At 42.9% G+C, this 55332-nt stretch overlaps 4 protein-coding genes across 6 annotated transcripts; 3 read left to right on the top strand and 1 right to left on the bottom strand.

Annotated features, from left to right (window-relative positions):
• Positions 1–4380: 4380 nt before the first annotated feature.
• Positions 4381–18304, top strand: smg6 (SMG6 nonsense mediated mRNA decay factor). Of its 2 annotated transcripts, XM_062405603.1 has the most exons (20): positions 4381–4482; positions 5544–7908; positions 8017–8209; positions 8549–8659; positions 8920–9026; positions 9331–9409; positions 9682–9792; positions 10123–10338; positions 12320–12381; positions 12516–12661; positions 13002–13115; positions 13341–13415; positions 13820–13994; positions 14224–14443; positions 14614–14793; positions 14940–15098; positions 15399–15543; positions 15636–15898; positions 16013–16094; positions 16196–18304. In XM_062405603.1, the coding sequence occupies exons 1-20, from the start codon at positions 4392–4394 to the stop codon at positions 16324–16326; spliced, it is 5025 nt and encodes a 1674-aa protein (XP_062261587.1). In that variant the 5' UTR covers positions 4381–4391; the 3' UTR covers positions 16327–18304. The 2 variants fall into 2 exon arrangements, with proteins under 2 accessions (XP_062261587.1, XP_062261588.1); XM_062405604.1 differs by lacking the exon at positions 13341–13415.
• Positions 18305–20319: 2015 nt separating this feature from the next.
• taok1b (TAO kinase 1b) lies at positions 20320–40955 on the top strand. Of its 2 annotated transcripts, none has more exons than XM_062407002.1 (21): positions 20320–20885; positions 28685–28943; positions 29220–29291; positions 29844–29945; positions 30053–30098; positions 30240–30336; positions 30444–30557; positions 30866–30957; positions 31195–31288; positions 31698–31779; positions 32789–32956; positions 33216–33422; positions 34034–34168; positions 34268–34504; positions 34594–34722; positions 35051–35134; positions 35394–35513; positions 35597–35836; positions 35909–36121; positions 36570–36752; positions 36991–40955. In XM_062407002.1, the coding sequence occupies exons 2-21, from the start codon at positions 28812–28814 to the stop codon at positions 37489–37491; spliced, it is 3048 nt and encodes a 1015-aa protein (XP_062262986.1). In that variant the 5' UTR covers positions 20320–20885; positions 28685–28811; the 3' UTR covers positions 37492–40955. The 2 variants fall into 2 exon arrangements, with proteins under 2 accessions (XP_062262986.1, XP_062262985.1); XM_062407001.1 differs by having other exon boundaries at positions 32789–32962.
• A 50-nt stretch (positions 40956–41005) lies between these two features.
• LOC133970153 (protein ABHD15) lies at positions 41006–47341 on the bottom strand. Its single transcript, XM_062407004.1, has 3 exons — positions 43256–47341; positions 42491–42720; positions 41006–42394 (listed from the first exon to the last, which is right to left on the bottom strand). Exons 1-3 carry the CDS (start codon positions 43877–43879, stop codon positions 41662–41664), a joined length of 1587 nt encoding a protein of 528 aa, XP_062262988.1. The 5' UTR covers positions 43880–47341; the 3' UTR covers positions 41006–41661.
• LOC133970152 (von Willebrand factor A domain-containing protein 7-like) lies at positions 47313–55013 on the top strand. The gene is made up of 13 exons (XM_062407003.1): positions 47313–47417; positions 47671–47802; positions 48733–48919; positions 49010–49179; positions 49733–49845; positions 49949–50065; positions 52341–52559; positions 52649–52781; positions 52879–53028; positions 53319–53411; positions 53514–53797; positions 53887–54180; positions 54262–55013. The coding sequence occupies exons 1-13, from the start codon at positions 47357–47359 to the stop codon at positions 54676–54678; spliced, it is 2370 nt and encodes a 789-aa protein (XP_062262987.1). The 5' UTR covers positions 47313–47356; the 3' UTR covers positions 54679–55013.
• Positions 55014–55332: the final 319 nt, after the last annotated feature.

Raw genomic sequence — 55332 nt, 5'->3', positions numbered from 1 at the left:
CACTGCCGCCTACCTTGGCTACCCACCTCCCCGCCTCCCCCTTCTCCCATTCTGACTCATACTGAAATCCCAGTGAGCCCCCTCCCCACCCCTCCTCCTCCACTCTCATTTGTGTTTTCTCTCCCTTTGATTGCCAAGCTGGCTCGAACACAGCGAGCAGGGCAAAGAGAGAATGAGCAAATAAAAACGAAAGAGAGGGAGAGAGATGGAGACAGGGGAGGGGAGAAGAAGAAGAAGAAGAAGAAGGAGAAGAGGAGAAGGAGGAGGAGGTGGAGAAGGAAGACTCTGCTGCCAAACGTGCCCGTAATGAGGATTCTGTCAAATGAGAGCTGGGGAGGAGGAGAGCGTGTGTGTGTGGTGGTGACGGTGGTGGTGGGAGTATGTGTCAGAGTGAAATGGTGGTCTGGAAAGAGTGGGTGTTTATTAGTGAAACCCCTCCCGCCCCCACATCGTTCCCTTCACTGTCTCTGTGCTCCTCTTCACAACCCCCCCCCCCCACACACACACACACACACACACACACAAAGCCCTAATCAAAGGCAGATTCAATGAACCCATACCTGCAGAAACTTTGAATATGTCTGTGAGTGTGTGTATATAATGTTGTGTGTTGCAGTGGAAGAAGCATGTGTGTGTTTAGTTCCTCCTCCACTGTTTAATGGCTCCAGTGAAAATTGACTTACCTGAGATGGCACGGCAAGATGATTCCCATGATTTCATTATGTTTACAGGGGCACCACAGGACGCCAAGGTCATCTGTCCTTGCGCAAAGTCACACAGGCCGCCCCGTCTCATCTGCTGCAACTCCAACACTGACTCACACAAAACTTCACAACATTATGCCAAAGACATATGCTGAATGTAATTAACATGCACCGCCAGCTGCACAGTGTGTGCGTGGAAGCGTGGGTAGTTGTTTGTGCATGTGTTGGTGAGGGTGTCATCAGTATTGGAATGAGTGCATCTGTTTGCATGAGTTCAGCTTAAGGATCACTGACATTTTTTAGAGCAGATGACACTGGGAATATTAGTGTCTGTATTTGAGTACATACAACACACACACACTGTGTCCTATGTGCCGCACGTGTGTAATTCTGCAGTTTTGGGTATGACTCTTGTTCTACTTTCCAGGGAGTGTGAATGTGAAATAAACACTTCAATCCAAAGTTTCAAAAGATATCAAATACATCAGGTTGAATTTTGGGAGACACACATTTCTGTTTTCACAGCTTTAATGAAGAGTTGGAGCAAGAAAAGAAAGTTCATTAAATATAGTTTTGGTCTTTAATCAATGCCAGTAATTGAATATGGTAATGAAATGAAATTCCACAATCAGTTTTTTTACTACTTTGTTTAAAATTGTGTTTGGCTCCTCTGCATTAACACATCACTCCATGTACTCTGTCTCACATTGTCTTTCTCTTGTTCATTCCTCCCCATCACTCCATCAATCTTTTGTGAATTATGCAGTTAACAGTTGGAATGGATTTACTCCAAGATCAAATGCCAGTAAGCATGCGTCACACAAGCGTCTATCCGCCTGTCTGTCCGTCTGTCCGCTGTCTGTCAGTCTGTCTGTCTGTCTGTCTGTCCGTCTGTCTGTCCGTCTGTCTGTCTATCTGTCTGTCTGTCTGTCTGTCTGTCTGTCCGTCTGTCTGTCTGTCTGTCTGTCTGTCTGTTTGTCTGTCTCTCTGTCTGTCTGTCTGTCTGTCTGTCTTCTATTTCTCTCTCACCCACTATTCAAGATGAGGATCTCACTTTCATATTCCATTCTGCCATTTTCTTGCTCCTTTTCATTTATTTTCCATTTTCAGCCCTGCAGCAATTTCACTGTGCTCGATCCTCAGCCACAATATTTCTCTCTTGTATCCACCATTCTCTGCTGACTGTATTTCCCCATCTGTCCTCCTCCTCCTTCACTCCAGTCATCTCTAAAAGTCATCTCCTCCCACCTCCAAGTGTCCCAGTGGGGGGAGACGAAGAGAGAGTGAGGGAGAGGGAGAAAATGAGAAGGGGGCAGAAGAGATCTAGATGATTGTGCTGGAGAAACACCCTGGTGTCAGAAATTCACCTGCAAAAACTCCCAGCTTCCCCCGCTTTTCTTATCTGTATTCACAGTCTATCCTCCTCCTGTTCTCCCCTCTCCTCCTGCATCATGCCTTCTCACCTCTCTCCCTTGCCCCCCCCCCCGCCCCCTGCCCCCCGTGTCTCCCTCACCACCTCTCTGCCTCCCCCTCTCTGTCCTTCTGTGTCACTTATCACCCTGCATTGCTCCACCTGCACTGTGGTGCAGCACTGACAATCAGAACTCTGCACACATACACACACGCGCACAGAGGCTCACAAGGAACTTACAGACTTGCAGGCACACACACATACGCAGAGACACACACACACACAGGGAGACACACGCCCACCACTTCCGGCAGCCCCCCTCCCTCTCTCACACCTCTCCACTGCAGACACGAAACATTCTACAACCCCTGGTGTGCCATTGCTTCATCCAGAGACACGGCCAGCACTACATCAAAACAGTATTCTGCATGCACATATGTGCCATATTGTTTGTACCACATCAAATTATTGCAATCATAAAAATGAGGAGGAGAAAAGAAAGATAACAATGATGATGCCAATAAATCACAATAATAACCATCATCCACATGTGATATTGATCTCACCTTGGTTTTGGCTGTACCTTTCTTTCAAGTGCCTTCTATAAATCATGAAATTCAATCACAAAATCTATCCTGAAATAGCACAATACAATGAAAGTAAATCCGAACATGGTTAATATAATGGTGTAATTCATCCATTTCTTTCTGCTCTTCCTTCTGTTGTTGCCTGCTTCATAATTTGTCCAATTTCAGCACAACCGCTAATAACGGTTATGTAAGAAGTAACCTGCATATGCATATGTATGTGTTGACATTCCCGATTACTCTGCCCACAAAGTGAACCAAGCACCTAAGACGAATGAGTCTGTGATAGAATGAAGGAATGTGAGGGTGTAAAGAGGAGGTCTGGCTCTGGAGGAAGACTCGTGTGGGAGATTCACAGGAAGGACGAAAGACTCTGGCCCTTTAATTTGGTGTTGCTAGGGAAATGAAGCTGTTTACTCTAGCTTCAGCCTCAGATGGTGGCTGCAGGAACTCCCCCTCCTCATGTGCACATGCCTGCACCAGCATGGCAAATAACAGCACCTGGTCTTTCTGTATATTTTTTTTGAAATTTCGTTTCTGTAGTCCCATTACTCCCCCTCTGTACCACACCGAAGTCTTGAGTGGAAAACATAGAGATAAGATGTGGTGAGCGATAACACTAATATAAATTACTTATTTGGGGAAAAAGTAGGGGTGAAGTTAATTTTGGGGCAAAAGCATTGGACAATTGGCCAGTTCAACTAAACATTATAATAAAGTGACCATTCCTGACACCTAGTGGATATTGCATGAAACAGCAAAGTGTGTGCGTATGCAGTATCTCTGTCAGTTTCTTTACATAATGTTGAGACCTTTAAGCCCCCTTCCCCCATGCCTCAAATGTAGGTCAAAGCCTATACTTAAGAATTACATAACTGTACTTTTCACGTAAAACACGTAACAATACACAGTACCAATATATGTATTTTTTAAATGGCTTGATTAACCATGAGTCTAATTGGAAAGGTAATTAGGAGAGTTTCGATTGAAACAATTTGGTCACTTGCGAAATTGGAAAACTTCCAAACTGCAATCATTTTCAGACACCATCTGGATTGAACAGTTTTGGTGGCGTGGTGTTAAAACCTGTTAAGGTTTGTGGAGGATCAGACAAAACAGAGAATGCTGAAATAATGCAGAACTCAGTTAATGTAGCATGAGGAACAAAAGGACTTACAACAGAATCCAATAAAGTTAAGACAATCTTTAGGCATAATCAATACCTACATAGCATCTATCTATCTATCTATCTATCTATCTATCTATCTATCTATCTATCTATCTATCTATCTATCTATCTATCTATCTATCTATCTATCTATCTATCTTTCTATCTACCTATCTATCTATCTATCTATCTATCTATCTATCAGTCTATCTATCTATCTATCTATCTATCTATCTATCTATCTATCTATCTATCTATCTATCTATCTATCTATCAATCAATCATATATCTGTCTATCTATCCGTCTTAATAATAATAACAATAATAAATAGTAGTATAAATGTACTAATAGGTAACTAGATAAGATTTATTTGCTCTGATCTTTAAACACTGAGATCAGATCAACAGGCTGTGCGACCTACATTACCCAGAGGTCTTCACTTCCTACGTCAGCCACTGAGCACGAGTTTGCCGCCTCAGGGCCACCGTACTTGTTGTGTTTGTTTTCAGTCGAAGGAAAGATGGCGGAAGAACTGGACCGAGTGCGAATCTCCGCCGCGGAACTCCGAGCCGAGGCGTCGAGTGCCGGGAACAGCACCGACTGTCAGAAAGGTGAGGCAAAGCGACACAGACAACAGGGAGGCGAAGTTTCAGGAGAGAGTCGGTGAATCCAAAACGAAGCCGCGTCACGAGTTCTTCGAAAGTGGCTGACGGAGTTGCTAAGTTCCAGCTAATGTTGTTAGCTAGCTAACTTAGCGCTCTGTGCATCGTTTGATCCCGCGCGGCTGGTTTCAAACGCCCCTTCCAGATAAAATCTATGTCACGCACTAACCATAACCCTATATTAATAATACTATATATATATGTTCTCTGTTTGATATTTTACTTACTGTACTTTAAGCGCTTTAGCAGAAGGAACGTGTTCTTTAATGACAAACGTCCCTGACTTCAGAGAATGTATCGAACGCCATTTAACCATCATTGTTACCTGTATTTCTTTGTATTACAATACAACGTGTATTTTAAAAAGGCAACATGAATCGCAGCCTTACACCAGGGATGTGTGTTTCCCTTTGTAGAGGATTGTTTTATTTGATCATGCGTACTTTTTCAAAATGAACACACTCTTGTCATGTATTGCAAGATAAATAAAAGCATGTGTTTCCGGTGTAAATCAGGCATTGTCGTTGTAGTTGTCAACATTCCCATTGAATTGGTTCCAAAAAGGCCAAACTGTAATTCTTACACCTAGGGTAAAGGGTCTGATTTAAATGGGCCGTAACCCTATTAAAACATTATTACAAATGTAGGACACATTAGACGCGTATCTTTCGGACTGGATGAACTGTTCTTTGAGTCAACACAAACTGTCTTTATTCATAACAGTTGACAAAAAAATCCCTATCAAGTGCACTGTTAACTTCTGTTTTAAGAATCATTATTCAAATACTACAGTTCCCAGCCGATTAAGTATGTTGAGCTGTTTGACAATTTGTTATAAATTGGAAATTAATGCTTTTGAAATGAGTTGGGAAATTTTAAAGATCTGAGTTGCAGTCAGTCTTTCTCTGGGATGTCTTCATAAGAATAGAATCAGAATGTGTAACCCCCTCATCTCATTCTCTGACATAGATGTTCATAATCTTAATTTTGTGTGGTTTTTCTCTCTCCAGATGAGCAGCATGTACCCAAGCAACATTTGAAGCGGGAAGCAAAGCGCCCTGATCAGCAGCGCTTCAAACCAGCAGCTGGACATGGACGGCATCACCATGACAGTGAGGAGGGCGAAACCTGTCAAAGCGATCCCCCGGTCACTTGTGTACATGAGCATGATAAACCATTGCAGAGTGAGAAAAAGGCGATCTCTGAAAAAGTTTCAGACTCCACAGATGGTGGGACGGGCACTGACCTCGGGGAAGAAGACAGGGTGAGAGGTGATGGAAGTAACACTCAGAACCGTAAAAAGGGCAGCCACTCGCGGCCTAAAATGGAAGCAAATCAAGAAAAGACCTTTGTCGAAAATGACAAAGAACACCAGGAACCCGCTGGAACTGCTAAACCAGCAAGGAAAGCACGCAAACCTGACCGGGAATTGTATCAACCTGGGACCCGCAGGAGTACCCAGGGAAAGGAGTATGGAGTTGGAAAAGAGCAAGATACACCTCCCCCTGGGAAGCAGGAGCATAAAACTGAGCCAGAAGCCGAGGAAATGGAGGTGAACAAAAAGAGATCCCCAGAGAAGCCAAGAGGGAAAGTTAAAGAAGTAAAAGATACACAGGAAAATGTAAAGGTTTCCAAATCCAGTGAGACAAACAGAAAGCAAGGAAGCCGAGATGTTCAAAAGCCTTTGTTACCACCTGATGCTTCAGTGGAGAAAATGACCTGCATGGTGGAAAAACTCAGCATGAAAGAAAAGGGTAAAATTGGAAGTGAAGGCCAAGATGTTGGAGAGTTAAGTTGCAGGAGAGGGAAAACCACTGAAAAGGGAGAGCAGGGCCAAAGGGGTGGGGCAAAAGAAGAGGAGGAAAAGATAGATAGGACGAGAGGAAACCGCAGGAGAAGAGGAGGGGAGAAGGAAAAAGAGGGGAATCGGGATGGCATAAGTGGTGGAGGAAGGAGTGACCAAGGGAAGGATGAGAAAGAGAGAGACCGGAGGGCAGTAGAAGCAGACAGGGATAACAAACCAGCTAAGACAGTAGAGACACACCAAAGCAAACTGAGAGAAAATCGTGGAGAAAACAGAAGAGGAGGAGATTACAATAACAACCGGTCCAGAGAAGCTGAGAAAGATGTTAATACAGAAAAAAATGTAGACAGGATTGAAGAAAGAGTAAACAGAAACCAATTCAATGCAAACATCACGCCATCATCATCAAAGAGATATTCCAAGTCAGATATTCGACGCCCTCGGAATCGAACCTACAGCAGTAGCTCAGCAAGCAGCGTGACCAGCCTCGAAGGTCCGGGAGTAGGGATGAATTTGGAAAATACCAAGTGGCCACGCTTGCACCCTAAGCTCAATAATAAAGAGAAGATGGCTACTTGTAGGGACGGACAGAGGAGGCATTTAAAAAGCTGGCCAACTAACGGGGAATCATCTACAGAATCCCTGGAAAGGAGTGAGAAAGGCGACGTAGCAGAGAATAGAAGGCGGAGGAGAAGAGGAGGGGAGGACGAACTAAGTGCAGCGAGACGGAGGGAAGAAAGGAAGGGAAACAGGGGTGTAGGTCGGGGAATACTAAGGGTTTCAATCGAGAAACATTCAGTTTCCACACCACATAGTGGGGATCCACAACATTGCAAGCAAGGCCTGGTTCCTCGTGCCAGAGGTGGGGGTATCCTGGTGCTTCCATCCCACACAGACATCTCTAGCTCCCCTGGGGTTGGGCAAAGGCTTTTTGGTGGAATTAGGGGGGGTGCGGCCTCCAGCAGTAGAGGAGGCAGAGGAGGAGTGAGACGGCTTTGGGATCCCAATAACCCAGACCAGAAACCTGCCCTTACCAGCACTCAGTCCTCACAACATAAATCTCTCCAACAGCCTATATATCTTCAGACAGGGACTGGATATGGACAACTTCACTTTCTGGACACAGACGATGAGGTAGCAGGCAGTCCTCCAGTCCCGCAGGGTGAGCACCTTCGATCCCAGCAGCCTGCTGCCATAGCCCACTACAAATTCCAAAACTCTGACAACCCCTATGGCTACCCCATGCCAACCAGCAGCCCACACAGTCCTGGCAACACCACCAGCCAACGCTATCCATATCCATATCATATAGGGCCCTACCAAACGGCGCCCCCTTCTAACGGTATGTACCCGGGCCCTGGGATGGGTCAGATCGGTGGGAGTTACAAGGGAGCAGCTTATTCTCAGCCAGGTGCGGGAGGTAGTTTGAGTTTTCAAGAGGTGGAGCAACAGGCCAGGGGGGAGCTGGGAAAGCTGTTGAGGGCTGCGGATACACAGGAGCTCCTGCTCAGTAACTTGCTGTCCAGGGACAGAGTGAGTGCGGATGGACTGGATCGCATGGCCCAGCTCAGGTGAGGATTTGCGGGAAAAGTCTTGTGATTCATGCTACATTTACATCTGTCAACTGCACCGTTGGACAAATACTGAAAAGGGCGCTGTTCTGTTTTTCTGTTTTCTAGAGGGGACCTTTTGCGGGTATATGAGCAGGTCATCCTCACAGACATAGAGTTTTCAGACTCTCAGAATTTGGATCAAGCTTTGTGGAAGAATGTGTTTTACCAGGTCATAGAGCGATTCCGGCAACTACTCAAAGACCCCGCCTCTGACAATACCCCTCATATCAGGAACATGTTGCTCACGCTGCTTGATGAGGTAAGAAATGTGTGGAAATTAAGAAGGGGCAAGGGTTGATACAATTGTGTTATACAAAGGGGCAGTTTGTGATTAAGTCTGAAGAAGCATGTACGTTTCATCCTGAGATGCATTCTTCATTTACTACAAACGTTTTTTTTCTTCATAATGCAAATAATCATCCTTAAGACTAGTACGTTTCTAACACCAATTTAATTTACATATTCACATTACTTCAGAAAAGTTGCATTATGGGCACCGTGTGTTAAAATGTCAATCTCACATGTATATTTTCTATTTCTGTTATACTTATACTTTGTATTCTGTAAATTACCTATAATCCTTGTCTGTGTTTTACAGGGATCACTCTTCTTCGATGCTCTGCTTCTGAAGCTGCAGACAGTATACCAGTTTAAGTTGGAGGATTACATGGATGGCATGGCTATAAGGGCTCGGCCATTACGCAAAATGGTACAGCAATAGTATCTGAATACATAGCGTGTTCAGATATATACATTTTGTCAAGAGTATTGTATAAGCAGTCACATTAATGATAGTATTCATGTATTCAGTGAGTCAGTTATCCGATGATGTGAATGTTACCAGCAACAGTTGCTGACAGCAACCTAGTTTCTGGTATTTCATTAGAGGTTAATTCTATCTGTTATTATGTTGTAGCTGATTTTTGTAAATAATTGATAACGGTTTTCTGCTATTTCTGTCCTTTTCAGGTCAAATATGCACTTATTAGTGCTCAGCGCTGCATGATTTGTCAGGGAGATATCGCACGTTACCGGGAACAAGCCAGCGACTCGGCCAACTACGGCAAGGCTCGCAGGTACGCTGAAAATTGAACATTGTAAAATTTCTTACACACATTCAAGAGCCCATGGTGTACTAGCATTGAATTTTTTCATTACGAAGTCAAGATGCTGCAGTTTCTAAATGCCTCTTTTCCTTTAGCATACTGGTTACTTACTGGTTTTCATATAGTCCAGCTCATACACAAGTCTAAATCTCTTTCAGAGAAAGTTTCTTCCCAACTGGGTATTAAGTAGTTGATGAGAATCTTTATATTCAAGGAAGAAGCAGAACATTTCTATCATTGTTACTCATTTCTACCTGTTTACATTTCTTCTTAGCTGGTATCTGAAAGCCCAGCAGATTGCCCCCAAAAATGGACGACCATATAACCAGCTGGCCCTGCTGGCAGTGTATACAGTAAGTAATATGTAGTAAGAAAGAACGGAATGAAAAACAATATATTCAGCAGAAAATGTTCTATGCAGACATAATACAATTATTGGCATTAAAGTAACTTGGTTTTGACTTTTTTATGACTGATGCATTTCTCTTGGCCTGTTCATGGAATAATTTAAAAGAACATGTATATTTTGTGTAATGATGTATTGGCAGCGACCCTTGTATGTATTTATGTGGCTTATTGCAGGACACCTCCTTCTTCTTAGTCTCATTGTACCTCTCACTTACAGAAGAGGAAGTTGGACGCTGTGTATTATTACATGCGAAGCTTGGCAGCTTCCAACCCCATCCTCACGGCAAAGGAGAGCCTGATGAGTCTGTTTGAAGAAGCTAAGCGAAAGGTCACAAACACACTTTGGTCATTAACTTGTGCCAGATAATTGACTTTTTATTTGGAGGAAAAACTTCGGTCATCAGTGGACAGCCTTGACATGGATTTACTAATAGAAATTCTAGTTAGAGCCTTGGAAATGAACCATCATGATTTGGTTGCAATGATGTAGAGGGCGTTCAGAAAATTATAATGACCTAAACACATTAATGACTTAACATAATAACTTGCTTAATAAATTGCTGTATTAGCATCGCTGATTCAATTTACTATCATCTGGTGACTATGGTGAGACTTGGCAGCACAAGTGCTTCTTGTTTATCGATTTTTGTTATTGCAGACAGAGCAGTTTGAGGGAAGGAGGAAGAAGGAGCATGAAGGGGGATCTCGGGGTCCACTAGTGAGAGGAAGAGGAAGAGGGGAAGAGGGAGCACGTGTGGAGATCTGGATTCGCCCCAGCGCGCAAGCAGCAACCCCTTCCTCACATAGAGGAGGTAGTGAGTCCAGCAGAGACTCTGAACTGGATGGAGAGCTGGGGAGTCTCAGCGCAAGTGACGTAAGAATCTGTTCTTCGTTTCGCTCTCTCTTATACAACAAGTCTCATGCGTCATTTACTGTTTCATGAAAGACCACGCCTGTGTGGGCATTTTGTCTTACAGGTTTTCTTTTGTTAGTTTTGCAGAGGTTGTTTTCTTTATAGACGTTTACAGAAGTCTCTGCAAATGTCTGTCTCATTTACACTCCTCTTTGAAGAACAAGTTATATTCTCTGCTGCTCATTTTTTCCTTCTCATTCAGTATGTTCTCTACTTTCATTTCTTCTGACTCTCATTAATAACTCTGCTTATTTTCTTTTCTCTTTCACAGTATATCCTTGGCCTTAATTTATGTTCAGTAGTCATTTGTTATGATTACTGTTTTTATCCTCCTTACCCTTTCTCTGTCCTTTTGTCGTTTGTTCCTTTGTTTTTTTCTCTAATTGCTTGCAGTGATTCACAAATAATTTTTGTTAATAATAATAATAATAATAATAATCTGGGCCTACTTTGTGAAATTAAGGCAGAAATAATACATGACTGCGGGATAGAGTCTTAAGAAAGTAGTCAAACACATTCACCTTTGTAAAAAGTTTCTGCTTTGAAGATTTATCACTTCTGACACTTCATAATCCATAACTACAAATCAGACAAGAGAGGCCTTGTTCCAGGAGGGGACCAAGATCCCGACAGTCACGCTTAACAGAGTGTCAGAAGTCATCTGCAGAAATGTTAGAATCTGCCAGAAGGATGACCCTCCCAGCGGCCCTCCATAAAACAGGCTTTATGACAGAGTGGCTATATACAAGCCCCTTTGAGTACACAACATTTGACCACATTTAAAGTACTGATAGCTTCAGGAAACTATTATCTGGTTTTGTGAGACCAAATTTGTACTCTTCCGATATAACAGAACATTTTTTTAAAGCATGCTAAAAGTGAAGTGGTCAGAAGACTTTCTGAAGTCACTGTGTACCTTCACCAGCTGGTCCGAGGTCTTATAGGAGATGTCTATTTAAATGTGGAAGGACCATTACCCCTCCAATGGGCTGAAAAGGCCTCCAACCGTATCATCTGTCTCAGTTAAAAGCTTGATGCAAATCACTTGTTTTTGTGAGAAGGTTTTCTGTGGTTTTAGCTGCAGTGATAGAAGGGATCAATTATTGAACATTAAACAGTAAATACTTTATTTCTGTCAGAAGTGGGTTCTTCTAGTGAAAGATCACAATCATCTCTACCTCTGTCTTTAGGGATGAGTGCTCAAACAGATTATTAAATGTGGCCGGTGGCTAAATTATTATGTGCGTTGTATCGATAAGCTACAATGTTAAATATGAACATATTTCTCATTTATTATTGCTACATAAATGATCTCGTCTTACCAACTCTGTTTGTGATTAAGACATTTTATCTTTGATGCATTTTCATCATTCACAATCCAAAAAAATCTCTCTGTCCTAGAATGTGTAAGGGGCCGGGCCAGAGCCAGCTCTTTCTCAGGCTGCAGCATCGTGCCACACACACTTAGACACTCACTGCTCATAGTGACAATTGCGGAAAGAACAAAATGTTTTGGAGTGTTGTTACTTTCCACACAAGTTGAAGCTGACAATGTTTTTGACCACAAGTTTTCTGCGTCCAAGGGTGGAAACCCAACTCCATCACATATAAGTGGAGAAGTGCAGTTGTTGACTGCTCAGCACATACTTTAATCATCCCATCTCCATAAAGTAACATCAATCTCACAAATTTTACTTTTTAATAAATCTGTTTCATCTCTCTCTAGTTATATCTGTATTTCTATGTGTATCCCTTCGTTCCATTTCCTCCCATTCTTACTGTTTAAAACCCAGTGCAGTTTAAAAGGTGACGTGAGCTACAAAACTATCCATATTTACTGGATGACAGGATGTGTCCTTGCCAGTTATTTTTGCAAAATAAAAAATATTGCTATTGCTAAGTAATACTTGTCCTCCTTCGACCTTCTCTCTTTTCTCTCCAGTTAAACAAGAGGTTCATTCTGAGGTTCTTGCATGCACATGGCAAGCTCTTCACTAAAGTCGGGTAAGTGGTGTCTTATGAATTCCAGCTTTTAGATTCATGGACAACAATTTCGTATTTTAAAAAAAGTACATTTTTGAGTGTACTTTTGTCTATTCTGTTGTATTTTTATGAATATATGTGTCTTCTGTATGCAGCATGGAGTCATTCCCCGGGGTGGCGAGCCGTGTTCTGCAGGAGTTCAAGAAGTTACTCCAGCATGGACCTTCCCTACTGGGCAGCACACACATGCTGCAGATCATCACCATCAACATGTTCAGTATACACAATGCCCACAGCAGAGGTACTGCTCCACATGCCCGCACGTATCAACAAACTTTGCTTAAGTGTTGATCCATTTTGTTTAAATGCAAAATTTATGCAAAATATAGCTAGTGAATAGCTTAGGTTTTATTTATTGCAAAATGTGGCGCCGCTAATGAAACACACACTTACTTTTTGGCAGGTTTACATAGATATTTAAAGCATTTCACATAGATGTTCTTTATAATACAGTAGCGCCTGTTCTTCTGCTAAAAAAGAAACAACTACACTTGTGCTGCGTCCTTATACAAGTCATTGTCTATATTGAGGCAAAGGGTGCTGAAGAAGAACTTATTTGAATTCTTCTCTGTGTTTATCAGATGAAGGAGGAGATGTGCGGTCCGTTTTGCAGGAGCAAAGCACTGCGCTGGGCCTCGGCATGTTTGCACTTCTGGTTCAACGCTGCACGGAGCTGCTCAAAGATACTCCTGCAGGTACAGACATGAAAGCACCCCAGAAGTATTTGATCAGCAGTAAGTTTTTTCCCTAATTTGAAATCAAGATCGTTATAAGTATCAGTATGTTATTATTTAGCAGTTTAACTCAAGTTTACAGTCTAAACTTGTGGTACTGTCCCACAGCACCCCAGTGGACATTATTTGTTGAGCCTAATACTCAACAGTGTATTTTCAAGTAGTTTTACAATTGTGTATGAAAAGATGGACGACGTGACAAGCTCCCTGAAAGTGAAGCCAAACATCTCTCTCACCCCCTGGTGGCTGGCTGCAGTCAAGGTCATAAACCACACATCCAACTCAACACGCAAAATGTTTTTGAAAGTTCTTATTACACTGGTGTTGGTTCAAGTGTTATTTTTTCTGATGAGTTTGGTTTAAATTAGTTATTTTATACTAAACGGGGAGATGCATTATGATTGACAGGGGAGAGTGAACCTCTAGAGAGTGGCCCTCCATTTGTCGAGCATGTGTATTGATTGGAGCTCAACACCAAGATCACTGTGGCTCCAATTTTGAACAAGGGCAAAAAAAACGTTCAGAATATTTTAGCTTCACTTAAATTCAGTGGTAGGAAGTGGGGGTGCATCATCTGTGTTTCACTCCTGATGGGAGTTTGATTTATTTGATTGTTAACATGTTTTGGAGGATTCGTATATTTATTGTTTTCCTCTCTCATTTAGAACCAGTTCCCATGGCAAATGGAGAGGAGGAGGGTAAAGAGCAGGAGCTTGAGGGTATGTTGAGGGTCTCTGCTTTTCCTCGTGATCTAAAAGAACTACTGCCAAGCATCAAGGTCTGGTCTGACTGGATGTTGGGACAACCAGACCAGTGGAACCCACCGCCATGCAGTATAGAGTGAGTATTTAAAACCTTCAATAACATAAACAGTGAGTGGTGAGAGTGAACCAAAACCATTAAGCTGCAGACCTGACAGCTCATTATAACTTATTGTAAAGACTTGTAGCCAAGGGAAGCTGCAGATTCAGGTGAAACTTATCTTCAGGTATATCACTATGAATCATGCTTCAGATGGTGGTTCTTTAACATTCCCACCAACACTGTTTTCCTTTTCCTCTCGATCCAGTGGTAGCCCTAATGTTTGGCAATGCCTGGCTGACCTGTGTAATGTGCTGGCACGTGTGGACCACGAGGAAGTGCCCCTTTTCAAAGCGGACACTGATGAAGGCGAGGGAGATGAAGAGTTGACTGTGCTACAGTTGAAGGAGGACAGGTTGCTTGCTGGTTTTGTACCAATACTGGCTGCACCACAGGAGGCGTGTTACACAGACAGCCACACTGACATGGTGAGTGAAAGGCAGAGGGTATTTATGTTTATATACATATATATATACCCATTTTCATACTTCTACTCCTGTTAACTTGGGGATTATACTGATTAGTCTGTTGCTTCTAACATGAACCCTTACTCATTGTACTGTACTCATGTACAAATATCCTTGTCCTCTTTCCTCAGACAATAGCAGAAGATTGTAAGAGAGTGACGGTGCTCAAGTACTTTCTGGAGGCGTTGTGTGGACAGGAGGAGCCTCTGTTGGCCTTCAAGGGTGGCAAGTACATCTCTGTGGCAACTTCTCCTCCACCCGACCACTCGGCGAATACAGGAGGCAGGCAGGGTTCTCTCACAGAGAAAGAGGTGACTATTTCCCTCCTTCTTTCCCTCAAATAATCTGTTCTCTTCACCTCTGTTGTTATCAATGATTGTGCTCCTTCCTATTCAAAATGTGACCTATTCATAATAAAGTAAATGCTGAAATCACATTTTCTGTGTCTGTTTGGTAGGCTGATGATGTCATAGTCGAGGCAGAGTCGTCTCTCTCCACGTCAGAAGGAGAGGAGGAGGCGGATGATAGTGAGAATGACATCAGACAGCTGAAGGCACGACGCCATGTCCTCACCAACAAACTGGCACAGCAACAGAAGCGCAAGGACAAAATACAGGTAAACCATAAATGCCCATCTATAATTATTTAAATTAATTTAAATTAGAAAAACCTATTTGTTGTAGCATCCAACAATGACTAAATGGCCTCTTCAGTTGCTGAAAATTGTTTACCTCAGAATGCATTGCATAATAACAGTAGATTTTTACATTAAATTGTTAAATGGAACCTGCAATAATGAGGATTATTCTTATGGGCTAATGTTGATATACTCCGATTCTACCTTGTGTGAACTGCAAAAACATTTCTCGTCATGCATGTTTGTGTGTCTGTGTGTGTGTGTTTGTGTCTGTTCCAGGCGGTTCTGCAGACTGGTGGGCAGTTGGAGCTGGAAGTGAGGCCTCTTTTTTTGGTTCCAGACACCAATGGATTCATTGATCATTTGGAAGGGCTGCAGAAACTTCTTAAGTGTAGAACCTACATCATAGTTTTGCCTCTCATTGGTAAGACTGAGAAGACAAAGAAAGGAGTAACATTGATTTAGTGTGGTGTTTATGTTTACTTATGGTGTGATGACGTGTGTTCTCTCTTTTAGTGATTACGGAGTTAGACGGCTTGGCTAAAGGCCAGGACAACTTTGGTGGTGGAGTTGGGTCAGGTGGTCGCAACTCGGGCAGTCGTGGCAACCATAATGTCAGTTCCGCCCATGTGCGGTCTGTGCAGGAGAAGGCCCGGTTGGCAGTGGCTTTCCTAGAGAAAGGATTCGAGGCCAGGGAACCGTGCCTCCGGGCCCTAACAAGCAGGGGAAGCCAGCTTGAGTCTATTGCTTTCCGGAGCGAAGATACCTCTGGACAACAGGTGAGCCCAAAGAAATGAGGCCGAAATAAGTTACTTTATTTTGATTTTTTTTTTTATCAATTGGATTCATATTGTGCAATAAAATAAGACTGTTTCTTTTCTGTTCCTCTACAGGGGAACAATGATGACGTGATTCTGTCCTGCTGTCTCCACTACTGCAAAGACAAGGCAAAAGATTTCATGCCTGAACAGAGAAGTACGTAGTTCTGTCCGTCACATGCAGATACTTCGAATGTATTTAAATACAGTCTTCTAAGTGCATCCTTCTCTCTCTACTGTTCCCTCCACCCCCCACAGATGGGACAGTGAGGCTCCACCGAGAGGTCGTACTCCTCACAGATGACCGCAACCTGCGCGTCAAAGCGTTGACCCGCAACGTCCCTGTGCGAGACATCTCTGCTTTCCTCAGCTGGGCCAAAGTGGGGTGAACCAAGCTCAGCTGGAGTCAAAGGAAGCCAACTGCTGAAGCCTGCTTGCACCTCAGCCAGAGGAGGAGACACACTTAAACAGATGAAGAAGAGGATGAAATGACGGGAGAGAGGAGATGAAGAAGAGAGCAAACAACCACTACTTATGAAACACAAGTAAATGTAGTGAGAGTGGTTTCTGTGAGCTTTTCCCTCTTGTGATGAAGTGTGTGTGTGTGTTGTGTTAAGATCAGTGAGCTTCCTCAGAGGGAGACAGGAGACTTGATGAGTCTCAGGAAGGCTGGACTACAGAGTGGGGGGAGTAAAAATGGAGTGATGTGATTTGTAAGTTGTCGGGTCCAGCCTCGACCCTCTGCACCTAGTTAGTGAGTGTGTACTCTGCAAGCGGTATTAAATCTGGGCCTGATGATAGGATGAGCCAGAGAGAGGGAGTGTTAATGGTCATTTAATTGATGAAATACATCAGTACTGAAGGCCACACCTGGCACTTCCCTACTTCTCTGAGGGCCCAGTCTTACAGACTGCTGTGGCCCCTACAGCAGAGCTGAGGGAAAGGAAGGCGGAGAGAAGCACAGCTGGAGCGTCTGTGTCAGTCCAGTTGACAGAGGCTTAATGTAGTGAGGATTAATCAAGAGCCCTCGGTCAACCTCAGCCCCAGCAAGGAATCACAAGAAGGTACAGTGTTTCCTGCTCAACCAGGAAGTGCACTGTGCCTTTGATTATCATCCAGTTTGAAGCCAACATTCAGTTCTTGATATTGCCAGCAAATGGTTTTAAAAAGTCAACAACACCAAAAGGTTTGGTTCATTCATATTTTGTTCTGTTTTTGACTTTTTGAGTTAATTTGTTAAAAGTTTTGTTCTTTCATGAAGGCAATTTTTCCCCTTTAACATCATAAAACACACTGATAATATACATCTGCAAATTTGACCACTAGGAACCATACTTCTGGGTGCAAATGCATTTGTACATAGTCCATAATTTGTGTGTATGAGCAGTGTAAACCGTGCTTTATTACATCATGGCTGTTTGGGTTGAGTTTTCAGGTTCAGAAACATTTTATCATAATGGAATTTAGTCGTTTAAGCAAAATGTGAAGCCAGAGTCTGCAGTAGTGTAGAGGAGCAGGAGGGAGGATTTCCTGCAGATACATGCACTCGACTGACTGCAAGTTGATTTCAGCTAATTTAAACCAATTTTTCTGAATCATCACTTGGACACATCAGTGTGAGAAGAACTATCTAAAATGACAGAAAACATCTGAGTTCATTTTGTTTAACATATCATGGTGCCAGCCACCAGGGGGCGATGGAGATAATTTGGCTTCATTTTTAGGGAGTTGTTCTGACCTCCATTGTTGGGTATCAGTGTTTTGTGCTTTGACGTTCATACCACCTCAATAGTTTACCTTTTGACAAAATGCTTTTATTAGCCAAAACCTGTTTTCCTGTTCAGAGCGTAGCATTGTGGTTCAGATATCCACTTTACTTTAGTTAGGATAAAATACATGTCTCAAATCGCAGCTTGTAAAATTTAGCATTTCACTGATAGGTAGAGATTGTGTTGGAGATTTAGCTTGTTCTTTGTTCGAGACATAAACTGAGATGTCAGTTTATTTCTATGTACTTGTCAGACACCTCAAAACAGATATAATCTACACCTCTGTTATTTGACCTCATCCAGAATTGAAAGTTCACTCTCCACATGTTCACCATATGTTAATGCTGTAATGTAGGCCGATGTGGCTATTCTACTTTCTGTTTGTGTTGTACCTTTTCAAAGCCTATAACTTCCATCCGCAGATGAAGTGTCCGTATTTGTGTTAACAGGTTAATTCATTCTTTTCAGCACCTCTGTTCTTTCTGTAGCCTCTGTTAAGTTGCACTGCTTCCGTGTTTTAGTGTCAGTGCAAATGTAGTCAGTAATTGACATGACAAGTGGTTTTTTCTTCATCATTAAAAAATGACTTTAAAATGCACTGTTTTTCCCCTTATTTATGTGCAAATGGCCAGTTGACAATAACTGGAAAAGTACAGGTGTTACCAAAACACTGAACAATGCTTCCATCATTCTTATTATTATTATTACTTCCACTTTCATACATTTACAAATCTCTGGTTTTCTAACTGTGGTTTGTGAGAATGTCTGTTGCGTGGAAAGCCTTTAGTTTAGTTGTAATGAAAGATACAGAGCTCAGAGTTGTGTACATGTAGATCACTTTATAGCATTGAAAGGAAGACTAAACACAATTTGACAGAATCAAATTATCACTTTAATCAGAACACATTATGGATCCTACATATAATCAAATCATCAGCACAAATCTATATAATAGACATATCTATATCTTTCTATATAGATATATCTTTATCAACTATATCACACTATCAATTCACAACCTTTACACGTGTGCCCTCATGTGGCAGTTGAAGATTACACAGGTGAAAGTGACTGAACCAAGGAGGCAGCGATGACTTTGAGGAGTGAGGGAATGTGTTGATAAATTCATGAAGGAGACAAACGTGAGGACGATATAGATAAAACTATAATGAAGAGACTGTGGAAAATTGAGAAATCTGTATAAAATAAAGTTTAATGACTGATCAAGCCTCAAAAAACAACTGGTTCAGTCCTGATATTCTGTTCTTAGGGCTGATATATTGTCAAAAACACACAATGATAACAAGAGCAAGACTCACAAAATAATACATGTTCCAGTCTGAATAAACCCCAGTGTCTCTGATTATAGTCACGAGGGATTCGTGTATTTATACCATATACGTGTGTATGTGTGTGTTTGAATGAGAGATGGAGAGAGTGAGGGACAGAAAGTTCTGCAGCTCATCCATCCATATCATTTGCTTCAGTATACTTCTGCGCTTGGATACAGACCACACCGGCAGGACCTGATTCCCATCATCATGACAACAGCGCTTCCAGACAACCAATCAAAGCCCTCTGCGCCCTGTTCTCCGAGCTGATTGGTTTCCCCCTCTCGCAGCCTGTTGTGGAATGCCCATCTTTTAACCTCTCCGCTGCCGTGCACGTTGCACACATTCTATATGTCTCTCGATGCAGATTACTGTGTAATCTTCCTCTGAGATGTCACGCTTGCACCGACGTGATGTCAAGTGGTTTTGAATGTGGAGGCTGGAACGTGTACATTAAATGTGAATGTGGAGTAAACACAGGTTTCACAAATGCTCACATGTGCTTTTTTTGATGTAAACATAACACAATTTAAAGTAAAGTGACACTGGAAGAAATGTGTTTACACCGCTGCACTTGTGGAAACTGCCAGGCATCAAGCCCATATTGAACTGATCATCTGGCATCTGCACAAACTGCACTTCATATTATATAACTGGAGCAGGAGATCATGGACCGTGAGGTGGTGTTCACAACCACGTGCATGCAGACGTTTCATATGGGAGATCACAGTGTTATTATTACATTCTTGTACAAATCATCTAGACTGGTTTGGTCTGCACTAGTGTTGTTTACTAGAATTAATTACCCTCTTCTGATTTTCTCTCCATACCAGTGTATGTGTGTGTATGTGTTTGTGTGTGTCTTGGTTCTTTTCTGACATCTTGAGAAAATCCACAACTACTCTATGGTGGTGCGCAAAACAGCTTTTAAAACTGACTATGAGTGAACGACTGGTTATTTATAGAGGAAGCCAGATCAGGACTGGAACTGTTAATCAGGTTAGAAGCTCAGTGACTGAAAGTGTGCAAGACGGCCTGACCCCCCCCCACACACACAGAGACAGACACACACAAACACACTGGGGAAAGGGATGGTTTTCCCCTGCTGCAAGAATGGACCAGGATTGATGTTGTGTTTACAGTCATTGTGTTTGCACGGCTCCCAGCATCCTCGGCACATGCTTGCAGGTGCTGGCTCGTGCAGCAGCAGCAGCAGCAGACTCACAGATTAGAGAGCGAGCGGAGGGGGGGGGGCTCAGTTTCCCTGCGAGCGGCACAGCATCAACAACACTCTCCCCCGAACCTGTCACACGTGTTCTCCCTCGCTCCTCTCGCCGCACAGCTCCGTGTCTGTTGGCTCTTCCGCTCCTCGGGTTCCCGCACGGTGGCAGGGAGGCGATTCTCCACCGTCGCCATTTTTTGGGGGGGGACTGCCTGTCGAAAGGGGAGAAACTTTGCTAGCTGACGCCTAACATTAGCAGCTAGCTGGTTGGCCAGTAGCCCTTGCTTGCTTGTCTGCTAGCCCGTTGTGACAGCGGCAGACGCCTGACAGTCGTTAGCCCGGCTAGCTAGCCTCGCGTTGAATTGTTATTGCCACCGGCTACAATAAATGACTAAATCGGCTGTTGCTAAAGTGAACACATTAGCTTAACGGACCGTGTGTTTACTGGGAAGGCGACTGTGTTGTTAGATTAGCAAATGCTAATGTGTAAACCAGCCCCATCTGATTCGCCTCGTCTGTGATTTTTTTTTTTTTTGGCGTCAGTCGCTTTGCTCCGCCGCGTCGACCGGAGCCACCAGCCGCCGACACCCCTCTCCCCGACCCGTGAGGACTCATTTCCGGACGAGGTGAGTAGCTCGCCCGCTATAGCTTCATGCTAACCCAGACGTTCGGACGTGTTATCGTGTGCTCTGTGTTCTGCGCTGCGGTTAAGCTCCTTTTCAAAGCAGGTTAGCCGGGTAGCTAGCTAGCTCGCCAGGTCGCTTTCCACTCGCCAGCTCACCTGACAGCTGCTGTCACAACTTGTGTGTTGTGTCAGATTGTCAGATTTGTGTGTGTCTGTGCCACTGCTGTCACATCCTGGTCATCACGGAGGTGTGTTGTGTTGAATGTCAGTGTCAAACACTAGCAGGGGATGTAGCAGGGGGGGCTAGCAAGCCGAGTGGTCGCTGGTTTGGTTTCTTGTAAACAATGCGAACACTGACCGCTTTACCTTGAGCAGCGTTAGCTAGCCCGGTTACCTTGCTAATCCGCTTTATGCAACTATAGTAGCAAGCGGTGCCACTCCCTCGTTTGTGTTGTTGGACACTGTGCGTAAAGTGAAACGGGGCTGTGGGGTTGTCAGGTTTGTATTTGGGGAAGTTTCCCCATTTACCAGCAGCATCACGGCTCGCACACTGTCTGCCTTAGGTGGCCGGGAGGTGACATGTTGTGTGTCTGTGGCTCGCGCACGTTGTGGCACCGTGTTGACAGGCAGCTTTTCCTCCAGCAGGCAGACACTCGGCATCGAGCGATCCTTGCAGAGGTCGCATCCATCGGCCGCTGTTGTTGTGCACTGACGTGAGTCGCATTCCTCCCGTTTTCACTGTTGACATTGCGTAACGCCGGCTATCGCTCCACCAGCTCCTCTCCTGCTGGGATTATCTGTGACCACGATTTTGTGCATGAGAGCGGGTCGTCGACACGGGGGATTGAACGCAGCACCTCCGGTTCTGGTGAAGCCACGCTCATCGTCCGTGTTGTGACGGAGCTCCTGTCGGTGGGGATCCAGCAGGACTGGGGCTCCGTGGCTTCATGGCTGATGTATACACACACACTTGGATATGGTTTTGTATTTCATGTGCCACCTGTAATAGCTGCAGTGTGAGCAACCCAGCTGTCTTTGTTGTTGTCTCTGCACCCTAATGAACAGGATGTCCGTGCACCTCAGCTGAGAAGCACGTACAACTTGTCCTCATCCTGGCTCATCACGGATCTCTGCTCGGTTGCCCATCCCGGCCTCCTCGTGGTCTGTGCTCCTCTAACATTTGTTTTTCTGTCAGAACACAAGAAGGATCATCTCCCCTTGTTTACGTTCAAGGTCTGGCCGTTGACGAGGAGAGTTGCGTAGCTTCCTTTGCGCATGAACGCCCCTATGCAGGAGAAGCCTTTGCAAAGTTGTGAGGTTCTTGGTGTGTGTGGGTGTTTTATCAGAGGGTGCTGAATATGGTCACGCTGCATAATGGTTTTAAGTGTTTCCGCAGAAAAAGACCCGGTTCCACGATATCATCCACCATCGCCACCACAACTGAATTTGTTAATGTTAGGAAATATGTAATGTACCCACGGATGACCCAGTATTCTTCTTCTTTTTTTTAGCTGACACAGCTCAGGGCTTATAAAGGGACATTGATCCTCAGGTGTTCCCTGTGTGGAGCAACCTGACAGACAGCAGTGACAATTGTAAACCAGCGGCATATTTAATGAGACAGACTACTAATAAGAACGAAAAGGCAGAGGATAGCCACCTCCAAAATGTATTTCAGTTGAAGGAGAGATGATGCACAATGTTTAAACAATTAAAATGTTTTAATATTAATGGTTTGCTAGTTTTTTAGATATGGACGGGTGAGGATTAATGTTTCAATCACTCAATCTTCATCAGATTACACATTTGCTGAGAACAGTTCAAGATTTAAGCCGTCATTAAGATTCAGTGTGAAGTCCAGTAGTGCTAACGTCAGAGAGGACTGTTTGGATTCTTTTGTTTATCATGTTGTGAAAGGAAATTGTCTTTTTACCCAAGTGAGTCTCGTTCAGAAGAAACTATGCTGTCGATGCTGGGGACATTTATCCCAACACGGATAAAAACAAAGTGTAAGTGGAGCTCGGAGAGAGGAACGGGATGGATCAAATCCTCTTAGTGCTTGGTCACTCTGCTCACATCATCTCTGTAGCAATACAAGTCGGGATGCATTGTTGTTGACATTGGGCAGCCAGAGAGCTTTCACTTCCTCCACTCAGTGAAAGCCACAATCCGTAATCAGTCTGTGAAGCACGAGCAAGAGCACCCCACCCTCCATATTCTATCTCCATCCACACACAGAGAGTAAGCTATTTGAACAACAGCGCACATGTAGGTCACAAATTAGCATTGTTTTCTGAACACCTAACCCATTTCTCACTGCCTTGAATGAATCTAATGCCTAAACTGTGTCTGATTCATCTGTACACATCCCTGAACCTGATGAGGGAACATTACGGTACATGTAAGAGGAGATTCTTCTTTTTGGCATGTGAACATGTGAACTAAATTGTTGTTATAAAGAGTCATTGTTAAAATGTTGTAGCTAAGTGAAAGAGAAGGATTTCATGTGGACCAGTTACATCTGGCTGATACAGGATCATTTAATAAGATGTGTCAGCTAAGTGCATTCCTACTTAAATTATTAAGCAATACAGCATTTGGCTCTGTCTGAAGGACATTTTGAAACTATATGCATGAAAGTATATGTGTGCCCGTATGTTTGTGTGTAAATGAATATGACACCTGAGTTCCCACAGTTTAATAAAAACAGTTTAAAGGAGATTTAGTATATCGCTGTTGATGAGGTTTCGCCTCAGAGTGACATTTAAAGTTGAAGCTCTACTGACGTGAACTCCACGTATCTAAAAGAATCACAACATTGCAAATTATCCTGCAACAACTAACGGGTGCAACAAATCCATCCGATGGGTTTTCACTCTTTGTAACCACCAAAAATAACAAAAGCTGACTACAGAGGGGTACCATGGATGTGTGGGGCTTAAATCAATCTGACAATCTGTTTATGTTGGTGGTCGCCAGATCTTTTTGCTTTTTTGGGGATAATGATAACTTTTTCAAATTGTAGGCTTCTGTTTAACCCAGTGTTGGAAGTGATCACTGCAATCCCAGCGAGCTGAAATAACACAATCGGCAGTTAAATCAAAAAGTGTTGCATTGTAGTCTGATAAAAGCTGGTAACTGTATTTGCAGTGTGTTACTCATTGTAAACAGCAGAAATGGAAAAAAAAAATGATATAAAAGATGAATGGATGTTTGGTTCTCTAGGTTTTAATTAGCAGAAATTCTCTCTTTCTCTTTTGATAAAGTGGCAGAAGGAAGAATTGCTCCAGGGTTGCTCCTCTGTAGATGACCCTGTGCTGTGAAGCTGAGAGAGTCTCACTGTGGGGATCAATAAAGTATTAGATTATTTATCATCCCCCTCCATTTCTCTTTTTCTTTCTCTCCGTTACACCCTTCGCTACTTAGCTTTGTGTATCGGCTCCCTCTTCATTAGGCTTCTTGGTGATTTTTACAGTGCGCAGGAAATCAATTCTCATAATACATCAAGAGAGAATCCATTTTCTCAAGCAGTAAAGCAAAACAACTTTGGTTGCAGTTCTTGAACACACTGTTCTTTGTGATAAAGCGTGCGCACGCATGTCTTGCGGACGAGTCTGTCTCTTCCAGATTCAGTCTTGTGACTAAGTGTGTGGTGCTCGGATTGTCTGTGTGTGTGGGAGAGAAACAGAGAAATATGGATATTAACACCAATTACATTTGTATTACACTGTATTATCTAGTCTGCTGGAACTGTACAAATAGCCCAACACAAGCCAAGTCGAATTTAGTTTATTTCTTCTTGATGTAAAATAATGAAGTGCAGGTGACACTTCACTGATATTAAGTGACAAGACGATTGTTTAACTATACAGTAATGTTTTTTGTTTTGTTTTGAACATATTCTGAGTAATGAGCGGTCAGTAAAACTCGTGAGTAAAATGTGCTGTATGTGTAAATCAAAAGATGGTCAAAGTTTTGAGAGATAACAAGAAAAATCTTTGCTTAAATCAAATCCAAAATATGACAAAGCATTTGTTGCTCTCAGGTGTAGACGGAGCCTTGAGCCTTTTGTGAGCAAGGTTAATGTGGAATTCTTTATTTATGAAACAGGAATAGCGCAACATTCTATAAGTTATTTAAAAGAAAGAAAAAATCCAAGTTTCCTGCCTTTTTGAATCTCAGATTAATCAGATTGTACTTGAATAAAAAATAAATAATGTAAAGGTAAAGTTCACTAACTCTTCAACGCCAATTTACAAAGAAGGAACATAACAATTCTTTCTTTGAAATTATACCTCTGTAGTCTTTTACATTTCAGTTTTTTGAGATGCACCAGGAAAACAATTATTTTGCAAACAATCAACTACTACTAAAAATGTAATGTATTAACAGACATTAACAGCTTGTAAATAATAGTTTGCTTGTTTGCAACCTACCTTGTGATTGTACACTCAAAATCAGTGTGTGCTGAGTGTTCATGAGGAAGTATTATCACATGGTCAATAGAAAACATCTTTACAGGTCAGAGAGCTTCAAGACGACAGAGAATATGTTAGAACATGTTTGTTTCTGTTATTCTGCTGATTTGGCTGAAAAGAATGTTGGTGTTTTACTTGAAAGCCTTTCTGCTTTTCACACAAACATCACCCAAATAAATTGAACTCAAGTCTCTCTCACTGACGCACATATACAGGCACAGAGGGGTCTGTCTAATTACTATATTAACAATTTATCCTTTAGCTTGAATACATTTGAACTTTTAGAAGCAGTCATTCTAACCTGAAGGATTGGAGGTCATTGCTTTGATTTTCTGTTGGAATATTTTATGTTTGATTTGTTTCTGTACACAGAATGTTTTCGTTGCAGAAAGACCCCTCACCTGAATATTCAGTGTTAAACTGGTTCGGTTGCTGAAAGCTTCCCATAGCCTTCTGATTTTAAATGCTATCTGTCTTATAATGCTTAGCTTGTAGTGCTGCATGTATTAGGACAAAATTAGACAAAATCTGAATGAATCTCTGTTCACTAGTATCCACCATAAAAAGACTGTGGTTACTTCAGTTTGTTCCCAGGTATGTGTTGTCCTTGGGGGCTTTGTGTTTCATCATAAGAGTTTGATGCTTGTTTTATTCGTAGTCAGCTGGACGAACCTTGTGACATCAAGCCAGCCTGTGTGGTAGCGCTGCCACAAGCTGCCGGGCCTGTGCTGATAACTATAGGTTCGGTTAACGGTGCTGCCAACACAAAGATAAGCTGAAAGGAGGAAAGTAGCAGTTTCCCCTCTGAGCATGTCTGTAATGATATCCCTGTGGTATCTGGGTATGGAAAGGGTTGTGCTTCGTATCATGTTGGCTGAAGACAAAACATGGAGATGAGGTTAAAACAGGGCGGAGTGATTCTTTAATTGGTAGTTATTTGATTGAACTTCAGATCTCCTGTCAGGCACGAGATCTGATGTTTTGGTTTTAAATGTTCTGGAAAGATTGATAATGTTGTGAAGGCCCGTTAACCCCAGCTGCTAAAGTGAAGCTGCTTAGAGGCTGCATCAGTATGTTTCCATTTTAAAAAGTAAAGCAATCTCTATCAATACAAGCGTTCCAGCTCCTTATTAGAACTAATATCCGTCCCTACTAACACGTTTATCACGTGACCATTGACGAACGTTGGGCATGGGCATATTTACTATCTACCCACAGATCTTTACTGATGTTTAGGTCAGGCGACTGTGAGAGTCAGTCTAAAAGCTTTGGCTTATGTTTTCTGAAGAATTAGTTCATGGTGGATTTTGAGTTCTGCTCTGGCTCATCATATCTTCTTTTCAGTTTACTGACTTACTGTAGAGCATATTTCATGCAGGATTTACTGATAGAGTAATCTATTCTTCCTTCTCTCTCCTGTGCAGTGTTTACTGTGCCACTTGCTGCCACACAATCATAATATTCCCACCCACATGCTAAACAGTTGGCATTTTTTTTAAGTTCATGGAATAAAGTAAAAGTGTATTAAAATTTGAAGAAATGCTCATTCTTAAATGTCTCCTTGCTGCGGAGGTTGTATTTAGTTTTGTCTTTTGTAATCAACAGAATCTGTGAAGTAACTCAGGGCTGTCTAAACCTTTGCATATAACAAAAAAAACAAACTTCCAGCTTTTTTTTTGTATCTTACTTTGAAAAGCTGATTCAGAAAATGTACACAAACAGTTCATATGCACCAGGGGAGTGTTAAACCTCATTTATGCAGCCTTTATGTAACAAAAGAGATGTGTAACCATCACTGCCATCGTACATTAATGCGCTCCTTACGTTGTCATTGTTGTTGAGCAATAAATCAGTCAAGAGTTTCTGACAAAAACAAACATGGCAATGGTCGCTGTTGTGATAATGTTCCTCATTAGAGAGGGAGCAAGATGCAAAAGGAGCCACATTGGAAATGCCTGTAGTTTCATTCCTACTTGCAAAGTCCCCTCAAAAATTTCTGTCATTGTTTTGATTTCTCCCTCGTGTCCCCTGGTCATCTCGCCTGAACTATTGTTTGCACTGCTCCCGTGGCTTCTGGAGGCACTGCTCTGTATCGTGCTTATCCGTGAGCTTTCATAAGACGAGCACAAATGCGGACGAAATGAAAGCACAGCACTGACAGAAGTCGTTGTCCGATTCCGTATGTCAAACTTTGAGCAAAGCTGAGCCTCTACCTGTACAATACAGGCTGTTGACAGATACTGCTCATTTGCATGGAACGTTATATAAGCCAGTGTCGTTTTTGGGATGAAATTCTGATACACACCTACACACTCAAATAATTTGCTGTATAGATGCAGATTAGACAATATGCTTTCACACACACTCAGCATTAAAACACAGTAATAATCTTACATGCACATTACATGTATTAACAAGGGCACAATTGATGCGTCCAGTTTAGAGTACACAGTAAAATTTGACCTCGGGTCCTTTAATTGATCTTCTGATGCAGTTCACCCCTCATTACTGTCGGCCTCCTCATAGCACCGGACATGAAATCAATCTCTGAGCCGGGATATTTGCATAGCCCAGTATTCCAGTCACTTACAGATCTGCAATAATTGCTGAAGCGATCTGAACTGAACTGATACCCTCATGATGACTCTGCAGTTAGTGGATTATATTGGGGTCAGCATTTGATGGTGCGACCAGTGGCTGTAGTTCCCTTGTTTACTTGGGGAGCCTCTAATCTTTCTGGAGAAACTTTGTATGTCACCTCAGCCAGTAATGTGTCGTACGCCGTATGATATTCTAATGAGGCCTCAAGCCCCCTTGTGTTTTCACAATTGTTAAAGATACAGGGGAAGGTACAAACCTTTTTTCCCAGGCCTGTCAAGCTCAACAACTAATTTTTCATTTCACAGTTATCACAACAACACATCTAAATCACACATGCATAACTCTATTTCAAGTTAGGGCTATAAAGTTGTATCACACCTATTATATTGTCTTCCAACTGCATTTGTCACATGATTATTGTGGCCCAGACATGATGGAGTCAGTTGTGTTAAATTAGCTCAAGGATTGGTAATCACACTGAAATTCAGTTCAACTGAACTGTGGCTCAAAAATAGAAGACTGAACTGAACTGTGGATTTGGAGAACTGTTGCACACCTAATCAAAGCATTTTGGTTTGACACCTTGTGTGTTGTGTCTCTGTGTTGTAATTTGAATGGATGGAGAGCAGTCGATTTGCATGAGAGTTTTATCTGGTCCATGCTAACGCCTCTGTCTTTCTCTCTTTGCCTCTGCTCCCCCTCACCCCTTCTGTCCATCTAGGCGCCCATGTGCTGATTCCTCAGGCCCATCCATTACTGCAGATGAATCTTCAGCTGCTTTGGCGTAGCTCAGCACCCAGATAGTCCCATCCCCTTCGATTGGGCGATAAGGGACTACATTGACCAGGATGCCCGCCTCTGTAAGGGCAGGGAGCCTGAAGGATCCCGAGGTGTCTGATCTTTTCTTCAAAGAAGACCCAGAGAAGCTTTTCTCAGACCTCAGAGAGATTGGCCATGGCAGCTTTGGTGCCGTCTACTTTGTACGTAAACTTCCTCTGTGCACTAACTCACTCAGTTAAATATGAAAAAAAGTATCTGCTCTAAGTCAATTTTGTTCAGTAAATACACATTATGCTACTGTAAACCTTTCTGTGATTAAAACAGTAGCTCAAGGCCTTTTGAGAAAGCAACTGAATCACATATAACTTGTATGCTTGAGCCTGTGGTTCATGGTTACAGAAACAATTTACAGAGCATTAGAAGTCCTGTATGTTCTGGTCAAAATGTGTCCTGACAGTGTCCTTTGTGTTTGATAGGCACGGGATATTCGAACTAATGAGGTGGTGGCCATCAAAAAGATGTCCTACAATGGCAAACAGTCTATCGAGGTGAGACAAGAATGATAATAATATTTATATAAATGTGATAGTATAATTATAATCTACAGTAGTTCAGACTTTGATAATAAACCTTTCTACATGTTTCAGGAAATATTCTCCAGTGAATAGTTGTAAATGTATCGAACCTTGATTTTTGTGCACCTTTAATACAACTCAGATCAATACAGCTGCTCTTTGACTTCTACTTTATCTAACACAAACTAATAATACAAGTTTTTGATATATACATTTTAAAAACTTAATATAAGCAATAAATAATAATAATCATCAATGACATGACAACAATTAACAAAAACTGCCTGTTTCCTTGCTTCATCAAGGTTTTTTCCAGACCTGCTGGACCACACTGTTAAAGTGGGGTTTCATTGTAATTCTGATTTGAAAATCCTATAAACATACAACAAGGTCGCTCCTGTGCGCTCACTTTCACTTTCACCTAGATACAGCTCCTGATTTCAGATTAGCTATAATCAGATTACACAGAATCTGTAACGAGAATCAAGGCCTTGCATAGTTTGAAGTCGCTGCTTTTCCCGACAGAAATGGCAGGACATAATAAAGGAGGTGAAGTTTCTCCAGAGGATCCGGCACCCCAATAGTATAGAGTACAAAGGATGCTACCTCCGTGAGCACACAGCATGGGTAAGTCACCTGACTACATGCACAGGATTGAAACATCATCTCATTCAAATATACAGGTTTGTATTTGTCTGTTCGCTGGTACTCACAACCTCATCTGTCGTCTCCAGCTGGTGATGGAGTATTGTCTCGGCTCAGCCTCTGATCTGTTAGAAGGTGAGTTGGTGTTCTGTGGCTCAGTTTTTCCCAAGAGATGAGGTTTTGATCTGTGTTGTCTATTTGAGCTCAAAGAAAAGAAAGTAGTCTCTGATGAGTCTTCATCAGCTGGCGTTCCAAATCTTTTTTTTCCTCCTACAGTTCATAAAAAACCTCTACAAGAAGTAGAGATCGCTGCCATTACACATGGTGCTCTGCAGGGGCTGGCCTACCTTCATTCCCACAATATGATCCACAGGTGAGGCAGTTTTTAAAATCTCTGCAGAACCTTCTGTAAACAAGATATATCCCCCCCCACACACCCCATCATCTGAACACGTTTCTTCTTGTTCCTCTGTCTCTCAGGGACGTGAAGGCAGGTAACATCCTGCTGACTGAGCCGGGGCTGGTCAAACTGGCCGACTTTGGCTCTGCCTCCATCGCCTCGCCTGCCAACTCCTTTGTGGGAACGCCGTATTGGTAAGTGAATGTGTAAAATGTTGACTCCCGAAGCAGTCTGTGATTGACAGTCTGCTTAAAGAAGTATTGATTATTGGAATGGATTTCACTTTAAATGGTATTTACCTCTATTTGCATACTCGCACCCACGTAAAGAGCTGCCTGCTGTAGTGTTTGAAGGCTTTGCTCAGGATAGAGATATCCTCTTCAGGAGGGAGGACCTGCTTTAAAATGTAATTTATGCTGCTGATGAATCTTGGAGGATTATAGTAAATTAAGCTTTCCCTATTTTACACAACCTTATCTTTCTGCCCCATATCTTCGTCCAGGATGGCCCCCGAGGTGATTCTCGCCATGGATGAGGGCCAGTATGATGGGAAGGTGGATGTCTGGTCCTTGGGAATCACCTGTATAGAATTAGGTAGGTAACAGTGTATGTTTGTGTTTATTTTATATATAAGGAGCAAACTGCAGTATATTATAGAATATTTGATCTAAAATATAATAAAATATAGCCCTTCCATTCTTTATAAACACACAGTCTGCTATCACCGGTAAAATGATTTGTATACAAAGAGCCTATATAATGCTTCTGTGGTTGTCATACTGTTGATTTGATAAGAGGAGATAAGTCCTGACTTTGTGTTTTCTGTTCCAGCGGAGAGGAAGCCTCCCTTGTTTAACATGAATGCAATGAGTGCCTTATACCACATAGCGCAGAATGAGAGTCCCACACTAATGTCTAGTGAATGGTAAGTTGCCACAAACACACAATGTAAATAAATAGCATAGATTGGCCAAGTTGTCAGTCTTTGTGGATTTATTTGGACTGCATACTTAAGGACTTGCATTACCAATTTTTTATCCATGCAAGTTTTAAGAAAACATAATTTACTACTGATGGTATAAAAACTCCGGATTGATCCTTTGTTGGCATGAAAAATGACGAGCAAAGATAAAAATTGAAATGTGATATAACTAAATTAAACAATCCAACATTACAAACATGCTATAAAATGCTTTGCTTTAGTTTTAAATTGGGCTGTGTTGTATTTACGTTGTACATTTTGCACCTGAACCTATTGTGTTGACTTTTGTTAGGACGATCGGTGTCAGCGTCTTGTTGTGTTTTGACCCTCTCTCCTGTCGTCTTTGTTTCAGGACGGATTACTTCAGAAACTTTATCGATTCTTGCCTTCAGAAAATCCCCCAGGACCGGCCGCACTCTGACGACATGCTGGGTGTAAGTTCATGCCCGTACTGTGCACTGCCACACATAGACCTGATGACAGGCCCTCCTGTGATAAGTCTGACGTTTGCACTCAGTTCTCTCCTCCATCAGCTTCTGTTTTGATTCACTAATCCCCTGTTTCCAGATTCACACACATCCACGTGGACAACATGGACAAACACACACCTGGTTTTGTAGAAAGAACATTTAATTACTGAAGAGATGCGACTTCTCCACCCACTGTTAAGTAATTGAGCAGCTGTCACAGCTCACTAATGGATTCGCTGTTGCTAATGGAAGTCGTCTTTGAGATACTGTAAGCACTGCAGAGGGTCTTTCTTTGTTAAATGTTAAGTTAAATTCAGACTTTGCTTGAAATAGTCAAACTCTTACAATCTTATTTTTTGAACTTATTTTATAATTGATCTTCTTCAGATAAACTACTGGTCCAACTTTACATTACTCAACTACAAAGTACAGGAAAACAGTATTAATGTTTCTTAATGGGCTGCAGGTCATTAAAATAGCTATGGGATTTCCTGTCATATTTTAGGCCCTAATGACTAACTTTGACAGTAGACATACATGGTCTGTTTCTATTTCTTTGGGTATCTCATTTACACCTAAATTAGCAAGTATATACAGGGCACCCGCTGGTAAACTTGCTGTTAAACCTGCTGGTAAACCCACTAATTGACTCTTTTCTCATTGCCAGTAGAAGAGTTAGCCTTTTTCTGTTTTTATTTCCCTGTCGCGTCACGTTTGAGGTCACAAACGCGCCAGAAACTGAAAAGCTCTTTCACCCCTGGCTTTCTGCCGGAGTTACATCTTACCAGTCCTGAAGAAAAAATATCTATTACACGTTACAATAAGTGCACAAACTTTCGTGCCTATTTATGCTGTTGAACACAACATTCCAATGTCAAAACTTGGATTTCATACCTGTTATCCTTCTTTTTCTGCTGTGACTTCTCTGTTCAATGATGTTCCGTCTTTTCCTTCCTGCTACCTTCCTCTGCAGCATGCATTTCTGCAGCGTGAACGTCCAGACTCTGTGCTAATGGATCTTATTCAAAGGACCAAGGATGCCGTGCGAGAGCTGGACAACCTGCAGTACCGCAAGATGAAGAAGATCCTCCTCCAGGAGGCTCACAACGGACCTGCTGCAGAGGCTCAGGATGGAGATGAGGTGCGTGTGAGTTGCATGTTCAAATCAAAGTTAAAATAATGATCCTTGAATACAAAGAAGATTTGTGTGGGACAGAAAAACAACCATGAAGAGAAAGTAATTTGGCATGCATTGGTTTGTATGCATGTCTTTCTTTCTCTCTGTGTCTCTTTCTCCTCTTTCCTCTCTGGCACTTTCACATTCTCTCTTGCGCTCTCTCTCTCTCTCTCTCTCTCTCGCTCTCCCTCTCGCTCTCTATGCTCTTTCCTCTCTGTCCCAGGAGCTGGAGCCTGGTGGAGGTCGAACAGGAACAGTGAACAGCGTCGGCAGTAATCAGTCCATCCCCAGTATGTCCATCAGCGCCAGCTCCCAGAGCAGCTCCGTCAACAGCCTGAATGAGGCGGCTCAGGACAGCCGCAGCGAGCTGGACCTGATGGAGGGGGACCACACAGTCATGTCCAACAGCTCTGTCATCCACCTGAAACCGGTGGGTAAAGTCACTCAGACACTCAACTATTTAGAGGAATTATGACACTTTGTCTAGTCTGAGAGAATGACTCCCTCTTGTTCACATTCTGTCTGTGCGAGTGAGGGGACTACTGCAATATTTGCTTCCTTTGGCAAAGCAAATACTCATCTGTTACCTTGCCCTTATAGCTGAAACCCTGAATTACAAATTGGTTAGTTTGAAAGATTTGGGCATGTACCATTCAGAGCAGGTCCAGGGAAATTTGTCTCTACCCATCCTTTTATTTTAACGAAGTGCAATACAACATTGCTAGAGCATCCCTTTGATTAGATGTGTGTGTATATTATTCTTTATCATAGTAAATAAATATTGGATGGATGAATGCAAAATATGGGTCGATATGTCATCAATTGGGTGAGTTGGGAGTTTCATACAGGTGAATGGATTCAGAGTGAAACATCGCACTGTACTGCCGTGATGTTTCTGTAGCACCTTGGTCGTTTCTGTTTGTCTTACTCTCGCTCTGTCCTAGATTCTCCTAATGCTCCCAATGCTTCTTTTTTCTTGTATGTGTACTGTTAATTACTGTGACACAGTAATTTGTTAATAGTGCTGCCTCATGTCTCTAGGAAGAAGAGGAGAGCTTCTCTGGGGAGCAGGAACCCAGCAGTCAACCCACTGAGCCCCAGGAAACACCGGTTCAGGTCCCAAGGAAGCACTACCGCAACAGAGAGCATTTTGCCACCATACGCACAGCGTCACTTGTGAGAACACAATTACTACTCTTTCACCATCGCTGTTATACCAACACACCTTTGAAACAATCCACACCTTACTGATTCTCTCTGGCGTGTATCTTATAGGTGACTCGAGAGATGCAGGAACACGAGCAGGACTCTGAGCTGCGGGAGCAGATGTCAGGATACAAACGAATGAGACGGCAACATCAGAAGCACCTGATGGGTCTGGAGAACAAGCTGAAGGGAGAGATGGATGAGCACCGTCTGAGGCTGGACAAAGAGCTGGAGAGTCAGAGGAGCAACTTCTCCCAAGAGATGGAGAAGCTGCTCAAAAAGCACCAGGCGGCCCTCGAGAAAGATGTCAGCAAATTACCCACACACACAAAATATGAATCTAAAAATGAAAAGAGTGTATTTTCGTTCTTACTCATTGTCCATGTTTGGTTTAGCTGAAGACATTTACCAATGATGAGAAGAAGTTCCAGCAGCACATCCAGGTGCAGCAGAAGAAAGAACTCAGCAGCTTTCTGGAGTCTCAGAAACGAGAATATAAACTACGCAAGGAGCAGCTCAAAGAGGTAACATACACACACACGCATACAGAAATATATATGCAAAAGTACTCACAGGAGTTAGTTTTTTTTGGGGCCAGGGTGATTTCACCAGATATCTTGTTTTTTCTGACAACCTGTCCAAACCCCAAAGACACCTCATTTCCTTTTTGACTCACGACCGATCTTTCCTGAAAGTTTCTTTGTCTCATAAAGCCAGTTTCCATGAAATACAAGTTTTGAGTTTCATCCAGGCAGTTAACACCATTCTTGAATTGCTAAATGTTGATATTAAACCCAATAGTGTTGACGCCCTGACACACTGAAAGAAAACAAAGTATCACTTGTGTGGCAGGAACTGAGTGAGAACCAGTCGACTCCAAAGAAAGAGAAGCAGGAGTGGCTCTCTAAGCAGAAAGAGAACATCCAGCACTTCCAGGTGAGGAGCTCTCAGACTTTAGGTACATTTCCAAGACTAGATAATAATTTTTCTCAAACCTGGCTATGGACCTTTGCACAATCAGTTGAATCTGTAACATTAACTAAATGTACCTCTCATCTAAGCACTACCCAGGTTTGACCCTGCTTGGCTCATTTGTCCCCCAAAACTTCACTTAACAAGTTTTCTTGTCTCCATTTCAGTCCAATTGTGAGATATACTGTACATTATAGTCATGTGACCATGTGTCCACTACCAGGCGGAGGAGGAGGCCAACTTGCTGAGGAGACAGAGGCAGTACCTGGAGCTGGAGTGTCGACGGTTCAAACGCAGGGTCCTCATCGCCAGACACAATGTGGAGCAGGATCTGGCCAGAGAGGTACTTCAACATGCAGAGACAACTACAGACCATCACCGGCTCTTGTCTCACCTCCACCCTGAATGTTCTCCTGTTTTTTCCAGGAGCTGAACAAACGGCAGACACAGAAGGACCTGGAGCACGCCATGCTGCTCCGGCATCACGAGTCCATGCAGGAGCTGGAGTTCAGGCATCTGGGGACGATCCAGAAGGCGCGGGCAGATCTGATCCGCACCCAGCACCAGACCGAGCTCACAAACCAGCTGGAATACAACAAGAGGAGGGAGAGGGAGCTGAGGCGGAAACATGTCATGGAGGTCCGACAGCAGCCCAAGAGCCTCAAGGTACAAAACACCCTTTGAAACTGACCCTATGACAAACCACACACATCACTTAACGGTCACTTTTTTTCTCAGTCTAAGGAGCTTCAGATTAAGAAGCAATTCCAAGACACTTGTAAAACCCAGACCAGGCAGTACAAGGCCCTCAGGAATCATCTGCTGGAGACCACGCCCAAGTCTGAACACAAGGCGGTGCTGAAGAGGCTGAAGGAGGAGCAGACCAGGAAGCTGGCCATCCTGGCAGAGCAGTATGACCACTCCATCAATGAGATGCTCTCCACGCAGGCTGTGAGTATCTGAAGAGAAACTCTAACAGGCTCATGAAATAAAGATGGAAATGTTTCATCACTGTCTCCAAACAAATCAATGTCCGATTTGTCCTCACAAGCTTCCATTGGGAGTTTGCATTGTTAAAATAGTCCCGAATAATAATTTATCTCAGGAAAGAAGAATCTAAATATGAATCGAATTGGACATGCAACATGTTTTTGGTGTTATGTTTTTCTGTTCAGTAGTTATTATGTATAATTTAACACATGGATGCCAATGAATATGAGTATATGATTCTAATTTTGATGCAGGATTACATTTCATTGTCAATTAAACTCTAATTTCGGCTATTAAAGGGATCTCTGTTCCTTAAAAAAGTGTATTTCATTGACATTGGCCAAAAACACGTGCTCACAGAGAAAGATTCAGTTTCTTTCCTTCTGTGTCTTTGTCTCCCTGCCCTCAGCTGCGGTTAGATGAAGCTCAAGAGGGGGAGTGTCAGGTTCTGAGGATGCAGCTGCAGCAGGAGCTGGAGCTGCTCAACGCGTACCAGAGCAAGATCAAGATGCAGACGGACGCTCAGCACGACAAGGAGAAGAGGGAGCTGGAGCAGAGGGTGTCTCTGCGGAGGGCGCTGCTGGAGCAGAAAGTAAGAAGAGCCTGGACGGACACTGTGTCGACTCGTGTTGGTTATCGCACAAATCTAATGTTGTCATTCACATACGGTCCTTACTTAAACCTTACACCAAAATTTGCAGGTATATGCAGTTTTTAAAACGTGGGTAAACCTGCTAGAAGGCGATTGGCTTGACTCCCTTTCTCATTCACTTTCAATGTGAGTTGTTAAGTTATGAAATCAAGCTGATATTATTTGTTCCTCTCCACAGATTGAGGAGGAGATGCTCGCCCTGCAGAACGAACGCCTGGAGCGGATCCGCTCGCTGCTGGAGCGACAGGCCCGAGAGATCGAGGCTTTTGACTCTGAGTCCATGCGGCTGGGCTTCAGCAACATGGTGCTCACCAACCTGGCTTCTGATCCCCAGGGAGGCTGGGGGGGCGGAGGGGGAGGAGGCCAGGGGGCTCAGGGGGGAGGCCATTGGCCTGCAGGAGGTGGAGGAGGGGGCCACCATAGTCATCACCACCAGGGGAGCTCCAGCTCACAGCAGCCCTGGGGTCACCCCATGCTAGCTGGGGGTCCACCGCCCTGGAGCCTCCATCACCCCGGAGGAGGGAGTCAGAGGGGGAGTGGAGGCGGTGCGGGAGGGGTGAGGAACAGCCCGCAGGCTATGAGGAGGACGTCATCAGGGGGAAGGAATGAACAGGGCATGAGCAGGAGCGCCAGCATCACCTCTCAGATCTCCAACGGATCCCATCTGTCATACACCTAGGCAACACACACACACACACACACACACACAAAAGAGAAACGGTCATTGTCTTAAAGGTGACACACACCGAAGTAACACTGTACACAGAAAAACTCCACACATGCTTCACACATAGTTATTTCCCACAGTACGTCCAACTCCTACTGCACAGTACTGACACTGGGTTTACTTCCACCCAGTTGCTCCCATCACCACTTCTCTTTCACCAGTGCACTGCTACTAGCAGTGGTCTGTGGAAACCCAACAGTCTTTATATTAATCCAAGATGGCTGAAGGCCATAGACAGTATCCCACAGTGCAATAGTATTTTACTGTAGCCTACCGTGCTATTTTATGTGTTTTTATATTTGCAATGTTAGTCTCTGTTGCCATAGACTCAAAGTAGAGTTCAGATTATCTAGCAGGAGTTTATCAGGAGGAGTTTGTTTGCAGTATGCTGCTTTATATGCTGTTATGTGGTAGCAAATCAGGGGGAAATTAGCATTCAATGTGTGTGCAATTGTTTTTAATAACATTTAAATATTTTTTACTTCAAACTGCTCAAGATTAAAGCACAGAAACCGTTAAAAGAGAAAGTTTTTATGAGATTATTGCTCACGTACGTAGGGGTCGGACTCGAGACTGACGATTAAAGAACAGAGTCTCAGAACATGTTGCAAAGGCGTAGAATGGAGATGGATAGAGCAGAACAGAGATTGATGTAAGTGGGTATCAGTGCAGTGATGTAACTGAGGATGGAATCTTCCACCCTAGTGGAAATGTAACCTGATTCATCAAGATGAAAAATCACACACACCCAGTCCTGAATGTCTCCTGGGTTGAACACCCTTGGGTGGGGAGTTGTTTACTAGCAGGGCTGCGAAGAGGCCAAAGGTGCAGAGTCAGATATCGTTGTGGTAACTACTCACGCCAACGTACTGTGACGTTTAAATGAGATTTCAGTTGAGGTTCAGTTCAGACTATATGAGGCCAAACAGATGCATCTTCAGCTGGACTGCAGGAGAGAAGCACTCACTCCCTGTGCTGGTGCTCTGCCGTATGGGCTTGACTCTTGGGTTTCCACAGGCCTCTGCCCTCCACTCACACCTGCCCAGTCTGAGGGATACTAGAGCCTTACACAGCCGTCATGACAGGATGGCTTTTCAGCAGCACCCAACCTCTACCTGGATAGATTCAAACCCGTGCATTCACTCTTCACTTCAATGCATTAGTTTCCTGCTCCAATTTGGCTCCGTCTTATCGATGCTCTATGAAGTTCTTTGATTAAGTGAACGATGCCTGTTTGCCTACCTCAAGTAGAGCTTCACCACAAGGTGTCGTGACTTTACAATGACTTGCACTTCGGCACAGGCCGTTACCCACAGACATTATTAATCTGACACATTTACACACGCAAATTCACTTGAAACATACTTTTTTTATGTTTTATTCCCCAGGCCACCAGTTATGTCCCTTTGCACACTTTACTGATGAATGCATGTACAGGGTCACATTTAGTGAAAGTGGTATGGGGACATTTAAGTGAAAATAAATAGTGCACATAGCTGTGTTGGTCGTAAATAAACCAACGCGCTCAAACAATTACTTGTTTCCGCGCAACTTCGTCACATTTGTCTGAAATCTGCCCCAGTGTGCAGGTTCTGACTTTTTAAAAAGGGGTCAAATTGAAACGAATGAACACTGAATGCACGGGGGAGCTTCACTTGCGCTCTGCTGGTTGGTGACTGCTGAATGTGTCCGTGGGTGCAGGGGTGGTGACGCTGGGATCTCCGCTGCCATGACCCTGCAACTTCCCCCGGTGTGACGCCCCGCTTGGTCTCACCCCTGGTGTCCGCGATGTCAGCCTCTGACCACCGGTCTCCCTGCCTCCCTCCTCCTCCTCTGTTTCCTCCCCCCTGAGCCTATTGTGGTCTTCAACCCCCCCCTCCTGTCTTTGAGAAGAGCTCTTCAAGTGAAAGAAAAGATTAAATAAATATATGTATGATATAAATAAAAAAGAAAAAGGATTTTAGAGAAATGGAGATAAAGGTCTTATGTGAAATGCAGAGATTATGCATTATATTATCTTCAGAGGTGAAATGTGCAGGAAACCTGTTAATATTGTATATTTTGAATTTGAAAATATGGAATTCCTGATTGACAAATCAAAGACAATTTAACTTGTGATGCGGACACAGTGACGTGGTTTTAGACCAGCGGTTTTTAAGTGTTTTACAGCCGCTGTCTTACTTGCAGCCACGAGTTCTGAGACTTGTTACACATGTTCTGCTGTGAATGACAACAACAGGACTCTTGGTCAGATTGACTCGAGTGTAACAGCAACCCTTTTCTTTTTTTTTTTTAATGCTGAATGAGGATAATTTTGCACATCATTTGAAAATCTAGTTAGTTGTAGCCTTTGATTTAGCATGGGCTACATTAGATTGTCTACTTAGATTCTTCAAGGTTTCTAGGTTGAGGTCACAGTGACATAGAAAAATAAAGAATTGTCCTAAAAGCTGCTCAGTTCTGTAACAATTGGTTTCATCCACAACCCGACAAGTTCTTGCACAAGACAGTGAAAATATATCTGTTGTTTGATAGCTACAGACTTACTCTTAGGTGTTGTGGGATCCACTGATATGATTTGAACTTGAGCTTCTGACTTATGAAACGTGTTCCTGCTTCTGTTCTGGTTTTTACACAAAGCATTTTCACACTGCACTTAAAAGAAATTGCCTTTTTTTAAATCTTACCTCCCTGAACTCACTATTTACAATCCTGTTTTTTAATGGCACAGAAAACTTTTAATGCCAGGATGCCATTGTACCTGACATATTTTACCAACTTTTATTTTTCCAGTTCCCTAGAGATTTTATTTCCTTTAACACCAGAATGGGCCATTTTATTTTCCAGTCAATGTCTGCAGCCAAACCAGTGGCAGATTTTTAGATTTCTCTGGTGTTTACTAGAACTCCCAGTTGTGTGTTTTCGAGGCAGTTGGGGCAGAGTCTATCTTTAGACCTTGGTCACTCTGAACTGGATCAGTTGCACTGATTGCACAAGTGATTGACCAGATTAAAGAGTCTACTGTGATCCCCCACCCCCCCCCCCTCTGTGTGCTGAGGGATGGCTGCCATTGGCTGAGAGTATGCGGGAGGCAGGGTCATTTCTGTACAGTCTGTTGATCAGTATTTCTTTTAACTCTCCTGTCGTTTGGTGGATCTTGCTGTTTTATTCTCGCTGGTCCAGAGACTTGTATTAAACTGTATTAAACTGTATAGATTGTGCAAAAAGCTGAATGTTGCATAGCAGAAGAGGAAAGCTATTCCACACAGATGACAAAGTGATTTAAAAAATGTATAAAAGAAATTCAGAAACAAAGTTTAGGGGATAAATGTTATATTTTGTTTGTAATTACAATTTTTTGTTGGAAGAGGGCTACAGGATAAAGAATCATCTGTAATAAAGTAATTTTAATATTTCGTTGTCCTAGGGTGTTTTGCAATTTGAGGAGAATGACAAAGTAAAAGGGTTTAAAGCTTTAAAAAACTTTCTCTTTATTGACTTTATTTTTCTGAAAGTGGCTCTGAACGTAGATTCATCATGTTTTAATACATATAAAGTGGAGGAGTGGGACAAAGTAGTTTCTGCAACATATTATCGTCCTTACTCATATTATCAATATTTATTTATATCTCTAGTTTGTGGTCATTTTACATTTGAATAATGACACATGTGACAAGTTACATTGTGTTTGTTAAAGACCAAAGACACATTAGAAGATTCAACTTTATGACATTTTTTTATCCATTGTGTGATCTCAGTTTGTGTCAAACTCTGGAACTGACAGCAGATCACAGAATGAATCCTGCACTTCAACTATTTAGGGGCATTTTGTTTAGTTTGTGGTAAAACATACGATTGTCTTGCATGATTAGTATTGAATCGCTGCATTGTGATATCTTTTTCCTGGACCATGTATTCTATCATGAGCGATCTTAGTTTGTCTTAACCCATTATCCACATGATCAACAAGAATAATTGTTGAAAAAACACGAGTTTTTTGTTCCCTGAACTAAAATATCGTTTCCAACAGCTGTCCATTACTTGGCTGCTTTTATCTTCCAGACGTTTGATTGACAAAGTCCAAAAATCATAGAATCTTCTGGTCCTCTGCCATCTTCATCCTCAGCGTGTATAGGACCTCTTCCAGGTGAAGGTCTCTCCTTCTTCATCCACGCTGCTTTGTTCTGGTGCCTGAGGTCTCGGCCTCCTCATCACGGTGGCTCTCCTCCTGCGGAGAGGGCCCATGGTGCTGCCCCTGTTCCTCTGCCCAGCCTGGATGTTTCCCCCCAGTGGACCCCCCCAGCTTGTCCCATCCCTCCTCTCCCCTCTCAGGAAATCAGCCACCACTCTGAAGTAATCCAGAACTGCGATGTGACTCCAGCTAGCTTCCTCCACCTCCTTATTTTCATCCTTCCCTTCCTCCATCTCCTGTGGGTCTCGGGTGAATCCACAGTGCCCTCCTTTGTCCGTCAACACCAGAAAGAAGTGGGGATTGTTCTGGAAGAGGGTGATGGGTAGAGTGGAGGCAGGAGGGAGGAGAGGGTCGTCACGGCTGCAGATGCAAAGCACGGGGACGGCCACTTCATCTGCATCTCTCAGGGGTTCGTTCCTCTCCCAGTAGCTGTCCCAGTCCTCAGCTGGCTGAGCCCTTTCCCCCAGTGCCCAGGCCACCGAGGGAGCCACCTCCCTCTCAGTGTGAGGTCTTGGCTTCACTCCAGAGTTGTTAAGAGAGTTTAGTGGAGGTTTCTCTGGACGTCGGGCCGAAGAGCAGAAAAGAGCTTCTTCAAAGTCTCTCAGGGAGGAAGAGCTGAGGGCCCGGTCCACATCCACAACTCCTCTGAAGGAGTTTGCATATCTTACAACGGAGCCATGGGAGAAGTAAACGTTATGATCACGTCTATATTCATATCAGTGTTGTACACTTCACACTTTTCAGGTGAACTTCTCTCACCTCCTCAGCTGCAGTTTCCGGTGAAACAGTGCACCCCAGCGATAAATGGCAGGCATGGCCGTTTGGAACCACAGCTGGCCCAGGAGCACAGGTGAGAGGGCAGCAGCTGCAGTCAGGTATGTGCTGGATCCACATTCCCCCAGGTAGGAGAGAAGGATCCCTGAACCTGAACCCTCACTCACCGCCACCAGCTCGGAGGACGGGTGGCGGCTGTGAATGTAGGTCACTGCCTGCAAAAGAGAAGGAATCCACTTTCTTTCTATAGAGCCTCACAGAATAAAATAGAAGATCCTACTGAGAAATGCAATAACCACAAAACAGATAAAAAAGAGCAATATTAAAAAAAATATATATAAGAACAACAAAATCAAAATATAAAAAACTATTGTTTTTTATATTATGATCCATCTTTGCTTTCCATCTTTGCTGTAACCTGAATAGACTTCTAACACAGAATTCCAGCAGATTAAAGAGATTTAATAATAAATAAATTAAATCAAGTAGGTCAAATCCCCTCCGACCTCACAAGAGTCCTCACTAACATGAGGCTGCACAAACATAGTGTAAACTGTAACTTGATGAGTTGGTGAAGGAATCCAAATGAGAAATAAAATTACTAAAAATTATTAAACTGAAAGCGTTTATATTTATATTCTGTCTTCAATGAATCTACTAATAGTTTCAGCACATATCAACTCAAAATATTAACTTTATAAAAAAAAAGAAGTACGCACCTGCTCTGATTCTAAGGTTTTCTCTATTTACCTGCTCAAGATCAGCCGGGTCTCCGAACTCGGTGAGTCGTGCTGTGGTCAGCGGGCACCCTGCTGTGGCCCGGGGATGGAACACCACCACGTAGAAGCCCTGACGTATGGCCTGATGGCACAGGGCCTTCAAGTGAGGGCTCGCCCCTCCCCATGAATGAGGGATGAGGACAAGGACAGGAGGCGTTGAGGTGAAACAACCCAGCGCCTTCCCCCCCGACTGATGCTCCTTCCTCCCCTCCCACCTCCCCCTCCCAATCCTCTCACCCAATCCGCTCTCCAGAGCCCAGTCCACCGCTACAATCCCCCCGTCTCTCAGCAGCAGACTGTCCCTGGTGAACTCTACTGTGTCTCCTGCAGGTCCACACAGCAGAGCGGACAGGGTCTGGAGGTGGGGGTCTCCCCTGGGCCAGGCAGCCGGCCTCGGCCTGACCAGAGAGCCACAGTGGCGCAGCAGATATTTTGCCAGCGCGGATGTTTTGCAGATGAGCTCGGGTTCTTCTTCTGTCATGGACGCCCGTCCTGTCCGACAACGTGCTCTGAGCCAGCGGAGGACGAGACTCAGCAGGAACAGGAAGAGGGAAGGAAGCAAACAGCACAGACAGTCCCATACAAACGGTTCCATCTTTACATAAAGTAATCCAGTGGTTTTCTCTGGGACGTTCGGCTGTGAATCCCTCACTGACCTTTGACCCCGATCGTTTACAAACTGTTGCTTCACGCACCAGAGTGAAGGTCTGACCTGATAGGTTCACTGAAGACTTGTTTCCCATTAACTTTAGTATGATTCTCCTCTTTAACTTTCTCTGTTGTCATTTCTTTTGTATTCTTTCCCCCGCTTGTTACTTGAAAATAAATTTTTGGGATTATTGATACAGCAGGAAACTGACTGAGTTCTACTCTAACTCTATTTAAACGTTATAAAGGGGATAAACCCAGAGAGGATTTTTAAATTAGATTGAATAAATGAGAATTTTAGACGTGATCCAATGTCAACGTCAAGGGATCCCTGTACTGTTCTGAGTTCATTCATGAAGGGAGGAGAACTTAATTAGTTGACCTCTTTGCATGAGCATGTTTGACCAACTTCGTGCACTAACTTCCTTATCAGGTCCTGAATGGTGAAACAATGCAACAGCAACTATTTACAAAGCACATACCATCACCAGCCAAGTTCCTCAGGTAGCATGTCATCAAGATGATTGAAAACGGATGAACACAGAGACAACAGATATGTTCTTCTTTTGTGAAAACAGTTTTCTCTGCCATGGTCGGACTGAATTCCAACAACACTCACTTAGTGAATGTTTTTAGGTCCGGTGTTCGCTGACTCATCACGTGGTACCGACACACTGAGGTCACAACCTTTACCAGGAAAACAGCTTCGGTTCTGATCACTTTAACTGTTTTATCCAACAGTGATGTTCTCACAACAGTTTTATTTATAAAGAACATTTCACACAGAGGTAGAATCAAGGATGGTAGAAACAACACGAGATATAAATAGAATAACTCCATTTAAAATCAGGTAGCACTGCTAAAAATAACTCTTTTTAATCAAACTGGGAATTTTAATCAGGCTAGACATCAGATCATAGCCTTATAACAGTTTATATAAGTTAATATATGTTTATAAATGTTTGTAAATGATCCCATCACACATCTCTTTTTGATGGTTTGTGTAATTTGTTGCTGTATAACCCTCAGTGAAGCGGTGAATTGAACAAAAGTGTCTCTCAAGGTCCTATGAAAAGTTTGCTTTATAATGCATAATGATCATTTATTGAAAAGGTTCAGATCTATGAATTCTTTTGACAGAGCTCAATCAGATCAGTGAGATGACATTGAAGTGATCTTCACTCTAAACTTAAAAACAGACTATATTAGTGAATTCACTACATCTCCGGCCTTGAGGTATAGAATTCTTTGCACCAGTTTTGCATGTTTTCTATGAAGCAATTCTTCTAGTTTTGCTTGAAGAGCTCATGCTGTATTTAAACCATAGACTTCCTGCCTAAATAAAGGACAAGTCAAATCAAATCAATAGAACAGTTTGAGCTGTGTCCATTTACAAGAAATCAATTTAGGAGCAAATGCAAGTTCCCATGAATGAAAGTATGATGAAAATCCAACCTGAATGGTGCGACAAAGAAAACCAGTCAAACAAGTGACTCCACCCCGGATGTGAATTCTTATAAATGGCATTGTTTCCATGAGAGATAAAGTCTCCAAGACGACTTCAAGACATAAGGTAGGTAACACTCATATATCTAACGAATATTAGTGATGTTAAAACAAATATATATATAAAGTGACATCTGTCACCTTGTTGATTTTAATAAAATGTTTGTACTAAACAGAGTCTAGATTTTTAGAATATTATTATATGCGCCCAGCTCTTATTTTCACTGCATTAGCATTCTTATGATTGTTTTACCCAAATCTTGGATTTTTGTGATATCAGAATGAAAAGCTTATGCAGGTGCAGATACCAAAATGCTTTAACTAATTAATTAGAACATAATCGATTTATCATAGATCTTTGCAATTAATACCATCAGTCAAATAGTTAAAGCACAGAATGTATGTAAATGGTAGCCCTCGGTAATTCAATCAGCTCAAGCTTTTAATTCTGATCACAGAAATAGAAGAGACGATGTTAAATAATCAGAGCTACAGTATATATAAAGATATATATATATATCTTTGTATATACTATCTGTAACAACTCAGCCACACCAAAACGACTTTCTCTGCTTTGTTTGATCCCCTGCATATGAACATTTGTGTGTTTTTGTATCTTACATTTTGCTAAATTTATTCTAGTTAAAAGTGTGAAAATCATGTAACATCAGGTAACTTTCTTATAACATCATCCTTAAGTACTTCTTGGGAAAAATTTTTGTGTCATTTGCGTGAATATGCAAAGTCAGGTTTAAGTAAAGTTGTTAAATTGAGTCCAAAAAAAACCTCAGTAAAATTCACCACTGTGAATAAGTCAATCTGAACAATGGACGCAAACTTGTTTAGGAGGTTTGGTGGTTGTTGTTGTCCTAGTGATTTAATCATAACAGATTTAATGATTACCTTAAAGAAATGTAAGGCTCTAAAGAATAGGTGGATCATTTTTCACCGACAGATCAAGTTAAGAGACTGTCACGGTAGAAACTGTGACATTAGGAGGAGGAAGTACATTAATAATAATGGTAATCCGTGCCAAAAGGTCCACCTGAGCACTACTTACATCTACAAAGTGTAGTCCAAATACATTCTGGCTGAACAGCTTTTGGGAGTACCACGGATTGCATATTGTGTTTGGGAACTATACAAATGAACTTGACCTGAAACTCAGTTTGTACTCTCTCCCTCGTGTCTATCACACAGGTGCTGCAGTGATGGGTTGGTTTGCTGCGCTGTGTCTCGTGCTCCTTCAGATTGGGGCTCATGGTTTTGGTATCTTTGATGGGATCTCTCTAAATCATCAGGAGATCACTGAGCGTGCCATCCTTGAAACCACGCTGGATGTTTGCCGTGATGCGGCTCTGGCTGAGGGCAAAAAGTTCACATTACCTGTAAGGGTTGAATCAAGCTAAATTAAACAAATAAAAATTAATAATTTACAGGGTAATAAAAGTGTGTTTGTGTGTGTGCATGTGTGTGTGTGCGTTTGCGTGTGTGTGTTTAGACACTGCCTTACACTGCTGAGTCTGTTGCTCTTGCCTGTGATGCTGCGAAATCCTCCAAGAGTTTCAGTCAAACCATCGAGTATATCCAGGACAAAAATGTGGGTATAGACAAGTGGTATTTCTACAGCGCCCCTCATCACTTCGACAACGAGGAATTCACGAGGGGAAAGGAACTCATCACGAGCGGATTATCAGCTGTCAAAGCAAACAATAAGCTCCAGAATTTTGAAGCGGCGAGAAAAACTCTGGGAAGACTGCTGCATTCTTTACAGGTACTTTCTATTCAAGGTACTTTATGAAGTAAAAATGTGCTTCGATTGCAAGAAAGATTTTTGGGGGGATCTGGGTGAAAATAACTTCTGTATTTTACCTTTTTATATCTAAAGGATTTCTACAGTCACAGCAACTGGGTGGAAATGGATGAAACAGCTCCAAACACTAAGCTGATCAAACCAGGAAGCCTCGGAAAAACAGCAGGTAAATACATCGAAGCTATAATGTCAGTGTGTGTGTGACAATTTCACAGACTTGTTTGATTTTACTTTATTTAACCAATTGTATCTAATATTTAAAAACTGTATGCATATTATTCTTTACACAGATTTTTTTTCGTGTGCACATGCACTTTTACTCCTCTTTGCTCAATGTGGTCTGATGTTCCACTGCATTTCACTGCTCTGGTGTTGATTGTGTTCAACAGCAACTAAACTGAATCTCATCCAATCTACAGCCAAAAGCAGAGCAACCTGTCGCAGCTGCAACGGAGACGACTGCACGAACAACATTCTGGAGGACATCCTGCGGGAGAAGATACTCACCACAGGATATTTTGAATTTTTGCCAGGATCCTCCAAACCTGATGGTAAATGTCGTCATGTACCTGACTGGGTCATTGACAGGATCCAAATCCAATGCTAGTTTTATGATTGTGATTCCCAGATGGCAGAAGGATGTGGGCCACCTCAGGAAATAATAAGGCACTAATGGCTTTCTAGTGGCCGAAACAAAATGAGACGTGAGCCTAAAGTGGTCCACTTTACAGATATGGCCCATATTTAACAATTAGTTGAATCATGTTCTCATGAAATGTGGACATCCAAGTATAATAAACCTGTGGAAGCTGTGGTTTTCATGCCTCCTCTCTGGCGACACCCAGTGGCCAGGGGGATTATGTTTTGGGGTTGTCCATCCGCCCCATCCTTACGAACACGATATCTCCACTTTTGGGGACTTTCTTCAAATTTGGACCAGTTGTCACTCAAACTCAAAGATGAACAGATCATTTTTCAGTGGTCGAAGTTCAATGGTTACTGGAACCTCATATGACCCTGGGAGAAAACATTTCTGTAGAGTGATGGAGTTATATAATCGCATACAAGACAGCCGCAGTGCCAGGCTTTCTCAGCAATACACAGCATTTGACATTTTATGTACCTAACATCCGCTGGTGGCCACTAACACCTTTAAATTAAGTTAGACCTAAAATATCTGACGTGGCACACAGTAGTCACCACATTGATCTGCATCCGTTCCAACATTGGGTTCTTCTCAGGCCCCATCCCTCCAGCAGGTTTGTTAGAAATCAGTTCAGTAGCTTTTGTGTAATCGTGGAAAAAAGTTAAACAACCAACAAACAGACACGGGTCAAAACATAACCGCCTTAGCCAGGGTAATTAAGCTGAAATGCATTTACATATAAACGCTCATGATTATGGAGGAATGGTGTCACAGATAGAAGAGGCATGGATCAAGCTGAGCATGTCATTCTTATTCTGTTTCTAACGGTAAACAGGAAAATGCAGCCATGGAGGTGGATTTGACAGAACAAGGAGCATTGATCCTACGGGTGGGATCAACAAAGACGAGACTGATTCCGAACACGGACATCTCCACTTTAAAGCAGCAAACATGGCCATCGCTGCGACCAGGCAGGTGCTGGAAGACATTCGTCGGGCTGCCGGTGACGCCACATTCCTACAGTAAGAAACCAATCTGACTCAGTTACTGTATACACCTTAAAATTCTGAATCACAAAGTTAATCACACCTTTTTGAAAACTCGTTCCTCAGGCTGATGGGGATCAACAAAGGGAAAGCTCTTTGTTTTTGCATAGACACCACGGGAAGCATGAGTGATGACATCGAGGCAGTGAGGAACGTCACAAACTCTATTATCAACAACAGAGTGGGGACAGAGGACGAGCCCTCGGCCTACATTCTCGTACCGTTCAATGATCCAGGTGGGACCATCGGTCATTTTTCCTACAGAGAGTTAACTCTTTTTGTCTGTTAAACCGTCACAATGGAAATGAGTTGACCTTCATCTGTCGTTATCTTGTACGACATTTTCCGACGCTAGATCATATTCGCACAGCTGCAATTCTCCTCTGCCGTCACACTCGAAGCTCAAATACTCTCAACATAACAATATAGTACTGCCATGATCCGGGTTGTAGGCCATATTAAGTATAGACTATTCAAAAGCATTGATAACATGACAGCTCCCCAAAAGGTAAATGTTATGATTGCCCCCTTGGGGCAACTGCTAACATTAGCTGTCATCCAATCAGATTTATTGTTTGGTCAAGGTACATCAATGTTTATTTGACCTTGAACCTGAATCACAGCAGCACTAATAGTTCAAAGCACCATTTGAGCTTCTGATACCAAGAGTTCATGATGTCCGTGGTATAAATCTGGCTTTTAAGTGAGAATGGTAACAATAATCGTAAACTACTCACAAAGATGAAAAATATAATAATTTCTCCCCTCTCGTCTCTACCTGAAACCCAGACTTTGGGCCCCTGATGAGGACCCAAGATGCAGAGGCCTTCAAGAGAGCTATCAATTCGCTTACTGCATCTGGTGGAGGAGATTTTCCAGAATTGAGTCTTTCAGGACTTCGGGTACTGTTGAAATCTTTGAGACTACTTCAAGATCTGACACCGCAAAGTCCCACGATAACGGTTTAAAACAAACACGTTGGTGCTGCCTGTCTCCTCCGTACAGCTGGCTTTAACCGGTGCTCCTCCAGCGTCTGATATCTTCCTCTTCACTGATGCATCTGCTAAAGACGATTACCTGTTGGGTGCAGTGCTCACACTCGTAGAACAAACCAAATCAGTGGTGAGTATTGTCCTTGGTCCGAGTAAAAGCACAGGCCGGGGAAATTAATATTGCAGGAAATTTACGTCAGAGAATTTACTTAGAAATTTAAAATAATAACTGCCTATTATCAAATGAATGACATAATTACAGAGGTATGCTAAAACAGCCATAATGAGTGTTGGGACGCTAAAGAAAATTCGATGGTTCTCGTCCTTGAGTTTAATATGGGAAATAGTCAAACTGGATAGTTCCACTGTTTACTGTAAATTAAATAATTCACAGCACAGCAAAGCTTGACCAGAGAAACATGAACAGGTGTGAACAATACTCAATAGTTCACAGTTAGTGGTGTTGTGCAATAATGCATTGAACGTGATACCATCAAATGGTGTGCCTTTCGACATTCAATAAATTTGGTTGTCAAAATAGAATATAAATATGAATATTAAAAATATGAATATTAAATCATAACTTTAATTGATTCAAGTTACCTCGGGGCACCACCCTTCAAAGGTAGGGAAAAGATAGCCAATATATTGATTAAAGGGGACATACTATGAAAATTCCACTTTTGTAGTGCTTCTAAACGTTAATTTGGGTATCTGGCATGTCTGCCGTCCCCAAAACTCTGGAAAAAAACAACTCTTGCGATATGTTGTGGTTCCTCTATGTAAGAAACTATACGCTAGAGTGCGCAAAATGGGATTACGACCAGAATTGAGGTCACAGTCAGTTTACACGGCATAGCCCCCCCCCCCCGGAGGCGGAGATCTGGCGGAGGAGGAGACCGGTGTAAGTTACGGGCCACAGCCCCCTCCTCAGCTCGGGGGTTAGAAGCTGGGAAGCTAGCCAGCTGGGACGCTAACCAGCCGGGGAGCGGGGTAAGTTACAAGCCACAGCCCCCTCCTCAGCTCGGGCTCGCTGGTCGATGTCCTCGGGCTGCTGGCTCCATGTCAGCGGCTTCTGGTGGACGTGTCGGTGTTTGTTTACGGGTAGCAGCAGCGAGCTAACGCTATCTTCTGTGTGTCTGTGTAGCTCCGGTAGAAGCAGCAGGTTTAAATAGAAAACAGCTGTTTGTGGGGAGCTAAAGCTAGCTTGCTGCTAGTTTGTGTTTAAAGTTGCAGCACTTTCTGTAATGGTTGCTTGTGCACGTATTTGTGTTATTGCGACCGTGAACCTTGCCTGCTTTTTTATGTTTTTTTGGGTTGAGAAAAACACGTATTTAGTCAGATTGAGTTTTTCTTACTAATAAAGCTGTAAAATCTAGTTTTTATAAGGTTTTGGCCCTACTCAGTGGCGCCCCCCATAGGTTTGCATTAGGCTATGGTAGTGGAGTTCAAGACCTTTCCAAAACAGTTCATACCATGTCTGTTGCATATTTAGTTTCCATCCTGTAAGCCATCAAAGCTGACTCAGGTGCAAGGTTCAAAGGTCATCCCTGAGGAGCAGGAACCATCCACAATTTTTCCACTGACAGAATGTTACTCCCGAGGTCAAGACCTTTACGATGATGTCTTTGCTTTTGTTCTACGACAAAGTTTACCTTTCATCTTGCTCCAAGCACAGGCCCTCTGGGGTGTACTTTCTCAGACCCCATTGGGGTCCAAGCTGGATCAAATCTGTCAAATCTGTTTTAAGTGGTATTTAATGGCCAGATATGGTCAAAATATTTATGTTTGCTTTCTACACAATCATATGTCTCACTTTGGTCCAAGTATGAGACACCTTTGTTCATTAACAACCCAATTTATCACACCCCAGCCACAGACTGTTTGCCCTCCTCCCCTCTGGGAGGCGCTACAGGGTCCTCCGTTCCCGGACCAGCAGGTTCAGGAACAGCTTCTTCCTGCGGCTGTCAACCTGCTAAATCACCGTGGTGCAGAGTTCATATGTCTTTTCATATCAGCGTTAGGGTTAGATGAATGTTTTTTATTTTCACGAAGCAAGAGAAGCGCATAGGTCGCGTGTCCCCAGCCTCCTGACTCACGATTACGTGGAATTCAAACAACTTCTAGTGCATTCCTTTTTAGTAGCATTTCCTACGAAATTTTGATGAGACCAGCCTGCCTGGTTATACCAACGCAAAAACACAAAGCTCAATCTTACCAGCACTTAGTCATTGCCATGACGTTTAAAACAGGAAAACTTTGTAAAGGATTCTATGCTGTGTTACAACCAGGTTATATAGTACTGTTGTTTAATTGGCCAAATATGAGCGTTTATCTTCTTACAGACTGATAATACATTCCATGTTTTTAATTCTCATGGTCCCATTTATCGACTTTCTTTTAAGGTGAACTTCATGATAACTGGCAGTCTGGGGTTTCGTCGCCGAAGAGAGAGTAATAATACCAACGATCAACAACAACAACAACCCAGAGCAATAACAAAAGAATCTTCCAAGGTGTACGCGGACCTAGCTCAGGCTTCGGGAGGTTTGGCTATACAGACCACAAAAAGTCAGCTGCTCGCGGCCACCACCATCGTTACAGAGTCCTCCAGCTCCGCTCAGGTACAAACAAAACACTCACACTGGCACGAGCCATTTTTAGATGATTGATCAAGATTAAATTGTGTCATCAATTTGAATTAATCTTCCAGGTTCTCCTTCTGCAAGCGGCCAGGAGTCCTGGAAAATCCGACAATTTCACTTTCACAGTGGACGAGTCGGTAAAAAACCTCACCATCTTCATCACTGGGCTATCGGCCGCCTTTACTCTCATCAGTCCCTCAGGTGATCTGTCATTGTTACTGGTTAAAGCGATTACTGCGTTTTTATTAACCATTTATTAACTAGTTCACCAGTGTTATTCGTTTATTGTTTTCTCTAGGCGTGTCTCAGAGCAGCGCTAACCTGACGGGACCTTTGATCAGTTCATCCCAGTCAGTGGGAAACTTCCAGACTCTGGAGCTGACAACACAAGCTGGACTGTGGGAAATAAGATTTGTGTCAACAAATCCCTACACACTGAAGGTCAAAGGTTCGGCCTCCGGGATTATGTTGCTTAATCACATAATGAGTACTTCACATTGCATTGTGAGCCTATGATCTTCAACATGGAAGATGTGCGGCCAAACTACTGAGCCATAAAATCAACGGTCAACTACTCATGTGTTTAAAGCTGTGACAATATCAGCCAGCTTGGTTCAGGCGGAAATATCTCCTCATTTTAAAAACTTTGCACATTCAGCCATTTTCCTTAGAGAAGTGACGTTACAGTGAATTAAGTCACGGAAGGTTTCACATTTTCTGACCATTTATATTTTTCAGGTGAGAGTTCCATTGACTTCCTCTCTGACTTTTTGGAGCTGTCCGAGGGCCCATTGGGAGGTTTTGAAGTCCTTGAAAATCGCCCCAGAGCTGGTAAAGGCACCAGATCTTTGTGATACTTAAAAGATTATTTGAATCAACTTCTTACCTGCTTGAATGGATTTTCTCCTCTTTTTGTTTTTTTTTACCCTGAAGGTGCCAACGCCAGCCTGAGGGTGACGGTCACCGGGGGGGTGTCTGCCATAGTGACAGAAGTGTTTCTGGTGGTCTCGTTAACGTCAGAGCAGGTTAACGGCAGCGTGGAGAGTCTGGGGAAAGGAAAATTCGTAGCTCGGTTCGACAGTATTCCATCGGGTGAGTTTGTGGTGCTTGTGAAGGGCCAGAGCACTGAGAGCAGCACCACTTCCTCCAGAGCAGCTATATTATTCCAAAGGCAGTCATCCAACTCCATCCGTGCCTCTGCTTTGACTGTTTCTGCTGTACGTAAAATACATCGGGCTAACAACTGAACTGCAGTTCTGATGTTTCACCTGTTACTGAATGTTGTTCCTTTCGTTTGTTTTTGAAGGATGATTTAGAAGGTGTCTTGGAACCAGGAGTACCTCTTTTTGTCCCTTTCTCTGTGTTGAGTAATGGCTTAGGAGGAAGCTTCACCATCCAAGCTACCAATGACCAAGGTTTTACGCTATCGTTCCCATCCACTCTGCCCCTGACCGCTGGAAGCAGGGCTAATGGCACGGTGAACATCACAGCCCCTGCTGGCACTGCATCTGGCACCGATGTCACCCTTACCATCGAGGTCAATGCTCCAGGAGGCACGGACGCCAACTATGTCGTTCTGCGTTTGACTGTCCTCATCCCGGTAACTCTCTAAATCATTTTGCCCTTCGTCCTTGTTGTAAAATCACTTGACTTCATCTACTGTTCTCTTCTCTCTCCGCAGGTGACTGATTTCACTGAGCCAGGCTGTCAGCTGCTCAGCCTGCAGTCCAACTGCTCTGCAGACTGCAGCGCGTCCATGTGGGAGCTGTCAGTGGAGGTGACCGATGGGGTGAACGGGACGGGCATCGACACCATCAGCTTCAGAGGAGGCAACGGGACCAGTAACACCAGCCTGCTCGCTGGTAATGCAACGCTGGTGTCCTATAATGCGTCTTGCTGTTCACCTGATGTGGAGATAGTAGTTGTGGATCAGGTGGGTAATGTAGGCTCCTGCTCCTTCACGGTCCGGACAACGGCGCCAACCGTGAACGCCACTCCAACCACTGCACAGCCAACAACAGCAGCCTCTACACAAGCTGTTCAGTCTCTTCTTCTTTGCCTCAGCATCGCAATTCTAGGGCTCAGCTTAACCATCTGAAATGGGATCAGCTAAATCTGTACATCCAGGTTCAAGAATCAAATATTAAGACATGCTTTTGGGGTTTTGAAAATCACTTGCCAGTTTATTCTCAGTATATACTCAGGATCTCAGTTTTCTACTGAGAGGTGTGTCTAATAGCTGGTCTACCCTTGTTGATTTAAATGCGTTCAGCTTAATAACCTGGGAGCTTTGAGTTTAAAGCTTTGTTTGCTACAAGTAGGCAACTACTGGCTACTTATGTCATTGTGAATATTCCTTTAAAAAACCTTAATGGGTTTGCACTATGTGGTATGATGAAGACATATATATACATCATTCATGATGTGGGCGTTACTGATATTAAAGCTGTGATTGTTACCGTTGATTAAATGAAAATGTTTCTACATTCTTTGTTAAAAGGGTTTTTATTCGTTTTTCCTTACTCTTGTTGAGGGTAAAGGACAGAGGATGTAACACCACGTTAAAGCTCTATGAGACAAATAGTGTATTGTGAATATGGGCTATACAAATAAAATTTGGCGTCTGAGACTCTTTTATTTCACAAATAATAAAAAAATATATCATGATAAATTGAATGTAAAACCACATGGATCACAAAATGAATTGCCCATACTGTCAAGCTTTTAGTGGCATGATACACAAATAAAAAAA

Source organism: Platichthys flesus, chromosome 15 (assembly GCF_949316205.1).
Source record: "Platichthys flesus chromosome 15, fPlaFle2.1, whole genome shotgun sequence".
Lineage (NCBI taxonomy): Eukaryota > Metazoa > Chordata > Actinopteri > Pleuronectiformes > Pleuronectidae > Platichthys > Platichthys flesus.
The sequence above is the reverse complement of the archived record's forward strand: the minus strand, read 5'-3'. Positions and strand labels throughout refer to the sequence as shown.

Bases quoted from the DNA above. Each gene is read 5' to 3' on its own strand.
- LOC133970152 (XM_062407003.1), top strand. From the start codon at position 47,357: ATGGATGAAACAGCTCCAAACACTAAGCTGATCAAACCAGGAAGCCTC. The intron at 47,418-47,670 runs GTAAATACATCG...TCCAATCTACAG, and splicing joins AAGCCTCGGAAAAACAGCAG to CCAAAAGCAGAGCAACCTGT. The intron at 52,782-52,878 runs GTGATCTGTCAT...TGTTTTCTCTAG, and splicing joins TACTCTCATCAGTCCCTCAG to GCGTGTCTCAGAGCAGCGCT.
- smg6 (XM_062405603.1), top strand. From the start codon at position 4,392: ATGGCGGAAGAACTGGACCGAGTGCGAATCTCCGCCGCGGAACTCCGA. The intron at 4,483-5,543 runs GTGAGGCAAAGC...TTCTCTCTCCAG, and splicing joins CAGCACCGACTGTCAGAAAG to ATGAGCAGCATGTACCCAAG. The intron at 10,339-12,319 runs GTAAGAATCTGT...TTTTCTCTCCAG, and splicing joins GGAGTCTCAGCGCAAGTGAC to TTAAACAAGAGGTTCATTCT.
- LOC133970153 (XM_062407004.1), bottom strand. From the start codon at position 43,879: ATGGAACCGTTTGTATGGGACTGTCTGTGCTGTTTGCTTCCTTCCCTC. The intron at 42,721-43,255 runs GTAAATAGAGAA...TCTCTTTTGCAG, and splicing joins ACCCGGCTGATCTTGAGCAG to GCAGTGACCTACATTCACAG. The intron at 42,395-42,490 runs GTGAGAGAAGTT...CTCCGTTGTAAG, and splicing joins CGGAAACTGCAGCTGAGGAG to ATATGCAAACTCCTTCAGAG.
- taok1b (XM_062407001.1), top strand. From the start codon at position 28,812: ATGCCCGCCTCTGTAAGGGCAGGGAGCCTGAAGGATCCCGAGGTGTCT. The intron at 30,099-30,239 runs GTGAGTTGGTGT...TTCCTCCTACAG, and splicing joins AGCCTCTGATCTGTTAGAAG to TTCATAAAAAACCTCTACAA. The intron at 32,963-33,215 runs GTGAGTTGCATG...TCTCTGTCCCAG, and splicing joins AGGATGGAGATGAGGTGCGT to GAGCTGGAGCCTGGTGGAGG.